The 72,089-nt window shown below is 39.6% G+C and overlaps 2 protein-coding genes across 2 annotated transcripts; both read right to left on the reverse strand.

The window, feature by feature from the left end:
- Positions 1-6,232: 6,232 nt before the first annotated feature.
- Positions 6,233-20,621, reverse strand: ism1 (isthmin 1). Its single transcript, XM_030155148.1, has 6 exons — positions 19,873-20,621; positions 14,219-14,440; positions 12,478-12,736; positions 10,663-10,806; positions 9,089-9,178; positions 6,233-7,011 (listed from the first exon to the last, which is right to left on the reverse strand). Exons 1-6 carry the CDS (start codon positions 20,008-20,010, stop codon positions 6,494-6,496), a joined length of 1,371 nt encoding a protein of 456 aa, XP_030011008.1. The 5' UTR covers positions 20,011-20,621; the 3' UTR covers positions 6,233-6,493.
- A 2,737-nt stretch (positions 20,622-23,358) lies between these two features.
- On the reverse strand, positions 23,359-45,321 carry sptlc3 (serine palmitoyltransferase, long chain base subunit 3). The gene is made up of 12 exons (XM_030156768.1): positions 45,122-45,321; positions 42,880-43,071; positions 42,041-42,195; positions 41,212-41,360; positions 36,829-36,953; positions 35,484-35,577; positions 33,334-33,439; positions 31,784-32,003; positions 28,869-28,995; positions 26,910-27,045; positions 25,615-25,744; positions 23,359-25,490 (listed from the first exon to the last, which is right to left on the reverse strand). The coding sequence occupies exons 1-12, from the start codon at positions 45,221-45,223 to the stop codon at positions 25,377-25,379; spliced, it is 1,650 nt and encodes a 549-aa protein (XP_030012628.1). The 5' UTR covers positions 45,224-45,321; the 3' UTR covers positions 23,359-25,376.
- Between the last annotated feature and the right edge of the window lie 26,768 nt (positions 45,322-72,089).

Consider the following 72,089-nt stretch of genomic DNA (forward strand, 5'->3'; position numbering starts at 1 on the left):
AACCAATACAAGACTAATATTCTTCTCTTTTTATTTGCATAAACTGAAATAAAATCAAAGTACAACTCACCAACTTGATCACTAACCAAGAAGCAGAATTGTGTAAATGTGAAAACAATAAAAAAAGAATGTTGGTGTAGCAAAAAAAGTAAGTATGAAGTGTTCCATGGGCAACAATATTAAAACACACAAATGAGAGATAAAAACATGAAGGACGAAAATGACCAACAAATCAACAGCTCATATAAAACCAAGATATGTTTTCAATAAAAGACGATAGAGTCAGATTTTTCATTTTATTGTGTCAGTACTAGTTTAAGTTTAGGTTTCTGTCAGCTATAATGACTGTGGTGCTGTGCCTGTGCCTTCCATCCCTATAAACAGAATAAAGATCTCCATGAAGATAAATATATTCGCTGTTGGAGAAGCTTGACACCTCCTTGGCAGTGCATCAGGCCTGGATGGTGCATTGGACCACATACTGATGATATCTCCAGCTTTTGCCTCTCAGGTGTAACTTGTCGCAGCGCTCTGACATCACTAAAGGCAAATGCAGCTGACAGTTCGGGGGGTGCTGTAGAGGGTGGGGGGTGGGTGGGGGGACTGCTGCACTGTTGGTGTTTGTTTTTGCTGCTCCCACTCGTGGTTTGTTCTGGAGGGTCCGTCTAAAAAGGATATGTTACCTTGCCCCTCACCCACGCTCACACCATTCCCCATTAGCTTGATTATGTGTTATTATAGAGCCCCCTCTTTTCATCAAAGCTAATCTGTGTTGCTGGGAGACCCCCTTAGTCCTATTCAGTGCAGAACCTTTCCTACAAACATCATCCCTCTCTGTCCTGGAACCCCTTAGCTTTGAAAAAGGATCCTGGGTCTTTAAAAAGTGGATGGGGTCCTGAGCCATTCAAGGTGTATCCAATGCCTCACGCTCAGCAAGGCTCTTAAATGCAAAACAGACGGTGGAGCAAATAAAGATCAAAGCTGCAGCCTTGCCTGCCTGGCCTGCTGTCCTCACATGCCAAGCGGTGCTGTCACACTGAATCACAGATATGTAGCTTCCGTGCTCTCGCTGCCCCCCACCACCTCCTCCTCCCTCACCAGCTCAGGGCCACCAGCCCCCCATGACACCGCTACTAGTGTCTAAGGCCACCACACACAAGGGGTAAAATCGCACAGTGTACGAGGCTGTTTGTCAGATCAGGATAGAAGTGACCCTATGGAGAAAAGAAAAGCCAAACGAATCAATGGTCTGAATGTGTGAGGTTGTAATATCACAGGTGTTATTTATTTTTCTTCACTGAAACCACCTACAGACAGAGCAGCTGATCCACCGTCCACTGGAAATGTCAGTCCACACTACTGAGATATATGGATCTTTTTTGTCATATTTCACACAAAGTCAATTGTGTTCAACAGATAATCTAGAACATGGGTTGGCAACCTTTGCAAAAATAGTAAAACTAAACTGTCTGGAGCCAAAAGATACCCTTATATCTTTCCTCAAAGTGGTGACGGTTTAAGCAGCTCTTCAAGATTAGTTTGTACAGAATATGAGGAGAATAAATCACAGTTTTAGGGCATTTACAGAACTAAAGAAAACAGTGATATTTGTTTTGTTTTGTTTTTTGCAGCAAAAACCAACCGGCTTTCTTCACAATGAAGAACACAGATGAATACCTTCAGTGTCATAAGATTAAAAAGTAGTCTTCTTTTACTATTACTACTACTATTTTTTAATTAATTTGGAGTATAGGCTACATTTTTACAATTGCATTACATCAGAAACACTTCATCGTTGTGGCAATAATAGCAAAATATTAAAAGAAAAAAAAAAAAAAAAAAGGTTTTTGACAAAGCCACATTGAGCCATTGGAAAAGGGCCCAAGTGCCATATGTGGCCTCAGTGCCACAGGTTGCCTACCCCTGATCTAGAATATATGTGACAATTCAGCTCCAAATAAAGCAAAACAGACCGAAGCTTAACTAATAAACTGTTGAAATGTTTCATATATTCTGTAAACTTACTATAGGTTGATATATAGGTTCTAAATTACAAGAACTTTAGTTGGGTTTTTGCTTCTCAGTGATAGCAACAGACATTTATTGTCTATTTTTGCCTTATTTCTGGTCATGTATGTGTGTTTTATCTTAAAGTGATTTTTAATAGTAATCATTTAATTCAAATAACGTGACAATTTTGTTTTCAGACACATTCCTTTTTTTATTCCTATTTATACATATTAATCATAGCTGACCAGGTGCAATGATGACATACTGAGTCCCAGTTACACTTTATCTATCAAGAATAAATCATATAGTTACAATTATTTCATGAAAAGGGGTAAAAATATTGTTTTCCAACTTTAAGGGGAACAGTGTATTTTACTCACAGTCTCCATAAACTATTATTAATAAGGGGGGAAACGAATTGAAACCTAATTCTATTTCATTTTATTATCATTGCAGCATTTCTGTGGTTTTAGACCATGTAATTTATCCACTGACACACAATTTCAGTGCTCTTGTGTAAGTGTGTGTCTCAAACTGAATTATTTTTAATGCAATCTGATTCAGAGCAAATGAATGATTTGAGTAAGACTGAGTTTATAAAATATATACAGGTGCACTGATTATAATTTTAGCTCAATAAAATGAATGGTTGAATAAGCAACTGTTATAGGAGTGGCATCCAGGTGCATCGTGTGTGAGTTTTTGCAGATGTGTTAAATAAAAAAAAGGAGAAAAAAAAGGCATAAAAGTCATGCACTGTGGTCAGATGGCTGGTCTGATGTTAACTGCATGTTGCTATTTGTCTCAGTGAACTACAGGGTTTGGTTGTTTGTCATTGTTCTACCATAGATAGTGTGTCCCTGCAGCATCTCAGTGATGTTCTGGCAGAGGTTAACTAAGGCTCCCTGCCCTCTCAGATGCTCCACAGATACTTGACCTGTTTGTTCAGCTGTACACCCAGGCACATGTTGTTGCCCCCCACTCATTCCTCACATGACTGTGCCAAAGCGCCAGGAGCCGCGCCTCTTTTTTTGCCAATAGGTGGTGTTGAAGTGGCTAGGTTAATCAGCCTCCCAGTTCAGGTCAGTTATTCCAGATTAGAAGAGTAAAGAAAAACCTTTTAATTAGGTTTGTCATGCAGTTAGGGCCCTGCGGTATTGTGGCCCAGACACTTCCTGCATTGTGCTACACCACCCATAAAGCAGCAGAGCGAGGGAGTGAGGAAAAAGAAAGTGAAGCTAAAAATGGCTCTGCCACAACTGCACTGTGTCACAAAACAAAGAGATGCCTTTTGCATTGTGTATGTACCACAAGCATGGATAAGAAACCACCTGAATTCTGGTTAATATCAAATACTTCTTGAGCCCTCTCTTCATTTATCAGCAGTCCAATTTTCTACTGCTGTCTTCCACTCTTCGTTTCCTCATTCCCACAGTGAGCTCTTGTGTGGAGATGTACTGAGGAATCCCAGAGCCAGCGCTGTCAAACTGGGGCTAAAACAGTAAGTAAGTTGGACATCATTTCCTTCTCATAACAAAAATAGAGGCAAAATACCAACAATCATATCTTGGTGATGCTTAATGAGCCCTTTCGGATCCTTGACAATATACCACTAATATGGTGCTTTGCATCCTTTGAAACATACCAGAGCAGAGTCCTGGAAATAGCAACACAAAAGCGAGGCCTCACTGACGCCCCACAACTAACACAACAAGTTCTCTCTCTGCTTTCCCTCTTTCTCTGTCTTTACTGGTCTACTCTCTCACCAGTTGCATTTTACACAAAGTGCTGAGGTGTGTATTTGTACCTGCACCTTGGCACAGGAATCGTGGTGTTTATGGGGAGAGGAGAAGAAATGAGAGATGAAAAGTGAGGAGTGTGTACAAGTAATTGCCTGCTCTAGAGACACGTGGAGCCTGTCTGGAGCAGAGATACAGGGGAATTGAGGGGTTGGTGGAGGTATGTCATCAATTTAAGCTTGGCCCTAATGTTTCAGAATGAAGATGAACACCTTGCTTTGATCTCGGTGGCCTGTTGAGCAGACGGTCTGCTCAGATAAAGATCCCACGTTACTGTAATCTTAGCCTCGAACCAGGCTTTTACTGAAGATGGGGACAGGAGACTTAAAAAGAGAGCTTTACACACTACAAGTCTAGAAGTGCAGAGGAAGAAGTGTATCTGCGTTTTAAGAGTGTATCTGAGTGATTTACAGGGAATGATTCAGGGTGGGTTTCTAATAAAAGGCTCTGTTTGGGATAAATGGGCTGAAGGACGCATGTGGAGGAATTCTGTATGAATAGTGAAGTAACTAGGCGGTTGCAAGTAGCGCCTCAAGGGTGTGGAACGTGCTGGGGCCTGCTGCATTATAAAGGCAAGCCCTGCACCCGACCAGCTGTGCCGTACACAAGACAGGAATTAGGGCAGTATGAATGGCTTTCTCTGTGTGACAATGACTGCAGCACTCAGCGGAGAGGGAATGGTCAGAGGTCCCCGCTATGGACAGGCATCCTGAGTGTGTGTGCGCGTGCGTGTGTACACTGAGAAATTACACAGGAATGTGAGGATACATGCCAAAGACAAAGAATTTGAGTCGCATTCAAGGGAACCTTACCCTCCTCTGAAGAAATATCACAATCCCATCAAAAGGCTTGGCTTGAAAGCTACACTGGATGGAACTAATGGAAGTCTTGTGCGCTGGCTTAAGTCTGTTGCAGGAGTTTAACTCAGGAGATAAGGTGGTTTTTTTCCCTGCAGATGAATTTCCTCTGACAGCAGGAGGAAAATCTAATAGCAGCTGATCCAACTTCACTGGAAATGTTAATTCACACTGTCGAGACGTATTTCATAGTTAAGAGCATACAGCAATCCACCTACAGAGTACCTGTAATATTTCAGCACAGTTTATGTTAAATAATTTATGTAAATTAAAGCAGAATTTTGAGGAAAAAAGTTTAAATGGATTTCAATGGATGTTTTTTTCTCATATTTCACACAAATTCAATGATGTTCAACAGATAATTTAGAATATATGTGGCAATTCATCTACAAACAAAGCAAAACAGACTGACGCTTAACTAACTAGAAGCACTCGGAGAGTGCAGACCTCCGCCAAGGCTGATCAGTGGCCCCCCCGTGGGCCCCCCCACGCCAAGGAGGTTATGTTTTTGCCAGGGTTTGTTTGTCTGTCTGTCTGTCTGTTTGTCTGTCCGTTAGTGTGCAACATAACTCAAAAAGTTATGGACAGATTTTGATGAAATTTTCTGGTCTGTACCCCCCCCGTGGGCCCCCCCACCCCCGATCACCACCAAAATGTAATCATTTCTTCCTTATCCCATTTCCAACAAACCCTGAAAATTTCATCAAAATCTGTCCATAACTTTTTGAGTTATGTTGCACACTAACGGACAGACAAACAGACAGACAAACAAACAAACCCTGGCAAAAACATAACCTCCTTTGCGGAGGTAATAAGCTGTTGAAATGTTACAAATATTCTGTAAACTTCTCTATAGGTGGATAATCTAAATTAAAGGACAGCAGTTGTTTCATAGCAACTCATTCATTGGCTTTTTAAACATTTATTTATAGATTTATATCTCAAAAATCTTTCCGTACAGTTGTATTCACACATTCTTTTCACTCTATTCAGGTTTAATGCTAACTTGAGGCAGGGATACACACATTGATGGCAAAGTTTGAGCTAGGGAGGAATCTCAAGTTAGCATTTAGCCACATGTGAAACAAAAACCACAGTCATAGACACCCAACACAAACGCAGCTACAACATAATAAATACTTTACAAAAATAATGCAGGCTTTTTACAATGAAGAAGACTGATCGGCCTCAGAGGGACGAGGAACATAGATGTAAATTATTGGTAAAAGTACAAAAAAAAAGAAAAAAAAAGCTATATAAACATACTCACAAGCTTACATGAGAACCTGGATAACTGACACAACGGGAAAAATGGCAAAAGTTTCACACCCTGTGCTCTGCCCCCATCCAAAACCCATTTCTGAACGTTTTCAATATTCTCTTCACACAGGCCTCTCAGATTCACCAAATACAAACAATCAACAGAGAGAAAAGTGGAAAATAATCTAACTGGACATTCCTACTACAACAACTTTCCCTTTTTAAGAATATAAACTCAGTTATCCCTTTAGTGACCAAAATCTGAGTTATAAGTAGTGACACCTCTTGTGGCAAAATTCATTCATCATTTTTTAGACTCATGTTTTATTTTTTTTTTTTAAAACAAGACAAAGTTTTTTGCTTGGTTTTAGACAAAAAAGAAAAAAGTTCCTTGGGACAAAGGGTTTGGACTCAGAGTTTTAATCCTTTTAGTTAAATAAATCAGTAAATCGTGTTCCTCGGAGCCTAAAAGTTCCTTTTGTGTGACCTAAAAAAGAATAAAAGAAGGTTTTTGAGGTTTATGTGGACAGTTAGCTGAAGCAGTGTGTCGTCCCACACTACAGGCGGCTAAAATTCCCTTGCTTCTTCAAACTGTTTGTAGTAGTCCTCATCCTGTGGGTTATCAGGGCACTTCTGTCCATTGTTTGGAGGCCTGGCTTGGTTGTAGCGGCTCCAGTCTCCTTTGCAGATGATCCACGGGAGGATGTCCACTTTATAGTGCAGATCAGCTGAGAACTCTATACTGATGAGGTTTGGTGTTCCCGCCCCTTTACCACGAGTGATGAGCTTCATACTGTCATCGTAGCAGCAGTGCTGTGCGGCCAGAGTGGTGGACTCCAGCGTCAGCATAGAGCGGATGCAGTAACGCGCCGTGGGCTTGTAGATCTCCAGCTTCTCCTTTGGGCCACTGGCATCCTTCCATCGGAAATCTTTGCGTGTGGGTGCATCGTGTACGTCAGCGGTGCTGTATGCAACCTCAGTCGGGTAAGAACATGGACAGCTGGGAAGGTCATTTGCCACTTTGGTCATGTACTTCTTCAGGAAGTCGCTCTTGCAGTTCATCCATCGCTCACAGCTGTCTGTGTCTAAAAGAAAACAAGACATTTAGTACCTCATCTTGTAGAACCACAGTCAGGACCAGGTTGGTCCATTTGGCTGCTTGTGGTCCTCAAGCAGACACCACACATAGCCTACACATGAAGAAAACTGAGAACTCGATGTCACTTAAGACATGTGTTAGTGGCCTGTTAGTGTGAAACTGTTTTATCTGAGTCATCCACTGGGATTCCCAAAAGCCAGTTTCTGTTACTGAGGATCGGACCGCCAAGGCCCCTGGCTTGGTCTGCTGTCTGATCCACAATGCCCCGGAAACTTCAGCATCCCCCTGTAGGTGGTGGGCCTACAGGTGCATAAGTACTGTATCTAAGGATCTTGTTCATGGGTGAGGGTAGAATGGAGTGGAAGATCGACAGGCGGATCGGGGTGGCATGCAGTGGCTGCAGTTGATGTGGACGCTAAACCGGTCCGTTGTGGTAAAGAGGGAGCTAAGATGAAAGGTGAAGCTTTCAATTTACCGGTCCATCTACATTCCGACCCTCACCTATGGTCATGAGCTCTGGGTAATGACTGAAAAAACGAGGCTGCAAGTACAAGCGGCCGAAATGAGTTTCCTCTGCAGGGTGGCTGGGCTCAGCCTTAGAGATAGGGTGAGGAGCTCATTCGGGAGGGACTCAGAGTAGAGCCGCTGCTCCTCCACGTCAAGAGGAGCCAGTTAAGGTGGTTCGGGCATCTAGTGAGGATGCCTCCCGGACGCCTCCCTGGGCAAGTATTCGGGTGTGTTCAACTGGGAGGAGACATGCTGGAGGGATTATATCTCTCGGGAATGCCTCGGGATTCCCCCAGAAGAGCTGGTGGAAGCGGCTGGGGAGGGGACTGTTTGGGTTTTTCTGCTGAGGCTGCTGCCCCTGCGACCCAGACCCGAATAAGCGGAAGACAATGAGTACGAGTACGAGTATCCACTAGGATTATAATACAATATGTCTGTCTCCCAGTGACAAATTATTGGGCAAGCAGGATTTCAGTACTGGGCTGTCAAACTCATTTTAGTTCAGGGGCCACATTCATCCCAATATGATCTGAAATGGGCCGGACCAGTAACATAATAACAGTGAAAAATGTAAAATTACATTATGAAAGTGTTTACATCTGTAAAGTTTTCTTAAAAGTGTGGATAACATGAACAACATGAATTTTATTTAAAAAATAAGTGCAATTTTAACAGTACAATGTGATGCCTCAGTTTATCATTTACACATGTGCATTACAACTTACAGATCACAGTGGATCTACAAATGCACAAAACATTTAGGAACAGGCAGAATATTGGAAAAAATACACTTAATTCTCTTAAGACATTTCATCTTGTTCATATTTGTTCAGGTTATTCACATTTTATGTGAAAGGATCATTTGTAAACGCAAAGACTTTTATGGACTTTTACTTGTTACACTAAAACAAAGAGAAAAGTTTGTAGTTTTTACTATTTAAAGGTTTTTATGATAGTATTATACTGGTATGATCCACTTTAGATTATATTGATCTGTATGTGGAACCTGAACTAAAAAGATTTTAACGCCATTGATTGGTTAACATTTTCAGTGTAATTTTTGCATTTCAGAAATTCATCCCACAGGCCACACTGGACCCTTTGACGGGCTGGTTTTGTCCCACGAGCCATATGTTTGACTCCTGTGATGTAAAGTATATTCAGAAATGTATTCGTCAGTCTTTCACTATTCTCTGTTGTCTAAGCATGTATGGTTCATGAATGTCTCCTACATAAAAGTGTTCCCCAGTGTCTCTCACATGTCCTCAATATTAGAACCTAAAAGTGAAAAAAAGCATATTAAAAGACTTGAATGCATTTTGTCCCCGGGTTGATTGAGAACAGAGACATAGGGGGAATGTGCTGTGGCATACTCTGCTCTTCCTGCCCTACTGCACATTTCCATCTCTGCACCGTAATAGAGCTCAGCCCGAGCATGAGGAATGCTAAGTGTGTGCATGAACACTGCTGCCAGATGGATGAACTGCTTTTTGACAGAGTAAGAACATCTGAATGAGCGATAGTCTGCAGTGAGACAAAAGTGGGCAGAATCTTACCAACACCAAAGAGCTCTGTGGCATTAAACTCATCTGTTCCTGCCAAGAGGCTGACTTCAGTAGCTGCTGTCTTGAAGGCATCTTCAATACCTTTAGAGAGATTAATGCACATCGAAGGACGGGTTAAAAGATGAAAGACTGCTGAATCAACACACTGAAAAAAACATCCTCTGGTATTTTGTATTTTAATGGGGGTAGAAGAACTCAAATGAAGAGAAACTTTAGAAAAGGTTGTTACACTACAAAAAGAGTCTGTTTCAAATAGAAGACCTTACTAAAGTAAAAGGTTTAAGCACCAAAGTAGTAAAAGTTATACAGGGTGTCCCAAAAAAATTGACATCATTTCATCACCTAATAATTTGTTCAAAATTTGTTTGGTCTTTTTGCTCAAAAAACTGTAATCATTTTTATTGTTCTGCTTTCAGGAATAGACATGCTGTTTACTGTGACAGAAAAGGCATTCTGTGTATTGAACCTAACCTTAAACCTAATCCTAATCCTAACCCACCCTAACCCGCACACATTGAACAATTGTAACAACTTTGGAACATTATAAAACTACCATTCTGCAGAATTTTTTGTTTGAAATTTGTAGAATAAAACATTTTATGTCTAAAATAAGTCCTATTAAGTATCATTTCTCCTGACCATGTAGTCACTCCGATATGGACATCTCAAATGATGTAAATATTTTTGGGACACCCTGTATTACTAGTTTCTAACATTTGACACATGAACACATTTGTCTGTAATGTTACTCATATGTTGGTTAATTACCATATCCTCCTGAGACCCAGGAAAGTAAAAGTTTTGAGCAACAGGTTTTTCAGATACATTCTTTTTTTTTTTTTTTTAATATCCTTTGCAGTGGACAGTATTTTTTTTCAAGCTGTGAAATTCTTGTTCCCAATAGAAGACAAAAATGCATTACAGGGTCTCAGGAGGATATAAGGCAGTCATATATATAATATTATATCATAATATTAATCAACAGTTCATTTTCATTTTAATCATATGCATCTGCAAGCTACTTGTGATGAATCTCATAAAGTAAAAAGGTAGATATTTGCCTCCAAATATATTACAGTAGAAGCATGAAGTTGCAAAAATGGACCAAGTACAAATACTCCAAAATTGTACTTACAGTCACGGAAAAAAATATTAGACCACCCTTGTTTTCTTCAGTTTCTTGTTCATTCTAATGCCTGATACAACAAAAGGTACATTTGTTTGGACAAATATAATAACAAGAAAAATAGCTCATAAGAGTTTCATTTAAGAGCTGATATCTAGCCATTTTCCATGGTTTTCTTGATAATAACCAAAATCACCTGCTGACAAAAACAGCGCTTTTAGGCATTCCATATTTTCTTTTCTGTCTGTTTTAGTCACATGATACACACAGGAGTTAGAACTTGATTGCATAACCATTGTTTTTGATGACTTTTGATGGTCGAATAATTTTTTTCCGCGACTGTAAGTAATAGTATGTAATAGTTCAATTTCATCACTGCTAACTTTCCAGGTTTACATTCAAAATACTTATGAGTGATTGTCTGAAATCAGTGCTTTACCAGGGCAGTTGGGCATATCGCAGGTTCGTGACTCTGTGGCTGTGCAGGCGTAACCACATGACCTTGTTCTTTTCTGGTTCCCATTTCCACAGGTGACACTGCACGTCGACCAGTTACTCCAGTCCCCCTCTCCGTCCATATAGTCTGGTGAAGACGGAAAGGCAGAGAGAGAGAGAGAGAGAGAGAGAGAGAGAGAGAGAGAGAGAGAGAAAGAGAGAGAGAGAGAAAAAGAGAGAGAGAGAGAGAGAGAGAGAGAGAGAGAGAGAGATCCTCAGCCCTGATGCAGGCCACATGCTGAACTTACTCAGGCCTGTTAGCATGCCTCGCTAATAATAAGTGGGGGGAGGACATAAAAGGGGAAGTGGGGAAGGGGCTTAGAGTTCTCTTTTGACTTTGCCCCTCAAAGCAGATACCAAGCAAGCCGGACTGCACACACAAAAAACATGCTGAACACACTGATTGATCATACAAGGCAGAGGGAGAGCATGTGTGGGCTAAGTTAACACAGTATTAAGTAAATTCCAATAAAGTTCCATGAGATCCCACAGTCCATTCACAAATAGAAACTTTTTCCTTTGCCTGGATATCCCTGGCACAGTGGCACTATCTGTGATTCATTGGTTTGAAAATGGGAAGTGAAATGGCAAGAAATCCTCTTTAACTCCCATTATCACTGAGCAGATCAGTGTAATGGGAATACATGGAAGCAGTTACACCAGAGTATGACCACTTCATCCCACCACCGCCATCTCCACCGCACGCAAACACACACACATCTTGAAAGCAGCTTTCCATCAATGAGGAGAATTAATGTGGGCATGTTGGGATGGAAGTATTTCTGGCGGTAGTCCAAACCTTTCTATACACCCCCCACTGCCATCTGCCCCTCATTATGAGCATTTTGTATGAATACAGGCCAGATAGCCATCTAGTATTGCTCCTTCCCTGTTGTACTGTGTATTACAGTGAAGAAGCCGGTGGCAGCTCGGACAAAACTCACAAAACAATTTCATAATAACCTGCCCTCAACCCACAAATGTGACGACTGAATCCACTATCAAGGGCCTGTGATAGATGACCCACACTGCCTGTCCGCAATTATGATTATTAGGTTTAAAAACCAGGACAGTAATGATGATAAAATATTTCCTTGTCCATTAGTGTGGTATGAAATGAAGGATGAAGGAGCTGACCACAGTGATAAGCCAGAAACATTAAACATGGGCTATGGTTTGACAAAAAAAGATTATAAAATGGCGTTCCTAACCGCTGTAGTGCAAGTGCAAGTGGATAAAATGTCATTTTCCACAGCACATGCATTCCTGTTCAACCATGTTGGTTTGGGCATGCTACAACACGGTCCGGACGGATACTGTATGACAGTGTGTGTAAATTCTTCCACGGCAGATTTATCTGTGGGGTTACTTTTGGAGCGTGTTGTGAGAATGGTGTGGCAGCCTCGCAGTGCTTCTGGCCCCATTCCTGCTGCTAAACTTTGATGTTGCGAGGCGTTTAAACTGTGTCACGTAGCTAGCTCCACGCCACATAGGAATCCATCTCATAAAAGAGTGTTAAAGGCTTCAATCAGGGGCTCCCAAAGGCTCGCCTGGGATGACTGCTCTTATTATGGTGACAGTTTAAATCAGCAAATCTGCAAATTACAGATTCCACATCAGACTATGGCCATCTGTAGGAACCCTGCAGACCAGTGCTCAAATAAGAACCTATATGGATTCACCCACTGTGCATTGTGCACTCATTTCCTGCAGGGGAAAAAAAAATGCTTACAAACACACACCCTTCTGACATTCTCACCATATTCAGTTTGAGCTTTGCTTCCTCCGCCGGTGCCTCCTCTCCTGTCCCAGTCGACCGGTGGCCTGAGGAAGTTGCTGTCCTCATTTTTGCTCCCAAATGAGCGATCATGGTCCTCTGTTTGATGGGTGGTGGAAGATGGGGAAGAGTGAGGCCACCAGTTTCTCCAGTTTGGAGAAGCCCAGTTGGGTTTGCTCTCTTTACGAAGGCCTTTTTCTTGCTCATGACCTTCCAGTCCATCCACCACTTCAATTGTCACCTGTATTATAAAATGTCACAAACATCAGCATCATCAGTTGTGGAAGCACTTCAGATCCTTTAAGCAAAATTCCAAATGCTACACTACACCATGGAAAACTCTACCCTACCCTCATACTTATTTGCAGCAAAATATAATTCAAGTTCATAAATAAAAGTATGTGGAACTATATTATTATAGCTGACATCATTACATTATTAATGCTGAAACATCAGTACTGTTGCAGAATATTACCACTGGAGCTGCAGGAAGTGGAGCTGCTTTCAACTACTTTATATCCAGTTTTATAAACAGGGACACCAAATAAATCCAAGGGCTCATTAAATGATTAGTGGGAAAGGAAAGAAATAAAACAAAAATCTGATAAACAAATCTGTTTTTAGTTTCTGGACTTCTTCTCTCAAAAATCACCAAATTGTTCCACACTCACGAACACTTGAAAAGTATTCTGCTTTTTGTGAGATGTCACCGTACAAACATGTTGTAAGCCACTGGTTATAATGTCCGCTGAATAAATCTTAAAAGTAACTAAAGCTGTCAGACAAATGTGGGAGTATTCATTTAGAAAGATGGAGAAGACCCAGAAACAAGAGACAAATGTGGTGGAGTATGAAATATGTTTGCCTGTCAGATGTAGTGGAGTGGAATTACAAAACAGATACACTACTTTAATATTGAAAATGTGCAGTATCTTGCTACTTTCTACCATATTTATGAATAAAACTGGTCAATAGTGTACCGGGAGGTGACACTTTCTGATACCCCTATAGACTATATTGGCCTCTCCCTCTTTCTGTCCTCCTAACACATGTGCCTCCCAGATGAGAGGGGACCACCACCCCTGCCCCACAGCAACCCTCCCACCTCTCGGGCTCTCTCCACCTAAACACAAAGTTCAAAGGGCTACTCAGCCTCCTCCAGACCATGAAAGCCAGATGAATCCCAGGATCAAAGACACCTCCTCCTCCTCCTCCTCCTCCTCTCCCACAGCCTCACGCCCTTGCTCAATTGGTTGCTCTGCTCTCTTCCCACATCTTGAGATGTTAATACACTTTGTTCGTGCTCGGATTTAGCAGTGATGCTCTCAGAAATGGAAAGACCCCCTTGCTGGATTAGACAGGAGAATGATTTAAACATGGCAGCGGTTTCTCGGCCATCTGCACACTGAGGGACACATTTACATAAGCTGCTGCCTGTCACCCCGCACATGCGTTAGTACTGAGGCATTGCTGGTTAGTGTCTTTCAGCTGTCATTATGACGGGCGTTAAGACTTCAACGTTTATCTGAAGCTTCGCTATGAGCCAAGACATATGAAAGGGAGCAGAGGGAGATAGAAGGAGAATAAAAGGGGGTAGTGGTGTGCACCAAACTATTCTCCTTCTTCCTGTTTGCTCTTCCTGTCCTGTGTGCTTGAGTAGTCATGTCTTACAAGTGAATGAAAACATGAAAGCAAGTGGCAGGTGCCGGACACACATGATCACCTGTATGTTGGGATTCTGTCCATTGATATCAGCTTTGGACAGGTCGGGAAAATTGTGCAGATCTAAGAGGAAAGCTCCAGGACTGTCTCTGTGCAGGCTGCTGCCGGTGCCTTGAGCCCAGGGCAGAGTGGCAGGCCGGTGGGCCAACCGATGTTCTGGACCAGACCTCCGGTCCTCAGGATCCTGCTGAGTAGACGAGCTGCTCTTTGCATTTATATTGTTCTGTTAAGGAGGGAAAAAAATCATAATGTTAATTTTACCACACTCTCATAGGGGTTTCATTCTATTATATCAATTTTTCATATCTTTGTAAATCAGTTTATTCCTATTGACTTCATATTAATGTGTTTTTTTTTTTTTTAATAAATATCAGTCTACTGGGGCAGAAACACCCAGTTCATGGTCATATTTGCCACCAGTCCTGATTTAAAGTGGCACACACAGTGGACTCAGTGGGTGTGGGGACAATCTGTCACTGATATTGAAAGAGACAGTCACAGATGAAGCAGAAACTGACTTCTTAATATGCCCTGTTAACGCCGTAAATTCACTCATTTCACACTCTATGTAAATTAACTTTAACATTCCTAAATTAATAACACTTTTCATTTTTCTCATAATGATTACATCATAAATAATGTGTTAAGATCACATAATTTTTTTGCCATGGTGGTTGCTTTGCACAATATTATTATTCTTGGGATACTGAAGTGTATTCTATGCTAAATATATGGGTAGGATGAAGTTCACTATTTAAAAAGTAGAACTTAATCTAACTCAACCAAACGTGTGCATGTGTGATTGCTATCTCTCATGCTGATAAGATGTTGATGCAGCCTTGACCTCTTTCAGAAATCCTGTAAGAAGAAGGAGCCCCTGACGCAGCGGCGCAACCATCACACTGGGCTCGGTGTGTCTGTCTGCTTCCACCAGAATATAAACTGTATATAGCCTGTTTTCAAAGTCAATGTCACAGCGGGACTGTATATTTTTCCATTTTTAACTGACAGCGTGCTGCTAAAGTCGTAGTAATATGATGTGGACATATATAGCATGTTTCTGGTGCAGCCTGGGAGAAAAGAAGTATGTGAGACTGATCGTTTCCCTGCACTGAGGCTTTACACAGAAACCTAAGCAAACATTGCAAAATAATTACCCCTGCCTTCTTGTAGACAGAAAAACATTTGGTCTACTGACAGGGGGGTTGTAAATTCGTCCCAAAAGGACAGTTGGGGCATATGTCTCCTGTCAGGTATGCATAGAAGAAACAATTACTCCTCAATTGGACAGACAGCCATAAGTAGTCAGCAATCATCCATTCTGGGGTGGCAGAAAGTAAGATCAAAAGAACCCATCAATCATGTTCCTTGTTTTCTTTTTCATGTCCCATTTCTTCCTCCTTAGTGTTTTTGTGGCTGGGCTGAGGCCTGAGAATATGGCAGCAGTGCTGTACGGTTGTGGTGGCCAGTCACAGACAAAGTGTCAGCTCAGCCACATTGTGGTGGGCATAAAAGCCCCCAGTGGAGCTGTTTGTGTCCAGCCAAGGTGCACTCTGGGACAATATAGCCGCTGTAAATGGAGCTGCGCAGCATGGGAGGAAGGATTATAAATGTACATGTAACTTAAATTCAGCCACAGGGGCTAAATAGAAAATAGACTCTGTATCCATTTAGAATGACATTTTAATGCAGTACCAGAAACAGACGCTGTTTATGCGATCATACAATCTGTTTCAAAGAACTCCAAAACATTCACAACACATTTTTAATGCGAGCTACCGCCATAATTACAATGATTATAAAATTGCCCATAATTTGAGGAAGAAGATAGTTCTGCATTTTGCCCAAAGCCACCAAATAAAAAGAGGGAGAGGTTTTAGATTAGATTCTCAGATTTATGTGAACGTACGCTCAAAATCATAAAACTTGGTGAAAAGAATATTCTGAAAATGCAGTTTTACAAGCAAAAGGCGCACATTACTTGTTGTTGACCAAACAATTATGGCTTGAAGCAGAACAAAAGAGGGTCAATTCAACAGCATAGTTTGTGCATCAGCTATCGACCCATTATGTGAACATCACAGGATCCTCTCTGGTTTTATCATAAGTACTTGGGCTTTGAGATGCCCATATGATAACCCGGCCTTTCAAGTCTGCAGCCTTCAGAAGTCACTCACTGGCTGTAATGCAGCTCCACTGAAGGAGAAGCTCCAACACCAAACACTTACAGGTTCAATCGATGTGTTAAATACATACCTGGTGTATAGTAAATAATATATATGGTACGGATGATTTCTTTTCTCCTCGTTTTGTGGATTATGTTTACATTTAACCACAGACCACACAAGTAGGTCTTGAGTCTGGATGTACTGTTTTATGATGCTGATACAAAAACAGTCATTTAATCCACTGCCAGAAAACACTTTACTACCACACATTTTACAGCTACTAAACACAGACAACTTCTGTTTTCCCAGTTTAAGACTATGAGCTTTTTCACACGGAGTCCAGCCATAGCTTTTAGGCTCAGACTGCTGATTAGAAAAGAAAAATTACTATTGTTTCCCCAATTTCTCCATGAAGCATCTTAGTTTGTTACAAGTAAACCAAGGCACGGCTGCAAAATACTCAGATTAATCAACTATTATCCAGTCTAATCTGAATCCTTCCATACCTCAAGGCCCATTAAATTCCCATTAAACATGTTATTTGTCTGGTGTTTAGATCATGCTGAATACCTTGTAAAGAAATACAAAAAATAAATAAGAAAGTTGACTGATTCTGTTAAATTTTCAGTAAGCAAATGTAGTCTCTTTTGTTCCTATTGGCTGTAAACTGAATCCATTCATTAAAAAAATGCATAAAATCCCTGCAGTTACCAGACGTTCCTTGATATTATCCGCCAGTTGACATCAGACAAATGCGATCACTGCTCAGTGACTACATTCAGAATACTGAGTTGTTTTTATTCTGACCCAAAACAACAACATTCTATAAACCTTTTTATACCATAGCTCCCTTTGGAAAATTAGCATTTTTCCCACACAGTCTGTAAAAGTCAGTGTTGCATGTCATAGAAACATGGTCAATTTTAGCACACTCACAGCCAGCCTCAGACAATGGATGCCACTGGAATGTGTACACAGTTTAGTGCTTTTCTTTACTTCTTGCCAACTGGACAGATGCTGATTTTCTCACAATAATGAAAAACATCCACAGCTTGATGCCAAAACACATTTTAAAAATATCAGTTGCAAGAAACTGAAGCTTTGAACCAATTTGTAAACAGGAAAATTGTGACACGATACTAGTGGAAACAGTTCATCGCTTGGACAGAAGTGGAGGGAAGTTTATTTCATACGAGCGCTAAGATTTCACTTAAAGGGAGGTTTTAATCTGTGTGTTAAAATCAAGGAAAATCTGAGCATGTTGAAATAATGGAAAGAATGCACAACGTGGGTATTAGTCACTGGAAAGGAATGGCAGCCAAAAATAAATTCCTGATAATGTCTACATTCACACCTCTCTCTCTCTCTCTTTAAAACAACTGGGGGGGAGAAAAACATGCTGTTTTCTCATTTTCGTTCATATAGATCAGACTATAACAGCGTGTAAGAGTGACATGTCTAAAAGCTGGAAACAGCAGCATTCCTCTTTGATGGCAGACTGATTTACAGTTCCTATCACTCATCTGAGATCTTCCTCAATGAGGAGCGAGCTTTAATTTGGAGATCAAAAGTGACACACCATTCCTCAGTTCATCTGGGGCCTCCCAGGATGTCACCCCCCACTCTCAAAAGCATGAATGAACACTTGCACACACAAGCCACCCCCTCTCTGTCCTCACAGTGTCTCCTCTTCTTTTCCCGCTTCCCCCTTTTTCACTTTGTGAGGGCTGCTTAAAGGAGCATGACTCCATTTTCAATTGGGAGCAACTCAGGGGTCCTTCCCCCAGGGAGGCTGGCAGGAAATGAAGGCAGTGCACATTGTGCCAGATGCTTTTCAACACTATACTTATGTAGGTGGTGGAGAAAACTATCCTTACCCTGTCACATGCCTCATCCTGAGTGTAAGCATTTATTTATTTACATGATCAAACTCATTCTGAGGATACTGAGTGAATAAATCCTGCAAATATCAGCTCTAAGCAACAACTTGAAATCAAAGTTTGCTCATTATAAATCATTGTTTTTAATCTAAATGCTAATATCACCCTGCTCCAGTGAATGAGTCTGGGTTCGTGGGTCAGTGATGATAATGTGCCTTGAACCACACAGTGTTGTCTTCCTACTACAGGTGCACGGAGCCGCATCCTGTCATTTGTGTTACTGTGAATGACATTTTAAATATGACACCTTGGGACGACAATACACCCCCTGGGCTGTGACAAGCCCGGCTGAAAGATGACATCACCGTCTTCAGTGGCGAACCAGTGGAGCATATCCTCACATAGTTGGAGCATTCATGAGCAAAAAAACTATTCAGCGCCTGTCTCAACATGGGGCATGAGTGGCAACATTGGGCTCTTTCATCACAAGCCAGAATCTCTATGTAAATGCAGACTAATGACAAATGGGATGCTGAGCTTTTACAGGTTAGAATGCGTGGCTATGCATTTAGTATTTTTACTGCACTTCTTCAAGAGGGACTCCCTTCTGAGTCTTGTCCTGCCCATCCTGTCCAACTTTTGGCTCTGTGACAAATATGCAATAAATTCCCAGAATATTTCTTCAGGTTTTCAAGCCCTAATATTCAACAGAACACAGAGCTGCTGTTGCATATACACAGCGATAGCAGTGATAAAATGGGGATAAAGCTTTTTTTTTAGTAATTTCCCCAAACACTAAGAAATCACATGTAAAGATATGAATATTCATTTATGACTGAAATGTGAAGAATGAGAGGCCAGAGTGTTTCGGTAACACACTAAATATACATCAAAAAGCAACAGAAGGATGCTTAACACTCTAAAAAGCCTGTTGATCCCAGACCCATCTTAACCCTTGGGTCAGGATTTGAGGCTCTACAGGAGTCTGTGTGCTTTATGCTGGTGTTAAAATGGCCAGTTAAACTATTAAACCTGACTGAAGTGGTGTCATGTGGACTCCCTTGTGAAATTTTGGTTGAGGCACTTCTAAACCAGACCAGGATCTGGCAAGGTGTGCAGATTAGACACATCAGTCAGATTAAAGATGTCAGATCTATTTGTGTGGTATATTGGATATCTTATGTAGAGAAAGGCAGCAGGCAGTTTGATGCCACTGTTTCTTAAAATCAACTCGGGGGCACCTTTAGTGGTTGAGCGCTGACCCTCCGTCTCATCCACTGAGCTTCTGGATGACAGTGATGAGCACATGATGACAGAGAGGTGCCTGGAGCTACCATTTAACCCCCAACAATAGGGAGGTGTGTCTGGAGTAGGGGGCTGATCTCTGACCCTGCCTCTTCTTCCATCACTCTGCTGACTGACTGCCAGTCCCAGGGGACACCCAGGGAAGACCACATCCATGAGTGTGTCAACAGTCCCCCAAGTTTATCTGGGCTTTTCTGCCATGTGAGTATATATATATAGTCTAAATCAGCAGGTCCATCTGAAGCCCACTGCCTCATATTTCCCCTGAATAATCCCTGATTCTACTGGACATGTGGACTCACCTCTGTCAGTGCTGTGTCCTGATCCAGGCTCAGAGTTGCATTTCCCTGGGGCAGTGGGCTGCTGCGGAGCACCGTAATGTGCAAGGTAAGGAGAAGGAGTCCCAGGAGCAGCAGCAGTTCCGCCGCCAGACGCACCATCCTCTTAACGCGGCCGCTCTTGGGAGCCTGCGGGGTGACCGGAGCTCCGACTCCGCCTCCTCCCGGTGCAGAGACTCCAATCTCCGGATCCGCCGGGGACGAGGAGCCGCAACACCACTTGGGAGCCACTTCGGGAATCAGAATTGCAAAAAAATGAAGGAAAAGGATAGGAAGGGGGTAGTCAGATGATTCCAAAGTGTTGAAGTTTGAGTGGGATCCAGTGGGTTTTCTTTGTAAGCAGTGGGTTTGTGTTCAATGAAGCTTCACACTCCTTTCCTAATTGTTTACTTGAAGGTTCATTTAAAGCCAATTGGGATCAGAGTTGAGGGGCTGATCTGCCACTTTGTGGACACTGTCCAACTCATCCAACGCGCAGCATTCACACTTTCGGCTCTTGTTGCGCCTTCGTCAAATGTTTCACCTCATGAAACTTGCAGCCCAGTCACCCCACGGTGTCCCCGCCACATTCTCAAACTCGCACTTTAGTTTTCCTCTCGTCCACTTCAACGGATTTGCGCATTTCTCTTTTTGTCCACATTCTGCGCTATCCAAAGCGTTATTCAGCGAGACTACCTTTGGAGAAAAGCGCATAGGTGGTTTAAAAAAAAAAAAAAAAAAAAGAAAGAAAGAAAAAAGGAAAGTATATCTTCCTTTTTGAGCCTTCTTGGTTTGGTCCTAAATACTTCAAATATAATACTCATCCATTCTGTACGCGGGGCTGGTGTGCGTCTCCAAAGAGTCCTGATGGAGGAACAAGTCAAACCAAATCAAAGTACGACTTAGTCAGACACACACGCTGTTCCTGTTGTGCGCTCTTGAGGTGGTTTTATACTATACGCCCCTGTGCTGGCTCCCTCCCCCTGGTTAACTCTTTCGGCCCTCTGAACCAGTCCTCCCCAAACACAAGTCAACTCACACCAACTCTCACTGAGCCCCTTTACGCACTGATTATGCGCAACTGGCGTAAAACTTCAAATGCAAAACACACCCTAATGTTTTTCACTTTTTAATTTTTTTAAAATAAATCTCAGCGCCTGTAAACACTAGAAATGTGCATTTAAGTTGAATTGTTGGATAAACCACTGTAAGAGCTCCTCAAACAGGCTCCGGGGACCGTAGTGGTCCTTGGTGGTCCCCGGATGCGCACTGGGCTCCCAGGCGCGTCTGAGCGCAGGAGAAGACACCCGGAGGCGCTTTACAGGAGTGGTCCGTCTTCTGTTGTCATGTGTACAGCAGCAGCCTCGGCTCAGCCCCTGATTTAGCCTGTGTTACGGAAGGTGATGCAACACTTCACTTATGAAAGACAAATGGTGTTAATGTGATTAGACGTCGTGTGACTTTTTTTTTTTTGTCTGCTTCAAAGGGCAGGACGCTGTGTCAAATTATGCACCAGGTAGGGATGCTTCTGTTTCTGCATGAGCATCACATACACCCCAAAACACAGCATGCATCTCATCTACTATAGTTCATTTTAGGTCACTACAAACACTTTAGAGAGAAGTAAAAAAGTTCCTCGGTTTATTGCTTAATTTATGAGTTTGTACTGACCCATATTTGTCTGTTGATTCTGAATCCTGGGATGTGCTGCTACGAACCAACTTTTTCCCAATATTATTCTAATGGCAAAAAGGCTATAATATTAAGAATTTTGTAAAGCTGACGAGTAGTGAATGTTATTAGACATGGATTTACTAACTTCAAAAGGTTAAAGTGTATATACTGTTGCCCATATAGATGGAATAATATATTTTTACTTCTTCTGAAATGAGTTATTCTTGATAGAAAAAGTGTAATTGGGACTATTTGCATTAAAAAGTTTAACATTCACTTCTAGACAACACACAGACACAAATAAAAGATCATTGAAACTGTCAATAATTAATTAAAAATACAAAAATGCTGCAGTAAAATTAACAGAATCTGTTCATGGTGGACATGGGTAAAATACACTGTTGGGCATTAAGGTGGAATACAATATTTCTACCTCTTCTCATGAAATAGTTGACACTTATTCTTGATAAAGTGTAACAGGAACTCAGCATGTACCCATTGAACCTGGTCAAAGGTGATACTGATGTGTAGGAATAAGAATAAAAAGAGGAATATATCTGAAAACCAAATTATTCCAACTTTGTGGGCAATAGTGAAAAAACAATACAACTAGTTTCATAAATCATGTGAGGCTTTCATCATTCCATCTCTTTTTAAGCTTTTATAAACCAAGTTTTCTTCATGTTTTCTAGGAAGGAATGTGTTCTTCCAACTTTATGAGCATCAGCGTAGTTTAGAAGTGCTTATGGTTAAGTAGGTTGTAAAAACTAAAGGTAGATACTACTAGAAATAATGTCCAAACACCTCACACCTGAGCTTACTTTTCCAGCTCCCCGTTAAAGCAGCCTCCAGTATACTTTACTGCAATCTTGAGTTACAGCCTTACTTAGTCCAGGCACAGCAAAACTGTCTTAACCATGTAAATCTGTCCTTTGTCTGCTTCACTTCAAAAATCCCTTTCCAGAATAGAAAAATCTCTCTCTAAATGGAAAACAGAGAGCAGTGAGAATGGCTTGCCTGCTTTGGATACAGTGGTGGACATCAAAGGGCTAGCAGAGGATTCCCCTTCAGAATAGCAGCTACATGCCATTCCAATAAGTGCAGTGTATTTGGATCTGCAGTTCAAAAGAGCCTGGTGCAGGCAGGTCTCTGGGGCCTTGCCACCAGTAGTCTGGCTGCACAGATGTTTCGAATGCCAGCATGGACCATTTGCCACTTCTGCTGAAGCTGAGGGCAGTTAGAAGTGACTGGAGGGAAGTTTGGCAGCACACGTGCTTCCCACCTTTCCTGACAGTCATCTTGTATCACTCTGACAGGGCTCTGATACTGATGTGTGTGGAGAGGATTGTAATGAAGGTAATGTCCAAACAGCCGCTCCACTGAAACATCAAAAAAAAAAAAATCATTTTATTGGCTAAAAAAGGATCATCCCTCAATCTCCTTGGTGATAAAAATGTCAATCATATCATTTAATGGAAATGATGACCTACAATCTCCGCCTACAACAACACAAGCGTGTAAAGTATTGGAAAAAAATGGGACTTTTTCATTCAATCTGTGGACAGTAAACAGTATGTAAATGTCTGAATGTACCTGTGACCATTTCTCTGTCTGTTTTGTATCTTAAATTTAAAAAAAAATTAAAAAAAAAAAAGAAAGCACAGAAAAAAGACATAATTTGAAGGAAAAAATTGCAAAACTAAAGGGTGCGTAGAAGTGATTATTTCTAAAATAAAACACAATAAAATCTCTTAAATATCAGCCTGCTGCTTAATAAAAGGTATGCTTTTGTGTATTTTTCAGTGTTATATTTTATCCTTTATTGCATCTATCAAGAAATTAGTTAAACACACTGAATTAGATAAACTGTACAATTTATTGCTATTAAAAGCATATGTTGTTTTTGCACAGCCAGCTATGGTTGTAATTAAACCCTTTTAGCGCCATTTGTTCCGGTTTAATATCCACCAGATAAACTACAGAATTTTTTCCTCCAGATGTCAGAAAGATTTTTTTTTTTTTTTAGAGATTGAGACTGTTAAAGGAAAATAAAGTCTCTAAAAATTCAACACATATTTCCAGCAGTTCTGGACAGACAATGTAAATGTTACTGTGGATTGTAATGATCACAGAGGCATGTATATGAGGAGAATTCAAGGTTTGAAGTTTCTATTTACACGTATCTATACTCTGTCGTTAATCCTCATTGTATTTTATATGATTCTTGTTTAAACTAACGCTGAACGTTCACACAAATTAATAACAGACATCCTCAGCATACCTCAGTGCAAAATCCGAGGCCACCTTCATCCCATCTCCTCTGAATCTTTATGGAATGGTACAGTGGGATGACCTCACAGATTTGAGGATTAAAGAGATGTTTTCTATTGTTCCTTGCTATAAGAGCCAGATGTGAATATTTATTTACAGAACAAAGTGATCCATTATACTGCGCAGAATTCAATGGCGTTCTGTTTTTTTTAGGGGGGTGAGAGGCTTGTCTTGGCTTTCTTTAACGTTATCTCTTGTACATCTACCATTTTCCCCCGAGGATTACATATTGTTTTTTTATTTTATCTTGTAAAATGTTATCACCATGCTGTTAATGGGGAAGAAAAAACACAAACATAGTAACGTCTGTAGGGCAAACAAGTGTCGACTAGACCCTATCTGACACATTGTGAAAACACATTTATCATCCATCTTTAATCCTTCCTGTGTTAATCAAATGATTACCCCATACCACGAGAATTTAGAGTTCAGCACTAATTGCTAGGTTAGGTTTCTGTTGGCTCAGGTGCTGCATACCCTGCATGCTTACCTTCACAACTGTTACGCAGTTTGTGTGTGAGAGAGAACAGCAGGTCTTTAAAACATCAACAATTAAGCTGTTAAGACTTGGTGAATATGAGCAGTCTCGCCACAAAACAAGCCATAACACCTTTTTCAATCTGCGCTGGGGTTGTTGAGATTTAATTGCATGTCAAAGAAGTAATTGCTGCATGATCTATTATTTACAGGAAGGTTATCATTTACTTTGCAGATGAAAGTGGTGTTAAACTAGGGGTGCTGAATGAAAACAGCTTGAGATTGAACACAATGAAGGCATTTTTCGAGTAGTGCAAATAATTGAGCGTCAGGAAATTAAAAGAGTTTTGGGATTATTTTTTCTGAAGTTAATGCTTTAGACAACTCATCAATCTTTGGAAGTTTTCATGTGAGAAACTGTATGCGTTTAGTTGGATGAAAACTGAAATCATCAGCTTTCTTTAAACAGTTTCTGCTTATTAAGCCAAATCTTTAATTGAATTTGTGTCATTCTCAAGTCTACCACCAGACTTTTATTAAATTTCAGCTGATAATGTTTCATGACAAAATATAGCTGTACAAAAACTGATCAATAATCCATAAAAAATGTGACTTCACTTTTAATATGAATTTCTAAAAATATTTTCAAATGTCAATGCAGAGCAAGTGAACTTTTTAAATAGATATAACCTGAGTGACTCATAATATTTCACTCTGTAAAAATCTAAAGTAACACATCTATGCAATATTTTCATATGTATTACAAACAAATGTATTCAGAAATTAAGCATTTTGAAGCTTATATAATTGCTCTTGTTAAGGAACACAAATAAATGCTCTATTAAGTCACAATGCTTTACAAACATATAAAATGCAGCTGCCAAACATTTGGCCCTTCTGGTGCTATGAGACATGGGTGTTACTCTGCATTGTGGGTTTATGGGTCTGCTGTGGTATGGGCTCAGACTTAGTTTTGACACTGTGAAGTGAAGGTGTAAAGGGTCATATCAGCCGTCCAGCTCAAAGTCTGTCTCGTCATAGAGGTCAGGCCTTAGGGAATATTTCTGCCGTGAGAATTTCAGACACAGAGCGTCTCCCACTTCGTCCAGATGGTGCAGCACCTGAGGATACAAGGAAGAGCCTCTCAGAATGTTGTGTGTTTTGTTCAGGTGAAAAATACTCTACCAAGACAGAGATGTTAGTCAGTTTTGCTGTGTGTGTGTGTGTGTGTGTCTGTGTGTGTACCTGGTTCAGCATGTCTCTGGTGTGTGCTGCAGACAAACAGAAGCGAGCCCGGGCCTCTGTGATTGCCGTGGCTGGAAAGCCGACAACCACTACACCAATTTTTCTGGTCAGCATTTCCCGAGCAAAAGCACTGTCCAATAACAAAAAAATAAACACCTATACTAAAAGTTTTTGTGCTTGGATGTGCATGAGAAACAATGTGAGATTCTCTGAAAATGTAGCCACGATGAGTCATCCAATTATATTTTATAAAATAGTTGAATCAAATTTTGTAAAAAATCCTAAAAGTTCACAGTGACAGTACAATCTGTACAGTCCCATTTAAGTAGTGTTAAGAGAAAAATGGCCTGTTGAAGACAGAATTGCACAAGAACCCTAGTTACATTTCTCATGTGTCTTTTAGGTTTTTTGATCTGTCTCAAATACTCAGAATAATACATAAGTTGCTGCATCAAACCTCAAAATTAAAACTCATGAGAAATGCTTAATCTTGTCCATCCAAATTCTTAATTACCTAGTTGGGATGTGCAGTATGATTCAATTGTCAGAATTTTGGCTACACACAATAAATTAAAAACAAAACAAAACAAAAAACACATAACTATCAGTTTTGAGGGGTTACCGCATTGACGTTACTGAAGGCTTTAATGGAGCCAAGGAGTGAGTAATTCTTTGTTTTTTAGGAAGAACTACAGATTGGAAAGTTCAAACCTCAAAATGTTTTCTGTGAATGATTTAGTGAATGTGACACAGCATTCATGAGAAGGAAAAAAACCCTAATGCAGTTCTATGACGCAGATGGTTAAATCAGCACCAGTATATTTAAGCTTCCAGCAGTTCAGATTTATTGTATTGTTCCATTGGTATCAAAATAACCTTTTACTTGCTATTGGGCACAAAGGTATATTCAGAAGCTCATGTTACAGTAATATTGTACAGAAGCTTCTGATTATGGTAATTACTGTGCAGATTGAACATTCAGTGGATATTAAAGGTGACAAGCATTGAAAGGCACTTTATATCCACTTGATTGTACCTGAGAGGCTGTAAGAGTCCTGGGGTTTACATGATTAATACCCAATGCTCCTTTAAGTACTTACAGAAACAGTTTACACAACTCATTCGTGGAAACTTAAAATATGTGTAATACGGCACCATCTGTGTAACTTAACTGGCCTGAAAACAGTTGTGACAATGAGGGATACTTAAGTTAACGCTGACTCAAAATGAGTGTCGTAATAATCTTACTGTGATGTTAATGTTTTTGTGGAAGGACAGAGTTTGGGCTTACTTACACCACTTTGCCTGGCATGTAAAGCAGGATTGGAACCACAGGTGAGTCATTGTTGCCGTAGATGATGAAGCCCATCTCCTTCAGTCTGGCTCTGAAGTATCTGGTGTTCTCTGCCAGTTGGCGGATCCGTCGAATGCCTATAATTAAAACAAGGACACCACCAGATGTATAGAACTACAGCAATAACTCTACTTTTTGAAAATATTTCCACTGTCCCCAGTAGGAAAAGGACATCATCTGTCAGTACAAGTTCTTAGGAAGGCTTTCTCATTCGGAGTCCTGCACCTCCATCTGGCCCATTTCACCCTCCACCATGAACTTGTTCATGATTACAACTCGGCTGCAGCAGCAGATGGCTCAGCTTTGTCCATCTAACGGCATGGTGTATGAATGTCTGCAATGCCAAAATGAGGGTAACTTGGATACAGTATATTTTGCACAGAACTGCACAAAACTGAATGTAGTTATCAAACTTATATCAGAGAAATACATTAGGACAAATTAAAAGAGGCAGCCCTGTCTGCTAACCTCTTGGGCTCTAACCTATGGCTGTGACTCGAAGGGGAGCCAGGTTGTAAAGTCTGGCAGAGCCCAGCCTTGGAACACAGCTCTGTTTCCCTCTGATTACCTGGGAACAGATTGGCAGTTCTTTCAAAGGGATGTTAGAGAGCACTTTAAATCCCCTTATCTCAGCAGAGAGAGGGAGAGTTACAAAAAAACAAAAAAACATAACATTCGAGCATCTGCCAAAAACACAGGCCCCATTTTGTAAATTGTTCCTTTCTGGTGCGATAGAAGGCAGGGAGGTCAAAAACCTGCTGCCAGACGCAGGAATCGTATGAGTAGGTGCGAATGCGTGGATGTTTCTGTCTGTCAGAGTTTTTCCCTGTTTCAGAGCGTTTGCCACCAGTTGGCTTTCAAGTGTGAAATTCAACATTAAAAGGAAAGATCAGGAGGATGGACACAGGAAAGACTGAGGAGGGAAACAATGAAAACATATGATTCCTATATGTACAGACAGTGACATTTCCTGTCCCAGTGCCTTTTCACACTGTTTTGATGGACATGAGAGCTTGTGTTTTGAAAGACTGCACTGAGAGCTGTGTTCCCTCTTCAGACAGGTCAAGACTGATTTCTCCACAACAGCTCTTTAACCAGGCTACGTCAGATGCAAAGCATGTCTGGTTCAGAGCCAGATGAGAAAGTTACTCATCTTTGTATAAAATTACAGTATACATCAACCATAACACATCAGACTTTACACCTTGGAGCCATTAACCACTTACCCACTGTAGATACATTCTATATTTTCATAGGATGCCATAGAGTTTAACGTTGTGCCTGCCTTTTTTAGACAGTCAGTTTCAATTTTCGAGTGTTACTCATCTTAGTAGAAATTCCCTTGTTGTCATCTTTCCCTAGCTGGTCATGTGTACATTTCCAACAAAACAATGTCATTTACTTGCTTACACATACTAACTACTCCAGAAATATATCTATAACAATGGAGGAAGAATTGCATTGGTGGTATTGAAATCACTATTTCCTCGCCCTGATGTCTGATGCCATTAAAGCAGAAACTTTTCAGAGGTACAGCATTTCCTCAAACCTAACACATGAAAATGATTTCCTCAATGTTAGGGTCACGTGTGCTCAGGGGACTGCACGTCCCCCCTCTTTCTACAACTGCAGACCCCTGTAATTGCTACCACATTTTCTGACCAAGCAGCTGTTTGTCTTTCCCTGTAGATCTGTACTTACTCTAACGTTAACATTGGTACTGTCCTCTGGAACTGGTTTGCTTTTGTTTCCATAAAAATAATTAAATAAAAGGTGTAAAAAGTTTTATAAGCCAGACATAATACTTGTCTCTGTGAAGGACATCAGGTTTGATGGGTGGGTGGATAATAAGACTGAAACTGAGGGTGACATTCCCTGGAAGGAAACCAACTGTGCCCACCTTCTGTGCTCCCGTCTTTTCCCATGATGCACTTCATGGCACGTATGATCTGTTCAGTGACGGGAGGGGACATTGCAGATGCATATACTGCACTGTGGGAATGGCTCCGCAGGTACTCCACCAACTCCTGCAATATAAAAATCAGATAATAAGATTGAATAATACTTTAAATGCAAGCTTGTACATCTGTCATATCATACAATAACTAGAAAACAGAGGAGTAGCTTGTAGTTTTCAGTGAAGACCACTAGAGAGAGCTCATGTATTAACACCTGAGAGTTAATTAAAAGACCTCATTTCTCTGTCAATAGGACTATGTTGGCACAGTGACTGTGCTCTGGATCCTTTCCTGGGCTTCACTCTGGAGGAGCCAGTTCACTAATATGAGAAAGGACTGATGTTGAAATGAGCCAGAATCAGTACTGTCATGCTCATTATTCCTAAATGTCAGCAGGAGATTAATTCTGCTAGTGGTTGTCAAGAGAGGAGCAGGATTTCAGGAAACTGATTCAGGCCTGGGTCCCTAGAGCACGTGTGTGTAAGTGGTCTGAGGTTGGAGCTGTGATGGGCTGCTGCTCAGTGGCTGTGTGGTGGCCAGCGGGTGTAAGGTGATGACACATTGCCGGAGATGCTGTCTGGCCACCACTTCCACTCACCGCCATCTGTCCCCACTGGGCGGCGGCTGTGGCTTCCTCACACACACATGAGCAGAAGGGATTTCAGGGGAAATGCTCAAACATAGGATAAGAATCTTGAAACAACCTGACATCTGTTTTCATTTAAGGAGGGGGGATTTTCATCGCTTTAGGGCCCCGCAGGATTTTGGTGCGACCAAGATAAACCAGTTAAGAGAACATGTCCGAAATCCATCTCATGTCTAGAGGTTGGGGCGTGGAGTGACAGCTCCGAGTGTTTCCTTTTCTTTATAGCTCGGCCACAGTTCGGTTGTAGCAGTACAAGTCCACGGTGCCACAGAGCTGGGAGTACTGCCAATAAAGCATGCACACTCACACGTTCCTAGGCCTTTAACAGATGTATTTAATAACCTCATTTAACCGTCCTCACAGGTTTTTCAATAGGGTGAATGTGCAAAGCTTCATGCAAGGTTGAAGTGAATTAGAAGGAGCTTGGAGTCCATTTATTGGGGTATTTATTTTTGGTACTCTCATAAAACAGCTATAACATGACTGTTTTCCAGAACACATCTGCAAGAGCCTTTTGTCGGTCAACCCGATTCCACTTAGTGTAGGATTTGGGGGATTTCACCACAACAACAAATACGTCAAATCTGAAGGCTTTCTCTCTATTTTCCTGCCTGTTTCTTTCAGGGGTTTACTACAGCCAGCTGTCAAACCAAGCAGTGTTCATACTTCAAACATTATCATGCTTGTTAAAGGCCATCCTGTTAAATCTGGAGCGCAGTTCCGACGCCTGCCACAAGAAGGGGCTGGCCCTCTGCCAGCTTTACCTTCTTATTATGGCAGAGCAGGGCTGAGCCAACATAAGGCAATGAGAGGAAGGGTTCCTCTATGAATACCTAATTCAAACAACATGGCCGTTTCCTCTGTTGCTTTTTAATCAACTGCTACAAAACCGGTGTGGTTATGTACTAAAGTGTACTTTTTAATGGAGTAAAAGGGAATTACAAAGATGTGGAGTCACTGCCTGCGGAACATTTGTTGGACATATGAGATATAGGGTGTGACGGAGTGTGTAGAGTTAAGTGCCAAAAATCTCTAAGCTGCTAATACACAGGATGTGTATACCAAAAAATTGGGAAATTGCAGTGATTTCACTTTCTAGTTTATCCTAGAGTTGTGATTACCATCACCTACATAAGTATGCATTTAGGAGGATAAACGTAAAGTGAAGTGGTGGAATTTGCACATTCTCCCCATGGGTTTGCTCTGAATACTGCCTCCTACTGTCCAAAGACATCCACCTCCACAGGTTAAGTGGAAACTCTAAATTGTCTGTAGATGTGAATGTTAGAGTGAATGGCTGTTTGTCTCATCTGGGTTAATTTCTTTATGTTTGCAGTGAACTGGCGACACGTCCAGGATGTACCCACCTTCACCTGTTGGTAACTGGGATAGGCTCCAGCATTCCCTTGACCCACCCGAGGATTAAGCAATTTAGAGAATGACTGCATAAATTAAATATAATATGTAATGTTTCTGGTGCAGTTCAATCTGTAGGTGTGGGGATGTACACAGCAAGACAGAACAAGGAAGCAACTTACAAGAATACACCATTTTGACCTCTCAGATGAATCCTGCACAAATGGACCATGTATACACACAGTCCGGCAAATCAGATGAAGCCTCAGCTAGTTGTCTAATCCTCAGATTAATATGTGTCAATTTTGTGTCTGATGCAAGGTTCGCTAGTACGATGGCTGAGGATAAGGATGAAGACCATGTGGTGAAAAACAGCAGTACCTCTACTATTTGGAATGACTATAAAGTCAGAAAAGATGGCATGAAACACAGATACAGTGCAATACATGCCATGCTGTTTTGGCAACTTCAGGTGGAAAGGGAGAAATTCCTTCAGTTTGTTATAATGTCAGAGGTACAGTAAATATAGATTCTGGTAATGTGGTTATGTATTTATGTGCAATTTGTTCAATAAAGGTATGTTTGCAATTATTTGTTTAATTTCTTCATACAGTGGCTATTGGCTCTTTAATGATTCTGGGCTATGTTACGAATGTACCTATTAAAACAGACACAAGTTATGTATTATTGCACAGGAACATAAATAAATAAATAAAAAGATGGTGAAAATAATAACTTTTAAAACAGTAATAATGACAAAAATGTAAAAAAAAAACCATAGATTTTTCCTATAAATGATTAAATGAAAACAAAGACTAGGCGATGGAAGCAAAAAGTTAAACAATTGACAGGAACCTTTTTCCCTGCGATATAGCCTCCAGCAGCGCCAAAGCTCTTGGTAAAGGTGCCCATCATCACGTCCACATCAGCTGGGTCCACATCAAACAGCTCAGTCACACCCCTGCCCGTGGGACCCACTGCTCCGATACTGTGGGCCTCGTCCAAGTACAGATAGGCTTTGTACTTTTTCTTCAGGGCGATGATCTCAGGTAGTCGCACCACTGAGCCCTCCATGCTAAGCAACAGCATGAAAACACACATTTATTCAATTACAAACCAAACTCTGAAAGTCATTAGTTTAAAATAACCAGAAACTGACCCCATCCACTGCAGAGCATCTGTGCATCTGTAAATGCATATTACATAAGTTCACATCCTCTAGTCTTAGAAGAATCTTTTTGCCAGCCTCTTTCACTTTACTCCCACCTCTCTCCAATCTCTTTCTCCCCTCAGATGCGAGCCTTTTAAGGCTACAAATAGACAGCATGAGTGAATACACTGCTGGGGGATGGAGCAATCCCAGAACTGCTATCGTTGCTATGGCTGAGATCGTCTGCACCCCAAATGACATAAGACAGGGTTTCACCAGGACCTATGTGGACATCAAAGGCAGACACAGGACATAGCTAAAGCATGCTTACTCTTTATCCAAGCCTTTTGATGTTACCAGAGGGTGACAGAATGAGTATTAGTTCTCTCTATTCTCTACAGTGGTGGCATTTCTCTAATGTCTAAACCTGACGTTACTGCCTGATAAAGCCAGTTTAATGGCATGTAATTAAGTTGTCTCTCAAATTACCAAGACTGCTACGGAACTAATCATATTAATGCCCACTGATGACCATGTTCAAGGTTTTCTTTTTTATTTGATGAGAGAACTGTCATAAAACAATTAAGGAAAGTTCAAAGCTGATGGGCCTTGAATGAAAGCACTGAGAACAAAATTACATGTTTACAAAAAGCACAACAAATATGTTGTGTTTTAGCTCAAATACGCTAAAACATAGGGCACATCTGAGGGTAAAAGAAAGAGGAAGGAAGAAAGGAGAAATGAAAATGGCCGTGATAAACAGTTGGAGCTGGGGGTGTAGCCAAGTCAATCTCTGTAGCTCCATTTGGCCTTGATTTGGAGCTAATGAGCAGATGGAGAGGGTCACTAAGACTCAGGATAGCTCACTGCTGGGAGAGACACACAATACCTTTCTCCTCTTTCCAGTAATCAAACGGTGCCCAACCATACACACACACGCACCTAGATACACACACACAGACCTAGATACACACACACACACACACACACACACACACACACTATTATTCAATGGTAAAGGGGAAGCAATTGAAATAGAGACAATTACAGGGGCTGCTAAACACAGGCCGAAAGCTCTCCTCAGGTTACAAATTAAGATTTCTGCCTGGGTACAGAGTGAGCGTGACTGTACAGCTCTGCTAAATAGCATCTGGAAACCTAGCCATTATATCCACGATGCTGTCCGTGCACAAGCAAATACATTAGTGTGTGTGTTTTCTTGTGTGTCACTATGTGTGGTATAATAACAGCTGACCTATAGACGCCTTCCACCATGATAAGGATCTTCCTCCAGGGCCGGTGGGTCCGAGGTTGCCCTGAGCAAATCGCCTCTCTCAGCATCTTCTCCAGACTGTGCATGTCTGATACAGATATAGGGGCACACACATTAGGCCAAGATGCAAAGAAAGAGTGAAAGGAAAGGACAGTTTTTATGGAAAGCTAAAGTTTTACAGAGGTTTAGGGTTATTTCCTGCAAGTGTTCGAAACCATCCATTCTGCATGTACCATACTACATGTACCAATTGGGTAGCTTCAGTAAAAGAAAAAAATATCATGTGGAACAACCAGTGATACAGGGTAGGGCACTATTTTATCTGACAGAAACACCTTACACAAACTCTTGGCAGTAAATACCACTGCTGCCTGATGTTAAAGAACACCTGCAAAGTTTGTGTGAAACTGCATTCCTTACTGAGATACACATTTGTTTGGGTATACTTTCTACATGCTTAAAATGAACAACAAAATCCCCTTCCAAATGTACAAATAGTTAATGTTTAGTTATTAATAATTTGTTTACAATTACACCATTAGTGGTTATAACCTCTACAGACAGCAGATGGCAGTATTGAATAGCGACAATAAATGACATGCATTTTTTTTTTTTTTTTTTCAAAGAACGACTGCAATCTAACCATTTCCAGTTGAGCAGAGAGTAAACTTGTCAGAGCTAATAATCTGTCAGAGGTGATTGATATTGCAGCTTCGACAACAACAGGTTTACTTAAGAGGCAGCAGATGCTCTTCTGATAAAATCACTTCCTGAAGCTCAACAGTGCAGAAAACATCTAACGATACCAAACTCACCACTGTGGAAACCAGTAAGAGGGAGAAATCTATGGTGCACACACAAGCTGCAGGGAAGATTTCCCATTTAAACACTGTTTTTAGATCAGCCTCAGCCTGCTGTGCTGTAGGACTGTAATGAACAGGATTTGTTTTTGCATGACACAAAAGCACAAATCTGTGGATACCCGAGATGTATAACAAGGTGCAAAAATACTTCATCATTAAAAAAAAACAAAAGCCTAACCTCCCAATAGAGGCATTTTATTACTTGAAAGAGGAATAATACTAAACTTAAAAACCCCCTTTATCTAAGATTATCTGAAGTATTTCCATAACACAAGTCAGACTAGACAAACCTGTTCACCTACTCTGTGGTATGAAATTCCACCTCTGCACAAGATAGGCCATTTTAAACTGTATACATGTCAGTGTCATTAACAAGGGATCACAGCCTTTTTAGACCGAGAATGGCCTATAACTATCATCCAAAAACCTTTCTATTTACCTTGCTTATCTGTTGTTGCAGCCACAATAACTAATGTAGCCCTCTTAGTAAATATTGACCTTTCACTAATAAAACACTGTAAAGCCAGTTTCTAGCCAGAGATATAGGGACAAAGGGGGGGGGGGGGGGGGGGGGGTCATCTGCTCAGGTGCCTGAGGCTCTTTGCCTCTTCGACAGACCTCTGGGATCAGCTTGGAGGACCCTTAACTGACTCTGCTTGTACCTGTCAGGAGACATTTGCTGCCAGAGGACTGGCTCATTTGTCCTGCCTCCTGAAAGGGAATGGGATGTTTCCCATACAGGCACAATGAATGCTGTACCACCTGCCACCTTTATCATCTGCTAACACTAATAATTTGACAATGTAATAATGTAAACTTGAACAGATAGTTTAAATGAGATGATATTTTTATAGAAATACACTGGTGTTTTGCTGTTGTGTTCCAGATGGATAAAACAAAGTCGTGACTGTAAACTGAACTCATTTCATTAAAGCATCTACATTTGCTGGTCTAAACACAGAATGTTAAGTAGGTCTTTCCTAAGGCGAATCCTGTACTGCACAGAAAGTAAAGTGTTTCTCGCAGTAGCAAGAGGTTGAAATGCATACAAGAAAATCTGCATAGCAGTGGTGCCTGTGCAAACAAAAACAGAGCCATCAAGCCTCATCAATGGGAAACGAAAAGTTAAAGATCAAATCACAAATGAGTATGAAGCACCAAAGATGAAAGTAGATACAACACCACTATGACTTAAATTATTACCCGAACTGTATTATTCAAAAGGTAAAAACAACAGAATCCATGAAAAACAATAGGTATTCAACTTACTGTTGTGTTTGAACACTCGGATGGTTGCTCCTGACAGTCTGGCACCTAAGATGAGGGATGTGTGATTGAGCTCATCACTCAGTATCAAACAACCCTGGAAACAAAACAGGAATTTGTATCTCTTTGAAAAGACTTTTAGATCAAACAAGATCATTTTACATGTATACAGTACATATCACCTTATTAGTGCAAACACAGAGTGTGGAAATATTCTTTGATAACTGATGAAATGATAATTTGAACAGTGTATAGTCGTAATAATAAGTGAGTCTGTTAGATTGAAAATTGATTGAAGAAATAACACTACAGGGAGTACCACACAGAAGGGATGAATAACACTGCAGTCCATTTATTATTTAATGTTGAGACACTGTTTTTTAAAAGATACATTTCAACACAACTTTTAATCTTTGAAGGAGACTGTCTTGATGATCTGTCTGGTCAATTACGAGTTAGTCAGTGTTTTTATCCTGCCCCCACCTTTGGGTCAGCCTATCTGCTTGGCCCTTGTTATATGTCTGCCTCCTCAGTTTTCATAATGGTGAGCACAGTACTTAATATTACATGAAAATATCAGTATGTAAATTAATTCAGCCATTCCACAAAATTTCTACAGTACATTATCATAATTAACGCTGAAGCTCTCAGCATTTGACTGCATTAGTGAGGATGAACTCTTGTAGATGGTATGTTGACACTGTCTCCGTGACAGATACCCTCACGGTGGCCTGGGGTCCAGCTGGCCTGCTCCCTGGTCTACCAGCAGCTGTCACTCTAATGTTGCTGTCTTGGCAGAGCCCGTCCCTGTAGGACTGAGCTGGCTGTGTGGGTTGACCCCCCCAGCCCTTACAGGGGAACTGCAGGCGCTGCTACTCAAGGGGCTGCTACACCTCTCGATCTGAATAAACGACCCTGATCTCATCACTTAAACAGTCGACCACCCCTTCCTCCTGTCCGGTCTAATCACAGATATTCATGATGTGTGTTGCCCCTGGTAACCTTTGGTCGTCTCTGTGAGCTAAGCTGCGGTGTCGACAGGCCAAAGTATGGGTAATAATACCCTTGAGTGGTGCTCCTAACAAAACCTGGCTTTCCTTTTCTATGTGTCTTGATGTATGCCCAGAGCCTCATCCTTCTGGCTACTGTACTGTTTAATTATGAATTTAATTAATGGGGTTGGGTCAGGAGTTGTTCAGTGTTGAGTTTTGATGACTATTATTCATTAGTTTGGGGCATATGCAAGAAGGGAACAAAAGCTAGACTAATTAGATTAATTTCTCCAGCACTGTAAGACTTGTACACTTAGATTTCCTTTGTTTGCAGTGTTGTATTTGCTTTGTTGTACCTTGCCAACAAGTGCAGGAATGTTCATTGAGTTGGTAGCAAAACCCATCCCAAAGATCATGGAGGACTCGACACCGATGAAATTTGCTACAAGCTGCTCTAGCTCCTCATGGATGCTTAGGTTACCTGCAAGACAGGAATCACAAAAGGTAACTCACCCCAACAAGAAAGCTGTCTGTGGGTTTATCTGATAGTCCTTTCATTTTTGGGTGTTCTATGTCTTTGTCACCCAGTCACATGTTAACACCTTTTCAACCAAAACCTGAAACAAATGGACAAAAGCCTGGGCTAACCACAATCATTTGAGAGATTTCTAAACATTCAGGTCCTGGTCAAATTTGTGATTTAGTTCAAGTATCTTTTTCATCCGAGGTGATATCAAGCCAAATCCAGCTGGCTTTCAAACCTTTCTGTTGAACAGATTGGAACTGAGGCCACTGGTTATAAACCAATGTGAAAGGTGGGGACCAGAATTGATAAAGGAAATTGATCAGATTCTTTTCTGCCACCTGACAAGGTGGTTTTCTGTTCTGTGCAATAAAAGTGGGATTTTCTGGCATCTCTCGGGTGCTTTCAGTCCAGACCCTGTGGTCAGCTGATAAAAAAAGAATGACTGGTATAACTGCGAGCAATAGGGAAAGAGGTAGTTGAGGAAAGATTTGTATATTTGATTTCTTCGGGCTCTGGATGATGTTATATACTGTACATATAAATACAATGCACTTATTAAATGTTATACCAATAAAATACTGATACTGATAGCTAGTGATCCTTGTATTTTACATAACGGCTCAGCTCAAGATAAAACTGCCATTGCCACATAAACACAGTAAAAGTCTTTCGATGTTATGGAGTAAGTATTGCAATCAACAGAAGAAAATGGTCCATTAATTGCATAGAGTGAGGATACTAATCACTGTAATTGTAATCAATATCAATAGGGCAACCACAGAGATTAACTTAAAATTCAAAAACACTGAATGTTCCAGGAAGGACTGGAAAATGAGAGGTGAGTAAAAACATAATCTTTATGGAGATTCTAATTTGATGCTTTCCATCAAGCCTAGCTCCAAGTCAAATTGATTCATACATTTCCTCAACCACTCAGACTTACAGCCCCTGATGCCACAGCTTTTTTAATCAGACCACATCTGCATTTCCTCTTTATAGAACATTTCACCTAACCGCAGCTTCACAGACTTACCCAACCTTCTTATTGCTATACTAACCTCTCAAGGCTGGTCACGGTCTGAGTTCTTTCCAGGTGAGACAGTGACGAGTGTTTATCCAGTCTCAGTCATTTTGCTTACTTAAGACTGCTGAAATAATATGACCCTCTTACTGTCATATGCATCCCATTAGACTCGCAAAGTGTCCTCTGAAAACCAAAGTCACCTTCCTGCCACTACAATCATCAAAGCCTGCTGACAAGAAAGCTATTTCATGTTTGCTGAGACTGGACAATTCTACATGTGGAGAGACAATAAACACTGTGTTTGAAAACCTCCATATTAAATTTTTATTGTACACTTGTGACTATGTTTTTTTTTAAAACCCTTATCTACAAAGTTCTGCAGAGTTAATGATTTCTCTGACTTACCTGCACTAGGATTTCAATCTGCCAGTTAACCATTTACCCTTCCATTTTAACATATAAATACATATAAAGTGCCAAATGACATTAAATCATTGACCAACTCTGTAAATCACCCACTGCTACGACCTTAGAATTGTGTCTGAAATGAGTATTTCATGGTAGTCATCATGTATTAAAATGCATGACATCATTATTGAATTTACTGTGTGTAAATGATTGCAGGAAAAGCAGGAAACTGTGAACTATCCATTAATACAACTCAATGAATGCCTGACATGCTTGTTTATTTACAGGGTGTGCTTTCAGTGCACTTTGTCTCTGCTTTTATATGCCCTTGTAATAAAAGAAACACTTCAAATAGGTTCTCACTGCACTTACACACCCAGCAACGGGAGGAGAATATATACATGTAAAATTTTGGTAACTGGGATTTTATCTCGACTAACTTGAATTTACAATTATGTGCAAATACTCTGAAGTTTCTTGAAAAGTTTCAAATTGACCTGCACCCAGAAGGTGTTATCATATAAAGGCACCTAAATCTTATGGTGCTGTCAGACGTAAAGACAATAAATATGGATTAAAGAAGAAGTTGTTATTTACCTTGAATAAAAACAGGTTTTTGTTGGCACATTCGGTAAATTCAATAAAATCATAACCAGTGGCATCAAATGTAGATAATTATACTTTTCATCTCATTTAGTTATTTTCATTTATTTATTTACTTATTTATTTTTATTACCCCCATTTTCCTCTATTTTTTTTCTCTCTCTCCTTTTCCTTTCTCTTCTTCTCATTTAGTTTCAATTACCTAATGATTATCTTTGGTCATATCTCTGATTTCTTTTTTTTGACAAGCCCAGATCACAACAGTCACACCACATACACATCTTACACACACCACCACACACAAAACATTTACACAACCATGACAGGACACTGATTCATACTACCTGGCCAGTCAGACATTTTGTTTCTTTTGTATATTACATGCCATATATCTTAACCCCCCCCCCCCCCACACACACATTACAATGACTTAATGTAAATGTAAATATTGTATATTATTGTACATAAGTTTCCTTGTCACTTGTCTCACTTGTCCTTGTCTAGCTTCAATAAAGGTTATAGAAAAAAAAAAAAAATCATAACCAACTAAGATCCATTCAGATTTTCTAGCATAATAAAACAAATCTGCGCATGAACTGAAACACTCATCATGGTGGCATCAGCAGAGACACTGGGCTTCTTTAATAATTGATGCTTAATAAGGTCTCATAGGAGAAATGCTTGTTATTCCTTAACTCTCTCATTGGACCATCTGAAATACAGATTACAAAAGCAGATAAAAACAGGCCATTTTGAAAGAGAAATAAACATATAAATAAATCACATAAATAAATAATGAATGGAGTGGAGAAGTGTATGTGGAATGGGAGAGTAGCTGCTCTCTGACAAACATATGCATGTAACTAATGATCACATGGCCTTTAAATCCTCTGGTTTTCTCTGCTCTTGTCAAACTGCTGATATCATGCAACACTACACAGCAACTGCTGTGAGCCAGTATGTCAGTTCGTCTTCTGTTACCCAGTCTGTAGCAGATATACTGCACAGTGCGGTGGTGTCAGAAGTGCCATAAACTAAACCTCTCTGATGTTAGTTGCTTCTCTGAGAAAGGCTTTGCTAAAAACATGACTCATCTGCAGGTTCTGACCAATAAATATAATGCTACAGACTAATCATTAGAGTTTACTGCTGCAGCTGGCGATGTACAAGTTGGTCAGAATATAATTTTGTGGAAAATACTGCCTTTGCTGTTATAGTGATATAGCTATCAAAATAATATGGTGTAATGAGTCTGCTTTCCTGGATGTTATGGAAAATGTGCAAATTACAGTTGGTATTAGCTACGTGCTGATACAAATATGTTGTGTTGCTACATGATTTAGCAACTTCTTGCTTAATTTGGTAAATGTGATTTCAAAACACTGTACTGCCATACTGAGGGACAATCGAAACACTCTACTGCCTACACACTAACTGAACGATCATCTCTTTATTCTTGTTCTGGAAAAAAAAGGAGACTTCACACAGAAAATAGGTTTGCATTTTCACACCTGCTGTTTTAATTTAATTATGCTGCAGCCATTTGCAGTTATACAATTTTAGAGTGGTATCTTAATTAGATTCATTGTGCGGTACTAGCAGCAGCGTGGATGGCTTGTACCTTGAGTCATGGCACATACAAGCACTTAACACCATCAGCAGCAGGGCTTAAGTTCAGAGGATAAAGCACCATTCAAAATTCATCTGAAGCTGCTGATCCCACTATCAGATCCTTGCTGTTCTAACACTTCTACCACATATATTTCTTTCGCACCCTGCTTAATGTCCAGGGTGTTTCATAATGTTAGATTTCACTGTTCAGTGTGGACCACTATGTAATGATCTCAACTTATGCCCAAATGGTACATAATTTAACAAAGGTTGAATAATTCATACTACATTGCAGCCACTGAAAGATAATTAAACATTTGAGCAGTATAATACCTAGGACAGATAATAAATGATGACATGTAATGTGAGAGATGGAGTTTCATTTCCAGTTTCATATTCAACCCATTAAATGTCATTTAGTCCTGCTTCTGATGTTTGAAGCACTGTAAGACAAACATAAAGGGCCTTTCTATGTGAGTCTTTTAACCTGAACTCTAAAGAGACATTGAGATTAAGTGGCAAACACGTTTTAAAAAGTGAATAACTGAACTTTAACCACAAGCTTACCTATTTCCTTCCTTGTGCTGCAAACTCCGACCCCATAGTGTTGTGTTTTTTCTGCCACAGTTTTCAGGAAATCAGCATTATTCTCAGCAAAACCGAGGTAATTGTAAGAGCCCATGTTTATAACATTGTGTATAGTCCTCCCAGTTAACCTGTTTCCGAGGAAAAGAAACATTTAGCAGTCACTTAATATGTTTACACACTGTGGTAATTTAATATATTGCAATGATGAAAATTCACATATATAATACAGCTATCATTGCCTGTTATAAATCTGGTACTTAAACTATGACGTTCTATACCAAGAAAAAAATCACAGTGTTTAATAAAATGTATGTTCTGGCTGAATACATTATTTTGGCTTCCATTGATAACACACAAATATTCAAAAGAGCCTCTGCTGTCTTATCTATAAAATGAACACTCATGTGAATTCATAGACAAAAGAAACCAAATCTAAAGATACCGCAAACAGTCAAGAGATTGCATTCTTTGATGTTTATTAGTGTCAGAGTTTCAAAAGCACTTTCAAGAGCACTGCTTTATTTTGATAACTGACCTACTTCTTCCCACTACTCGCAGAAAGCTGCACACCCCTATAAAAACCCATCTCCATGTCTTTTTCCGCATTAACCGCACTTCACCACAAAGACAAGCTGACTGCTCCATTTCTACTTTTTCCACTTACATTAAACCTATTTGAGTATGACACCATGCTTACTCCTGTTTTCTGATTTATATGGTCAAACCTGGCTGGAAAAGTCCAGGCCAGTTTAGTAGTACACAGACGGATGTGACGTCTCAGTTTCAGGTATTTAACAGATTGTAATACCTGAATGTCCAGTTGTAATCATCAGAAACACGCTCCATCAGATCAAAGACAGGTCCTGGTAGGCTGCATACAGGACGGTTCCAGTTGTCTCGTACCCTCATATACAGATTTCGAGTGTAGAAGTTCTCAAAGTCTTGATACAGAGGTATGAAATCCTGGGAAGAAAAAGAAATAAGTCATAAGTAAGCAAGTTACAGGATGTCACAGTGACATCACTGGGACAATAAAAGCTTGAAATGTGACTTTTCAAATTGAGCTGGTCACGGTAAAGACTCTCCAAGCACTAAAACACAGTAAACAAATCAAGATATTGTGAAACAATTACATCCTTGACAAAAGGATAATTTAAGCTCTTTTCTCCCTGGTTCAGTAGTGTTTGATTCATTAAAGACACCCACATGGCAGTGCTTGCTATTACTCCCAGAAACAGCTTTACTTTCATGACTAACTGCACTGAACTTATCTTAACTACAGTTTCTGGATTTAAGAACTCAAATCTATGGCAACATAGAGACTTGCATGTGGCAGTGCTCAGGCCTTATCTAAAATCTAAAGCACAGTAACAAAGCAGGAATTTGAATCCAGTGAGATTTAATTAGGTCTTGTGCAGATATTCCCTGTGGTGTCCTATCTCACCCATGGCAACACTAAAGTGCAGAGGAACATGAAGGAAGAAAGCACAGGGAAAGCTAAAGAGCAGAAATTGAAAATAATTAGGGAGAAACAAAATTTGTTGATACCCAAGGCATGCATGCACCTCTATGCAAACTGTCTATGTATGTGTGTGTCTGAAGTGCACCTAAAATATGTCATTATATGTGTCCATTTCTTGTTTTTACCTTCTGTTCCACTCTTTCCTGAGCAACATGGCACTTCTCTAGGCCCACAGCTCTGAGGAAATCTCTGAGGTAGCCGAAAAGGGTGACAATGCCAAAGCCCAGGTATGTCATGACCGCCACATACATGGGCGCCTGCTCAAAGGACTCATGCCTGGTCTGCCTAGAGGCGGCTCCACTCCGAGGGCCATTTTTCTATACAAGAGGCCCATATGAGTTGACATACATTGCAGATGAAACAAAAGAAAACAATACCATCTGAATAATAGTGGCTCAATTTCAAATGAATGGCTGTAAACATAATTAACATAAACAAAGGAGAAAGACCGAAGCTTACTAGTTCATTTACATATGACACCAACATACTGGTGAACATGATGTCACTGTATATATTAATGTAGTGTTAAAGCTAGTAAAAAACTACTGCAAGTACTTAGGCCTCACAGAAGACATTGCGATTTGCAGATATATACTGAAAAGTACACCGTACATGTTATGTGTCCCATTAAGTTATGACAGTACAGACAAAACAAGGTAAATTGCTTTTGTCACATAATTATATACACAATTATTTCTTAAAGAAATGAAGACACTTGTAGGCTACTAAAATGGCTTAACATACAAGTAATGAGTAGTGTTTGTTATGAAGGTGTTTCAAAAGCATGTTACTTACTACCATTAGCTACCATCCCTTTCCTGGATATTACTGAAACATTTCAATTAGATTCAAATGATAGGAAGTGCAACAGCCATTATTCATTCACATGAAATTATAACAACTTCAGTTAACTCTAAGAGCTCAACAGTTTGCTTTTAGTCATTTGTTTACATCATTAAAGTTAGCTAGCTAAGTTTTTGAGCTAACATAATCATCTGGGTTTTTAGCTTACAGTAGTTTGTGGATTTATAATTGGGTTTTCACAATGCAAAGAGACCTGCTGAACCATGTCGACACAACCTGAAATAAAATCAATCAGTAAATCTCTAAAAAAAATTAAATTCTTCTAGATTTTGGGCTGAATATTATCTTTGAAGAATAATCTACTTCCGGCGGCCATTTTATTAGGTCACCAAGTTGCCAGCAGATGGAATTGACTATTTTTTATACACATAGAGAATGATCTCAAAGATTGTGGAAATGGCGAAAATAACAGCGGTAGGTTTTATGAATACCTGCTATGTTATTATAAATAAATAAATAAGTAAATAAAAACGCCATCAATTGGGTTGTTACAATTTCTAGTTAAGATGCTAGCAGCTAATTAGCTAACTAGCCAAAGCATGCATCTTATTTTGAAATAGGACACCGGATGTGCTTACGGTATACCCAAAAACGAGTTAAAAACAGGCGATGGCACTCTTTCCAGTTACTTACAAATAACGTAGGAAACAGCTCATGTTATATATAAACAGAAAGGTAACGACACCTTCCGGTTTTGCCACTCAATCAACTGGAAACATGACACCAAGCTTTTTTTTTTTTTTTTTTTTTTTTTTTTTTTATCTTCTGTTAATGTAAAAATTTAGTAGAATTTTAAAGTGTCCGATGTTGGACACAGTACGACTCCTTCACAAATGACAGTGTAATGTTGAATGAAGGCAGTTATAGACAATACTGAAGTTTTATTAGCCACTATTGTTTATGTATATTCTGCAATACATAAGGGCAGGGAGACGCCAGGATGTCTTTATGTCTAGTTTATCTAGTCAGATTAGATCTAAACTAGCTACCTGTCTAGTCAAACTACATCCTACGTATCTCACACGTAAGCTATCAGTAATGTAGCCACAAAACACACCTGCTACACAACAAGAGCAAAAATTCCATCAACGTCAAGAGGAAATATTTTGAGGCGTGGCTGCACAGTTGTTGAAATTTACACTGCATTTATTTTCAAAGAAATAGAAAAATATACACGTCGTTTTTTGATCTGTTTAGGCAACCCAAATGTAAGCAAACTATGAGTGTAGTAAGCTACATAAGACATTTTTCCATAAATATTACCTGTAAACTATGACGACGTTATGTATCGTATGTTTGGACTGCAGGTTAATGTCTTCCTGTCACAGGTCAGTTCAGGTAACGAGTCACGAATAAGTTAAGAAACTTTAAGACTTTCTCACCACGAGAGAAAAAGTATGATTCGCCACATTAAAGCAACCCTTTATACGGTCAATGAAATGAAACGGTGTAAAAGTATATTATTGTGCATAAATCAGCCCTCCGCCCGACAGATATACATACCTCTTTCTTGTTGTGATATCCATTTTTCTTGAAATCTTCGCCTGTCAGACCATTGTGGTTCAAATGTGATTTTATATTGCCGTTAGCAGCAGTTCTTGCCATAAACCTTAAAGTACATCGGCGTCTGCCTCCTCTGTTTGACTGTCAGGTAATGAAATCGGTGTGCTTTACTGAACTTGTAAAGGTGACTTCCTCTTTCTGGCTGCGGCGTCGGTTCAGCCTCTCATGAATTGTTGCTGTGTGAAAATCGCCTGTTAAACGCTTCCCTAAAAAAAGTCTCACTTCAGTTATCTCATCGTTTCGATATCTTATAAAAGTGCTGTCTTCTTTCACTTTATGCAGAATGAAACTTTGCAGGCAAGTAGTGATGAAAAGCAGCAACTTCCCATATACCTCCATGAATATTTAAATATGACTTGATTGATGTGATTTAACTTTTAGTCTATCTTCTAAAGGGAACCAAAAAAAAAAAAAAAAAAATCTATTCTTCTAACAGCATCTAATTTAAATGTTTAACGTGTCATTGCTTAAAAGTGAACTATACAATTAAACTGATCATGTTGTATGTGTCTCTGTCTAATGCAGATACTTGATGCTTACACAGCCAAGGGGTCAGATTCAGCTGCATGTGGGAAAGTATAAGATGGACTTCTACTAGTCAGCAACTCTGATTCACTCTGCTGGACTTCAGTAAGAACCATACAATAAATAATAAGGACATTTTATTTAGTCATGTTCTCACATTGACAGCGTCTTAAGTTACAGCTGTAAGCAGTAATCTGTGACAACCCGCCCCGTCCTAATGATACATTTCACTTCCCCTGTAGCTACATGCATGCATGTATTGTTTGCAACATTGCATTGTTTGTACGGACAGCGGAGACAGAGTAGTTTTAGGGTTGAAGAGTGTGCTACTATTCAGTGTTTCAGTTAGTGTTTCTGGTTGATGATTTACTTATGTATCATAAATCAGATTTACTGTTATTGCCGTAGTAGTTTAAATCAAAACAGCCTTGTAAAGTTAGTTCTGTATTCAGACGTTTGACAGTTCAATGTCTGACTGCATTGTTGAATATTTCTCTTCTGGGCGAAGACAAAGACATTGTTTGTTAGTAAAAGGTCAACGCCTACTCAGTGGTCTTGTGGTTCACTTACTTTGTGGGTGCGCAGTAAATCAGAAAACATTTGGTGTTATGACAATATATGAGGGGTTTCTTTACATATATTTACCTGGTGCTGTTTTTGGGAGCTTGTGTCTAAGTGGGTGTGCACAAATACTCCTTGAGAAGCAGGCAGCTCTGGTGGTAATGCTGAGGGGCACTTAGAGATAGGAATGCACATGCATGTCTGAACATAATGCTCTAAGATTAGGAAATGTTTGGATCACAGCGAATGCCCTCTACCCACTCTGATGTGCTTTTCCTCTGGTGTGTGCATTTGGACATGCTGCACATATTGAAGAACTGCAATATAACACATTTTACACCCTGATGGTTATCTTTCATCTATGTGTCATTCACACTCAAATCATTTATCACCAAAGATATAAGACTGTTTTTCACAATGATAGGCATCATCGTCTCCTTTCCTAGTTCTCCACAACTGGAAACTGAACTGTCTCTTTGACATTTGTCTGCTGCTCTTAAGTCTTCATATAAATTGCAAACTGGGAAGGAGCCTTCTTTGAATACATTGTGTGATGTTTTGGGTGAAAACACTCAGGCCCTGTGGGATGACACGTGTCATCTGCCTTCACTTCAGTGCTGTCTTCATTTCACACTAACTGATGAGGGTTGGTGTTTTCTAATAACTCAAGATCCTTATCAGAGAGGGTGCGGTGGAACACAGTCTGTCACTTGCATAAGGAGTGAAGGCTCAGAGAAGAGTGCTGGGAGAATATGTATGACAGTCTGAGTAAAGCACGGAGAAAAGGACATATTGTGGACCTGGATTAGTTTCCCTGCATCCGACTGCTACAGAAAGGATGATTGAATGCAGGGCAGCATACCACAGTCTTAGTAAATTAAAGGGATCCACAGCTCTCACGTCCTCTTAGCTCAGCTAGGAGCCTTGAATGGAGCTGTCACAGTGGCTGGTGCCTCCCTGCCTTCGCTGCAGGATTGCTTTCTGCCAGTGGGACCAGATGTAACCTACATCTGCCAAGCTTCATTAGCTATGTCAATCCGGATAGCACTGTTCATTTGGGCTTCCCTAATGTTTTTTTGTGATTCTCCCATTAGTCTGATGCGTCAAAAATTGAACTTTGAGTCATATTCTATCATGTTGTGAGTTTAACTGAAGTTGTTCGGTCTTTTGAGAAGATCATAAAATTAGGTTAATCTCTGTAGAGAACTTCTTTCATTTCTTTTAGGATTTTCAACACGACTGAAGGTTGGACTTCATCTCTTTGCATGGAATTTATCCTGTTTGATATTGATTGATGTTGTAATTTACAAACAGGATTGATCTTTTCCACTCACTTCTCTTTTTTGCATTTAAGATTATTATTTTATTTATTTATTTTTTTAAGATGTGTAAACTATTTTGATGTCTCCATGAAAGACACCCCCTACCTTGAATACAGATGACGGGTGCAGCAGCGTGTACAGGGAGTAGGTTGCCTGCAGAGCCCAGTGGGACGCCACATTTTACATTGCTTTCATGTGAATGTCATGTAATATGGGCTTTCCTTAAATACTTGATGCGTGATAATCCAAATTTGATCTGCTTGCATGTTGTTAATAGACTTAAATTCCCAATATTGCCAGCTTGACAAATGATTTATTTTCTTCATGAATTTAATGCGCCTCATGATTTTATTACTGTGTGTTTGGGTGCTTATTAAATTACGATGTATGTTCATAGAGTCTCTAGAGAGAGTTTTTTTGTTGACAAGCCTATATGACATATGGATTCTCCCTCCACCTAGTGGCAATGCAGGGTTCAGCATGTCAGAAATTAGCCTCACATCACTCACACAACTCCAACCCCCTGCTCCTTAAACCCCACCCATGTTTTCCCTATAATGAAATATTTGACTATAAGAAAATGTGTTTGCTTAGACAGATTCTCAGGCCTTCACAGACATGCGGTATTTGCCTACTGTAATACATGCACTTACACTGGGACCCATTTAGGATTTAAGTGCTTATGGATGAACTCGTGTCATGCTGTGCTTTTGGAGGCCAGTTGTATTGCAGAGCTATATTTAAACTTCCCCTGGGGTGCCATTAAATCATGTAATTTCTTCGTCAGGCCTGGCTGACCTCATTTTAATACCCACATCAGACAGCATTAAGAAAAAAAAACATTATAAGGAAGAATATTGAATTTGCTATCTTCCGTACTATCTATACATTTACATTTCAAATTTCATCCTTGTTTTCAAGACATTTTATCATGGGAGACTTACAGCAGCTGCATGAGCTTTAATATGCCTTCCTTTGGGTGAAACGGTATGAGGGTGATATTACGTGTTATGATGCGGTTTTGTGTTTATTTGTGTTAGCTGCCAAGAGGGAGAGTTGAAAGGGTGTCTATGTATAGTTTTGCAAAGCGCTGAATCCATTTGGACCACCGAGAGGAAAGAAAACATCAAAAAAGGCTGATACATAAACTGGCTGCATTGTTGTCTTCATTGCCAGGGATAAAAACAGAATGTGGTTTTCTGTCAGCTAAACAGGATATAAAACTTTAATTGTGTTTTTTGACTGTGTTATTTTGGGGTAACAATGAAACATCACTTTGTAATTGAAGCTTGTAGACCATAAAATTCAATTTATATTTCATATTTTAGCAGATCAGTGAATTTGTGTTTGACAGTGGGGGTTATCAATGCCATGGACGATACAAATGTCTTCAATTAATCCTGCATGACAATAAAAACCCCAGTCTATTCTGCAGATGCAGTTCTCCTAACCTTGAGTGGGTGTTCATCCACAGGAGATGGAAGATTCCCTGTTCTCTTGTGAAGATAGCGGAAGAGGGGGAGAAACGACAGACTCAGAGACAGATATTTATAGAGAGAGTGGGAGAAAGTGAGATTGTGGCTTGAAAGGTTAGCAAGAGGGAGCGGCAGAATGACAGCTAAGGAGAATGACAGAGTTGTTGGGTGAAACAGGGAGATGGTGGAGAATAAAGATGAAGCAAAAAGATTTAGAAATGGATAATACTTGAGACATCACCAGAAGCTTTCTGGTCCAGGCTGTAAATTTTTGTCTCTGAAGGTCAGGTTGGCACTTTATCGTCTGTGATGGCCCAAATTAAGTCCTGCAGATAACATGAATAAGTCACTGAAAGGCTGGAAGGAGTATATGTATATTTGCTCTTCTAAGTTCTCTTCCTTCTGCTGTTAGTTTATGATTTTCACTGTCAATCCACAGATCGTTAATAACATAAGAGAGTTGGAAAAATTGAAAATGCCACAGTAATAATATAGGTATCTCAGTTTATTAGCATAGTCAGTTGAAGGGAAAGGGCTTTGCTGAGGCGTTATTAATGTTGAATAGCTCATACATAAGTCACAATGTGAACTCGACATCTTAATATTCCCATCTGGTTAGAATTATGTCACTGAGCAGACACTAAACTAGTAAATCACCTCCTATGAGGCCAAATTTGCCTAACTCTTATGGCTCATTTTTTTCTGCTTTGACAACTAAAGCAGACATTTGTTCCACCCATCTACGAATCTGTTGGCCTTCTGACATCAAATCTCTGCAAGGCTCCAAACTCCCATGGAGCATTTCCTCTCAGCTGTAATTACTGTTTCCTATCTACTGGGATTGTCCCGACCAGGTCCAATGAGAATCAGCACTAAATCTCCTTGATGTTGTCAGTCACCCGTCCAGATAGGTAGCCAGACAGGCGGGGAAGGCAGGGCCTCCTGGAAGTGAGCATCCCTCCAAGGTGGCTGATGTATGAACGAATGTGGGCAGATTTTAACGGATGGTCTCTCCTCCTACACAGTCATTGTCACACTGGGCAAATGTGCCTGGGAGGATAGATGGGAGTTTGCCGTGTTTAAGATTGGATAGGAATAAATGTTGTCTTGCGGACACAGGGCCGATGAGACATAGTGGTGCTGGCAGCCATTTTTGATGAAAAAGGAAGGACTTCATAGGGGCTGAGCTGTCATGATAAGGAAACAAATTAGACATGTTTAGGGATTTACTGGTTAAAACCCATCGAGACTGTACATTTTAAAATGAGTTTGAACAATATTTGCTTTGAAAGGAAGATATTGAAAGGATGTCAACAACACTTGTATTTTTTCAGACGGAATGACTAAAATATATCCTAAAATTCACAATAATTGATAAGTGATGTGGGAACAAAGGGAATAGTTCATTCAGACAATCAGTACAGCTTTTACAACTGATGTGCATCTGGATGCTTCACTATTCCTTTTGTTCCCTGTTGGATTCAAGTTTCAGACTAGTTTTAAGCACACTTTAGAATCTAAGTAGCACAAGTTTCAATTGATTGTTCTAAGGATGTTTGGAGCTTTGTGGGTCCCTTATGTTGAAAATGTCTTTTAACAGGGTATAAAGTGACTGAGAAAAACAATTCAGCACCCCTGTTGCAGTCTATCAGTGACAGATGATAAAAGATTGTGATTGTGTGACTGGCTGGAGTTGGAGAAATATTGATTCATTTCTATTTTGTTGTTCAAAAATTACACTAAGAAAAAAGCAAGGTGCTTTTAGGATGGAGGGAAGCTGATTTTTCATACCACCTGCAATTTTAACCATTTTAATTAAAACATGAAAACGTGACATTGTATATAAACACGAAAAATTATAAAACAATGATTAATTATATACACCACAGCTCATTATGTGTAGTGCATATCCAAGTGTCAGTTTATAAGAGAAGTGGGACCAGTTGTGCTTTGAGCTGTTCACCATGCAATCAAATTTGCATTAGTATGAGAAAGTGAAAGAGAAATAAAATGAGCAAGAGAGACAGATAGCTGAAGGGGCTTTTTTTTCGAAACCTGCTTAGTAGAGCACAGTTATTATGAGAGTATCAATCCACATTACGACACACTGCTGTTCCACTCATTTACAGCACGCTGCCAGTCCTCAAATGGGAATATCACAGTTACTGTATTTAAAAGTCACATTCAATATTTGTTATTCTTCCTGCTCCAGCAAGACATGAATGCTAATAAGCCTTATAAGCCATGCAGAGCTTTGACTCCTTGTCGCTGCACTGCAGGTTTTATCCTGGCTTGTGAGAGGTAACACATGGTGAATACCTGACGTTTGGGCCTCTTATTTTCTTCATATCAGTTAAAAAAGTCATTGGCTAGTGCTATAGTAGACAATCACATCAGCTCATTCCATTTCCAAGTAGCAGATAGTCGAATGGGCAATCTATAAAGTGATCTTTGAGATTTTGGACTTTTTAAGTGCATTCACAGCTCACTTTACTCTCAGTGCTCCCTCACTTTAGAGGAGTCCGGTGAAGAATGGGTCGATACAGGAAACTCCCAGAGCAAAGAGAGAAGTTAATGGTTCGCTTTCACCTTATGAGAGAAGAATCAATAAAGCAAACTGATGCATTTAACACAGTATTTCTCAAATGTCTGGCTTTAAAAAAAAAAGCATTGGTTAGAGAATTTGCCTGTTGCTTTGAGGTAAATTTACATGGTAGAGTTAAATAAAATGTGTTCTGTACAGTTACATATTCAGCTCCCACTGATTACATCGATCCTAGACAATAGCTCCTATTAAATGCATAAACCTATTGTTTGTTTTTGTCGGTATAAAAGGCAATATTCCTGCTAAACATTTTGCATGTCTAATACAAATTCATTTCCCACCACTATTCCTATTAATGTGCAGCCCCGCATACTGTGTTTAAAGATGATTTTTTTCAAAGTTTCCTACTGGTCACAGACCACAGTTTCCTCTTTAACTACCCTGTTGAGGAAGTTGGTTAAAAGCCAGAGTGCTAACATATCACAATGCTGTTATGTAATACCCCTCTTTGCGCTCCGATTTTTACGCCTCGCTGCTGATGTGATCATCTCTATGAATATTCACATGACAACTACATAATACACTATATTTCGTGGTTAAAGCTGTTAATATAATGTGATGTACCCAAGTTTAATGTAAAAAAAAGGCTATCTGTCTCAGGGTTTATGTTGGCTGCCTTTTACCAGTTATTACATATATTTGCTGGGAAAATAAAAATATCAATGGTAAAAATGTCTAGTGGGAGATATGCCAAATGAATACATACATTTGATATAAACATATTACAATAACCAAATATTGTGGGACTTAAAACATGTCACCCTGTAATTTAAATATACAACTGTAGACATTTTCTACCTACTAAAATTTGGTTTTGTCTCTGCAATAAGACATTAACTGTCTTAACTATGCCTTGGACTGCAACCATGGATGTTTTATTAGAATCTATTGTCTGTTATACATGCAATGCTAAGGCTATAATATAATCTTTTAATACATGCATGAGCTAAAGCATCGTAGCATGATGATTTCGGGACCAGGTGTGCCACAGAATCTTTTTACTGACTAAACAAAAGAAGGTGACCGGGTGAATTTTTATTTTGGGATTATGTTGCATCGTCAGTTTTTGGACCCAGCACATCGCTCTGAAACTAAATCTAATACGTTCACATTATACTGTGTACTGGATAAAGCAAATGGTAGATGCATTAACAAAATGTCTATCAGAGTCACCAAGGAACTTGTTTTTTTCATTTCATTTCTTTTATTTGATTCGTCAGGATGCAGGTGAAAATGAGATATAATAAATAATATTAACTCTTAAAAATAAGCTTGGCTTGTTTTCTCTATACAGGTATTTTGATTTAAAAATGTAGTATTTTATGATATATTTCTCAGTCTGTCTGTTTATAATTGTGTAATATTAGCATCCAAATTCACCTCCAGAAAAAAGTGTGCCGTGAACTAATTTAATCTCATCTGTCTGTCTGTGATTCCAATTCTCATACTCTTACTGAAAGTGGAAAAAAAGGATGTTGAATGATGGCAGCTGGCTGTGACATGAGGGGCAACAGGCTTGTGAGGCTGGAGGGCAAGGGGGAGGGTTTTATGTGTAAAGAGGAAGAGAAAAAGAAGAGGTGACTGACTGATGGGCATGTGTCAACCCACTTTCTTTAGTAAATGTTGAAGGGGGACAAGGGTGGCTCGCTAATTGGGGCGAGATGTAAAAGTCCATGTCACTCATCATCATCTTCACTAATATGTTTAGAGGCAAAAGCCAGCTGAAGCATGGAGCTGAGTGATTAGTCACTAGCATAGGGAGAAACCAAATTAAAGATGCTTTTCCACTCGAAACATCTTTTTGGACATAGCTCTTGTAGTGATGAGATCGGTGCCACAGAACACAAAGCAGTCTGTTTTAATTATTGAACATGTGTACATTTAATTTGAAAGGCAATTTCAGAGACCAACCCCTTGAGACCAAGCTCTGGACTGATATTATCTTTCCTCTTGCACAATTGTGAAACACTGATTGGAAACAACCATTTCTGTATTAATAGCTCTGTCATGGATCGTCATGAAGGTTATAATACAGTACAGGTCTTGGCCTTCCAGCTTCTATAATTTTTGCCTGACCTTGATTTGTTCTTCTCTTTCAGAAAGCTTCATGCAGTGTCCTGAGGGAAAAAGAGCTGGATGTAACCTCTTGAATTTACTGTGAAATTAACAAGGGACCTGTTTTGCTGTGGGCTGCCCAACCCACAAACAGAACAACATCTGTGAAAAAAAGATAGTGAGAGTGATAACAAAACAGGTAATGAAATTAGAAGTGTCCCTCTTACTGTTAAACTCTTTGTGTCTACTGTACTACTTTCCTTACTTTGCTGCATCACTAAGTTTAAACATGTATGATCAAGCTTTATTTGTTTTAATTAGATTAATATTCTACTAACTTTTACCAGTCACTTTTAAACAGGCTTAAAATGCTGTTATTTGGCAGTGTATTTCCTCACTAATTTTTGCTCTTGAATCTAACGACCTGAACAAAGCGAACCAGTTTGTGGCTCAATTTGAGAGCCTTTTAAAACCTGCTAAAATCTCATTTATGTAACCCTCTAACTTGGAAAACAACAGCAATTATGGGACTGGCATTAGCATGAAGTGACACCCCTGAGCCTCTGTCCTGCAGCAGGTGGGTAATTGGCCCTGAGCTGTACAGTGGGCTCTCTATGGGACTGTCCTTGTCTCATGATGGGGACGCCGGCTGCTCCACAGGGTGGACTTATCAGCTTGTTGCCCTCTGAGCCAAATGCAACGTTTCATAATTAACCAAGTGAGACGGGTGGGGTCAGAGAGACATGATGCAGTTCTTTATATCACCTAGCACTGTTGAAGTCATGATTACACATAAACAGTCTTCTTCCCATTAGCTAGAATGGTTGTTCTTACTCCCACCTCACGGGATGTACCATATGTAGGTTATTTGCATACAGACACTGTGTTAGTGAGTGAGACTGTGAATTTTATTGCTTAGAAAGAAACTGGACTCCAGAGGCCTCCCTGGTGTTAATTGAGGTGTAATGTGATTTGTTTTGCTGGCCCTTCCAGAAGCCCTTCCCAGTCCACTGAATCAGATCCCCTGTGATCACTCTCTAATAGCCTTGGTTACGTCTGTGTGCTTTAAACAACTTGCAACTCCTGAAGATAAAATGATAAGGTTAATGCTGCAATGACACTATGCAAAGTGAATCACCATTTAAACAGTCTGTCTTTACAGCAGCACTGCAGTGTTTGGCAGAACCACACATACACACACCTTTCCATGTAGGACATACGCTGTAAGAGTCCCCTCTTCCACTTCATTAATTGCCTGTAGCCATCATTCAACAGCAGTAATGATATGTACGTCCCATCTTTGAGGGATGCACTGAGCATAATTATGCAATTCAGCAGTGTGACTTGGCAGAGTCTAGAGATATCAGGACTTCATCCCAATATGGAGCCTTTTTAAGCTCAAGGCAGTTAAGAATTTAATTAGAAAAAGTTGACATGCATGTCTCTTTCTAAATGTAATGGCACAGTTACTCATGGGGTCCACAGGCCTGACAACCTCTCCTTTTTTACCAAATCAGATCCATGAGAGCTTACACTTTGATTGAAAAAAATTCCCACAACAACATCTTAAAGTGAGAAATCTTACTATTTTTTTTTAATTGTATCTTTATTTGGAATGAACAGGTAAATTCATCAACACGTCGACATTGGTAAAAAAGAGACAAATGTCATTCCAGTTTTTGTTGAGTCCATGAGATGCACTTCACCAGCCCATAAGGCAAATGAGTCCCAAAATTAAAAAGCCTCGAATCATGGAACAAAGTTGGTTCGTCCTTGTAGTGACCATTCTCCTTCAATATCTTAAATTTAACAGCATTTGCACTCAGATATCCACAATGGATATATATTGTCCTCCAAAGGATGATCTGGTTGGCCCAGAATAAACATAGCCAGATGGAGCTCATATACTCACTTAAAGAACACTCTGATACAGCTTAATTAAAGATTGAACAACATATACAGAACTGTATATAGAAATCAAGGAGGGTTCATCTGTTTCCACTGTCAGAGAAATGATCATCGATAGAAATCTTACTATTGATGGTTTTTCGTTTTTTTTTTAACCTTCATAGCTACACATTTAATACCATATAACAGTCAAGTCACAGGTGTCATATTTCAGTGTGTAATTAGAATTTGGCAATGTCACATTGTTTATTTTAGTACCACATGTGGTAGTGTCAAGATGGAACAATGGAATTTTTTTTTATTATAAAATTTACAGACTACCAGGTGTAGGACTGTGGGGAATGCATTTATTTATACTCGGCAGGTGGGTTGATGTGTGGGGCTATACTCGAATAAACCGATCATTCTTGAGTGACCTTTCTGCATTGGTGCCAGTGCACTGCAGTTCATGAATGTTTAATGGAAAGGCAGGCTGTTTTGGGCCTGCCAAGCTGTGTTTGCTGCATGACAGAAACAAAGTAACTTAAAGGCAGAGTGGAGGGTAAAAACAATGGGTGCTACAAGCAAAGGACACCAGACCCAAACTCTGACAAGTAAACAGCCCTTTACAACCACAGAAAGCAAGTATCAGATTTTAGATGCCTGCACTTATGCACACACAGACTCACACAACAACATTAGATGTCACAGTTTATCCTCTAAAATATCTGGATCTCCTCTGTCCATACAGATACCATGACCTTTATCTTATACTTAAATAATGCTATCAGATAGATGGAGAGAGATAGACAATAAAACCACAAACAACATCAGATCAAAGTGTTTTACTTCACTTTCAAACAATCAGCGTCTTATATCTGTCTGACAGCATCCCACTCTTCCAGCTTTATGGAGAGGATAGCAAAAGGGAAGTACTAGTCAGGTGTGTCATGAAGTGTTTCTGAGAGAAAGAAAAGGAAAAAGGCTCAGAAATGCAGGGGAAGTTTTATTCCAGTAAAGTCTTACATTTTACTGTCTGGGTGGCATGACAAGATAAAACCTCCAGCTCTGAGCAAAATCTGAGGAAAAGAACAGGCAGATGAGTCAGCTGCACTAACAGAGTGGACAGCATATGAATATCATTTTAATAAAAACCCTTGACTTTAGAACTCCTACATATTCTACAACTCTAGTCACTATATTTTATGACTTCAGAATTCATTGCATATTATGTGTATAATTAAAGAAAAGCTACCAATGACAAAGGTTAAAACAACTCTATTATTTTACTTTATGTTCACATTTAAGTCTTAAAACCCCAGCGTGCATTTTTATTATTGTTTGCACTTCCTTTGTCAAATCTGTAATTACATTTTAAGCCCCACAAAAGAGGGTCCTTCTTTTAGGAGGGACAATCAGTGCAATAGCTGTTATGTGTATTTGCACAATTAATAAAGATGGACCAACAAAATATACACATAAATTATTTACTACAATGGATACAGAGAATGCAGTCTGAGTGATCTTGACCAACACTTGGGCACCGTCAGTGCATGAACCCAAGTCTTGCCCCTGTGGCATGAGGAACTGGTCAAAATGGATATCCTATCTATTCTAGTTCTTGCTCTATAGTTCTTGTTACCATTATAATGATCACGATGGTTATTATTGTTAGTATTGTTGATATTGTGAGGGTCTTCGCCAGCTTCTTCTCCCCCCCTCAGTCTTTCCTTCTCTTCTCCCCCCCATTTTTCTCCTCCCCCCTGTTCCTTCATGTCAGGTTCAGCATCGAAATGTGGTTCAACAAAACTCAGAATAAAGACAGTAGAATTTCAAGGGGAGCCTCATATACTTTACGAAGTTTCCCTTGGCAAAGCAAATTGGTTCAGCACAAAAAGGCAGCCAGACTACCATTCTGCTGTTATGATGCTGGACAAGACAAGTTAAAAAAAAACCCCAAAACCCAAGAAGGATATCCTTATGCTTTGGAGGACTTAACACTTAGCACATCATTCACACAGACAGAAGAGTGACACACACACACAGAGGGAAGTAGACAGTGACAAAAGGAAAGTAGACGATAGAATGTTGTATATTTTTCTCCACAACCGTTCGGTGACCCCTTGAAATGATCTCCTGGCCTCCTAGGGACCAGCTAAACCACTGGTCTAAACCACCTCAATGATCCTCTACTACTACTTAAAGACTCAAATATCACCTGGAGGCATCTCTTTAAAATTCCATTGGTTTTAGTTAAAGGAGGCACTGAAGAGGGAAATAGATGATAGAGGCCTTCCTGTCTGGGTGGGGGCTGTGATGCAGAGAGTGAGTCTCATTGATAATGCATCAGGAGAAGAAATCCATCAGGACCACATCCATTTAATGCATGAAGCCGACATTTATGCATGAAAGTGCATTTGGCCTCTCACACTGCACCTTTGGCCAGGCTAAGTGGAGGCTGTCCTCTTGTCACTGAGTACAGTAGCTCAGGTCTCAGGGACACAGTGACTCCACCAGACATCCTTTCTGCACAGTTCCAGACAAAAGGATGAAACATTCATGAGGTGTCTTTTTGACAATGGCAGATCCAACATTGTTTGGTTATGATGGCCTCACCCTTCCTCCTCCTCACTTTTCTCTGCTGCCCCCCCTTCCCACACATACAAATGCATGCAAACACACACCATCATATCTGTCTGCCCACTTGATAGAGCTTTCAGGTGGAAATATAAAACCCACTGTGGAGTGATTACTGAATGTGCTCCTGCAGAGGAAGGACTGGTATTTCTCTCCCTTTGTTGGGCATCTGACCTTTGAAAATATCACAGATTAAATCTTTAATTATGTATGAAGGATAGTGGTGGTGATGGGAAAAGAAAGGGGGATGTTACCACATGTGATGGGGCATTGTTATTGTGAGCAAAAAAGACTTTTGTTCTTGTTCTAATCAGCCAGTATGCATCCATGCATGTGTATTGACAGATGTTTTGGATTTTATAATCTTTTTTATTAGGACACATTTTCAGTATACATATTCTCTCAATACAGGAATAAGCATATCCAGTTTTCCAAAAAACAACTAACAACAAACAAAAACTGAACCCCCCCCCCCCCCCCCACATTGGTCCACATTCACTTAATTAGGAGTGTTATAGCTATTCTATTCTGTTGTGTTTTCTATAGATGTTTTATCAAAGTAAGACAGTAAAGGTTTCCATGTAATGTAAAATTTCTTAGTTGATCCTTTGAGAGAAAATTTGATCTTTTCCATTTTCAAGAAAGACATTACGTCCCTTATCCAGGCGTGTTCTGCTGGAGGTTTAGGCAACTTCCAATGTAGGAGGATACATGACATTTTTCTTCTTAGTCAGGTTCTGCTTTGGGACCTTTTTCCAGCATTCACACTTAAAAACCACAATCTTCAGATCTCCCCCACTTCTGATGTTGTTTACCCTGTTGTTGTAAACATTCATGACACATTCAGTTTGAAATAATCAAATAATCATGATGTGAAAAATGAAAACAGCAATGCTCCTGAAAAAAAGTTCCCTTGAGAATAGTTTAACCAGTGTTTGATATGCAAATTCTCCCTTTCATCTGAAATGTCAGAAAGGGACACCAGGGAGTGGCTAAACATCTCAATTAAAGAGCACTAACATGCAAACAACCCATGAAATGAAAGACATCATTTAGATTGATCTACAGCATCAGTTAGAATAAATGAGAGCTGCAACCTAATAATGCAACACACCAGGGTCTGTCATGATATTGGAGACACAGATTCAGAACAGTATTTGCATAATGATGGTCCAGCTGATGAAGTTTAGGTGATTTGGGGAACTGTTATTGTCATTCTGAAGGGAGAGGAATGAATATATGACTGTGTGACTTTTATGGTTGAATCCCACTACAGTTCTTTTTGGACTATACCTAAGTTAATAAAATTATTTGCTTGCACTCTCAGTTAGCCTTTTCCAGTATTCATGCCAGTTAAGCACTTTCAGAGAGTTAGTAAATGTGCTCCTTGGCATACTCGACCCACACTACATATTGGAAAAGCTCTTGAAGTCGGCTCTGTGCTAATTTTGTTGTTCAGTATTTTGACTCTTGGCTAGCTGTTGTTTCAGAAAATCCCCCAACAGTTTGTGCTAAGTAGATAATTTCCTAATGGCTTTATTGATGTTTAGACTCTGTTAAAACTACTCTGATTCTGAGACCTGCAGTTTTTAAGGTATTAAAAAAAAGATTTTTAATGAATTAGTCAGTCCCACCAGAGGCTCAGCACACAATACTTTTTGTCCATTTTAAATTTGCCAAAAAACAGACGTGTTTTCATGTAATTACAGCACCCATTTTCCATGGCATTATTTTGATAGGCTTATGCAATTCCACAATGTTTATTTCCTTCCAGTGATGCATTTATTTTTTGAGATGTTGAATGATGGAAGAGTTGGACCACTCCATAAAGTTATGGAGCCGAGATCTGGATTGAGTTTATTGACAGTTTGAGCTTGATGAATCCTAGCATTGTCTTGGAATACACAGGTGCCAACAGGGAAGAAAACATCAACTGATGGAAAGTCATGGTTAGTCAGTATATTCATACATAAACATAAGGTTGTGAACTTAGGACAGGACCAACTGAGGCAATCCCAGGTCATCACTGCCCCCACAGGCTTGTACTGTAGTTACTAGGCATGATGGGATGCATTCCATCATCCATTACTTCACAGTCCAATCTTTATGGTCCCCAGTAAACTGAAGCCTTTTTTTAAAATTATCCTCAATGGTAAGTGGTGTTCTCAAGGCTCTGCAGCTGTTCAGTCCGAGTACCCTGAATTCCTTTTGCATAGTTTATTTTCACCATTAAACATAACTATAATTTCTAATGTTGATTTTTTATTATTTGTTTTTACCAATAATTAAAGTGATCTCTTATCACAATGGATGTTTCTTTTCTGACATTTTTTCCTCAGAGATAGTGGTTCACCACTCTGCTTCCAGTTTTTATTTTTTTCATTTTTAGTACTTTCAGCAATGTTCTTAGTGTTTCTGAAGCAGAGTTTTATCTTTTCTATGACCATAGTATATGTCTTCTGACATGATTTTTAAGAAATGTGAATCTACTCACTGCATCAGTTAGGGTTAGAGAACTTGCTGCAGCTGAAACATATTAATCACTGCAGTAATTCTCCAATGGAAGGATCTAATCTCTCTTCTTAGTTAAATCCAGGTCAGGACTTTTTTTGGTAAAGGTATTTTGGTAAAACAGACTAATTTTCATTAGGTATAGTCTAGAATATCGTGCCTGGCTATGCTGAAACATGGATCTGTCAACCTATTTCTCTCATGTCTAAAAATTGCTCACTTGGAAGAAGCAAGATGATCTTTGGAAATTTTTCAACCGAACATGAAAGCACAGTTTCACTGAGTCACTACACAAATTAATTTTTACAGAGACATTTTTCTTCTTTCTTTCTCATGTAGGAATGTAGTAGCTTACAGTCTGGGAAAATTATTATTATTATTATTTTTTTGTTTACCAACCAGATGTGACTTGTTCTTTGTTAAATGCACTTCAAGTAGATCATGCTATTCATGCTAGATCATTTGTATTTAGAAATCAATATGCCAAATCTAGAGTCATAGCATACAATTAATGCTGAGTGCTAAGCCCATATGACAAGATAGTATATGACAGTATTAAGGGTGATATTAACACCCCCACAGAGTGACCTAATTAGATGACCAGTCAGGGTGGAGATGAGTCGGCCACACTATAAGGGGTCATAATACTGAGGTCACCTCAGATTTTTCTTTTTGCCTTCCTTTACTTGGTATGAGGCTTATCAGGGTGTCTGTTTTAGTTTGTAAATATCTAGCTTAAGTGTAAGTAACAAATGAAAAGCCTAATGGTATTCAAGCTCCATTTGCCTGCATGAAGAATGATGTGCAGTGTCTGTGTAGTCTCCAGAGGATAATGTAGACTTTTGTGTGCCACTTGTCCCCTACATTTGTTGCTCGATGTACTACACATTAGGAACCTGAGCCCCTCACTAGTTAATTCACCCTGTGCTGCTAACATTAATTTTTTTCTTGGTCGTACTATGCTATCACCACAGCACAATGCTGTTTCAAGGCACAGCCACCAGTTCTGATCAGACTTACAGCAGATAATGTTCTTACATGTCGCATTACTGAACATATTTTTTTTTTTAGCATTTAATGCAAATGTAAATGCAAGATGCTAAAGATTGAAAGAATTACTTGGGATCTAATACAAGAAATGACTGCATTTTGAGGCTTTAGATGACCCAGTTTTCAGGCATCCATCCAGTGGCTTAGTTGCTCTGGAGGCATCTGAATATAGTATTTCTGGATTCACTATACAGTGTGTGGATGATTACAATTGTGCACATGTGAATAAACGGGTAGCTATGTGTAGCCCTTTCGTGCATACATGCATAGAATTTTTTTTTTTTTTTTTTTTTTTTGCGTTGTGTTGTTTTATGTTGGCAGCTTTTTTTTTGCTTGTGTTGTTTGGTATACATCTTTAGATCTCATCAAAAAACAGTGACCTAGATTTAATTAACCCCCTCTAACCAGCAGAAAATTGTATGTAAAACTAGCACAGTGCACATCAATCTGCTCTGCATGTCACTACAGAACTGCTCCCCATGTTAAAGTCGGGTTCCTAATAGAGGGAGGTGTCATGGACTCCCTGCAGCATGTCAAGCTGGCGGCACACAAGGCAAGCACTCACAGAAATGCAGCAGACAGGTGATGGAATGAATAAGCCTGTCTCAAGGCAGTCTCCTGGCTGACAGGTACTTCACACGAAACACATAAATCCAAGAAAATAGGAGCTTCTGTATAAATGAGGACTACTTACTGAGTAGCAGAGAAACAATTAATGCCCTGAACCATGACTTTTGCTTCTGTGGCACCAAGACACGAATATGTTTTAGAGGGATTTTTCCCATTTATTCTTGCTTTGATAGGCCCTTGTAAGACTCTGTAAGGTGTAATTTTCCATTGGCTAAACAGTTCCCCTCATTTCCTTTGAGCTGAATGAGCATACACATCACATACTGCCTGAGAATCCTCACTTGTATGTGAGATCCTGATTACACTTTGCCTTTAATCTGATAATCTGATTTAATTTCACTGTTCATTTGTTCATGCATATCAGTGTGGCAATATGCTACTTTTATTTCTTCATAATGACTGACTGACTTATGGGTGTTTCAGTTATTATGATAATAAGCCAACATTAACCCATGTGGATTCTGTGTAATCACATCAGTCATTTTTAGTACTCACTTTTTTACATAAGACTGATATCCTCTGAGGACTTCTTAGAAGATCAAGATTCCCCTCATAACTCATGCACGCATTATGTATCTGATTGCATAAATTATGTGTTCGATCAACTGTTGCTGACACGCTCTTGTATGTTGTAGAGAGGCCTCCTTACTCAGAAAGGGAACATTAATTCTAACATAACAAATGAGCGGTAATACGATTACAGGCAGAGGAGTTTGCTGCTTTGAAAAGGAAATTATTAGTTTCACACAATGTTTTGTCATACTTATAAAGGTTGAATTTACTGGATTTCAGGCAGCACCCAGCTGCTATTAGCTGTTTCAAGTTCTGTCTTAGTTTTACAGAACAAGCTTAAAATGAAAGCAGCCCGGGGCCCCTGAATTTTAAGTATCTTTCTTTTTCTTGTTTCAACAATAGGTGGAAAAATACTGACTTTACACAACACTAATATGATGAGGTTTTCTGACTTATTTTTATGAATAATGTACATTTCATGCAAATTCAGTTTTTTTCTGATATTAATTTTACAACATATAGCTTACCATTTAAGTTGTTACTGAGATTTATGTCATATAGATTTAAATATTAACATATAACATCCTGTACATCCTAAAGTTTATCAAAGGCATTTGTCTTTTTTGTCACAGGTTCATCACAAAACAATGACTAACTCTTACAAGAAAGCAATATTCTGAAGGCTTTTTCTGCATGCTTCTTTCCTGCACTATGCGGCAATGCTGGTGTGTGGTTTCCTCAGCCTCCCTCTGGGAGGTGTGAACCAAGGGAAGAGAAGGATAGAGACAGGAAAAGAGGAGGCGGAGAACACAGAGAACAGTAAACTTCAATAACCACAGTGTCCTCATCTTGACATTTTAGAAATTAGAGCTTCCCTTTTTTTGGAAAGGAAATAAAATGTTGATAATCCACTACCCCAAATCTTCTGAACAATACGTGTAATAAGTTAATGATGCGATGGGGTTGTCATGCAGAGCTGCTGAGAGGTTCTAGTAGAATCTCCACATACACTCATTAAACCTGCTGATTTTGTTTGATGAAACAATGCAGCTCCACACATATGTTAGAATGCAAGCAAACAAACTGAGCCTCTAGGGGTGTTTTATGATGTAGCTGAAAGATAAACATCAAAACCCGATGTCTGTTGGACTAGATGATGCATCTCAGACTAAGAATAAAAGTGAATATGTGAATAATAAAATATTTTTCTTAGTCTTCATCAGAATGGCTGTGCTGCTGAGAATCCTACTGGCATACAGTCCTACCCTGGGGCTCGGGGATTACATGTGCTGCGTACACGTTAAAGCCTCTAAACCCTCGCCTCCGCAGACCTGATCTGACTGCACAATCATCCCCCTCACTCTCAGCTCCACACCACCGGCCATGAGGCCTCCTTTCTCCCAGGGATGCTGGCTTCTTACTTCCAGATCAGCAGAGCTCTGCAGTGCCCGCGAAGGTCGAACCATGAGTAAATTTGTCAGCTTGCCTGAGTGTACACTGGATCACTTGGGAGATGACCCTCTAGCTCACCATCAGTTCACTGTGGAAGGGGCAGGGCATACTGACTGGAAGCAGAATTTTTTTTTTTTTAAATAAATGTATCTACTCTGTGGATTTTTACACCATAGCATTTATATCTAGAGGAAAACTGCTTAAAAGTTAAAGTTAGTATTTTGTTTATAGCTCTCGAACTCCCTTACAAACACTGGCGCATGTATGAAATAACACACTTATTTGTAGTCAGTCACATGTGTCTACAAAGAGCATATGCACAAACACACAACACATCCGCAATTTCAAGGGGTGAATTGAGGACCTAGAGCTAAGGAAGCCTGTGCAGGGCAGAGCATATTCAATTAGCCGCTGGCATTTCTTCACCCTTACCTATCATCATTGCATCACATTTCAATATTGCACAGAGGTGTGCCGCCAACGCACTGCTGACACATCAAAGGGCTGCGGCAAATCCACACTACTCCTCAGAGCCTCACAGCTATGTCACAGCCGTTCTCAGGGTAGACCAGACAGGCACAGGGAGAGGCCAGGCATGACTAAAGACCTTAGCAGACATATTAAAAAATGGATTCTCTATTTCCCACTTCGATGAGTTAAAGTTATCAAGCTGGCCTGTGGGTAGCACTTGATGGTTTACTGGTCCATCACGGCATAGTTAACCCTCGGGGTTGAGGAGAGAGATGATCTGGGTCAGAAGTTGAGCATGACAGAGGAGAGGTGATGAATGAATTTTAAGTGAGGCCCTTTTTAAGATCCCTTCTTTTTTGCTTCAACTTTCCTCTGAAAAAGCTTGACTTCAACATGTCCTCAATTTTTAAAGTTTGTGTAAATACACCAGGACAATTCCATGTTTGCAGCAAATAATCTATCCTCTTAGCACTGTAATTGCTTTCTGATCATTGAAATAAGAGCTGCAAGTGCAAAAGGGAGACTAAGAATTTTATAATGACATGTATTCAGATTGTCCTCTGTGCCTCTTCAGGCGTGTATCAAAAGAGCTGATACAAGCCAGAGTGTTTTACTGAGATCTCTATCAGGAAGTAACAGATACGACTTTAGCTCAGGTGCCTTTGGGTTTGCCTCAGTACCTTTACACAGCCCTCTCCCTTCTCTCTGTTCCTCTACTGGTAGCCAAAGGAGTTAGGTCACTAAATTGAATTCCTTCTTCATGTATTTCTTCCACAGGGCTCGCTAATTAAGAATTTAATTATGGCTGAGAGCAAAATACAGGCAACACCCCCCTCCTCATGTTTAAAACATAGTTGGACTCATCATCTCTCACACCCTCCTCCCTCTTTATCTCTCCTTCCTGCCATAAGTATTTTACAGAAGTTTGGAGGTGAACTGGAGGTAAGACATATGATGAGATGCTAATCAGAGAGGACTATAACAGAAATTCTCAAGAGTGAGCATGCAATACAAGCGTGATCAAAGTAAAGCAGGAGATAGAATACATAAACAATGTATGCAGTGTATGATGAGGTCATTAACATTACAGACCTGTTTACCCAGAATAAAAACAATGCTTAAATGCCCAAACTTGAAATGAATATTTGATTATAGAATGATGTAAAAAATCTTTAATACCTGTCTGTGTTTTTAACTTTAAGCCTGATTCTCCCTGTGAACACCGCTCAGTGTGATAGTCTCCCATTCTGACAGTGTGTCCTCTCTTTGTACAAGCGTTGCCTCGAGGACTGTTCTCCCGCCTCGGGCTCTCTGCTCTGTAGGCCTGTCCTGTTCACATACTGTACCTTCTCTCCCTCTCTCCATTAGGCCAATCCTCTCATCTTGTCTCCATGGGCCAGCCCTCCAGCAGCTATTTTTCTCAAGCAGATGTTTCAGAGAACCATGACCTCTGAGTGTGGATGCTTTGGAGTGGTAGCTGGGTGTCAGTTGTGATTGGGAACCTGCAGAGCCCAGGGAGCCCGGTCAAGGTGAGTAAAACTAGCCCTGCTCAGGTCCTGAGGTCAGCTAATCTCCCATGGCAATCAGGAAAGCAATAGATCAGGTGAGAGTTCCCTCAGTGGGCAATTCAGGCCCTGACATAGAAGCAATAGGACTGCATTGGGGCAGGTTTCAGGGATGGGGTTTAATGTTTTGTTTATCAAAGCTATTTCACATACCTACAGGATGTCTAGTACAGATGTGTGGGTCCCATTAATAACAGCCGCAGAATCTATTGATGTCATGTGCATGTAAACATAGACTGATTATTACAGGTAGATCAATAGTGTATTTTTAAAGGGCAGCATAATTATATTATCTCCACCCTCCCCCTCTAAAAATGTGACATCAAAATGCATTATGTATATCTGAAATGTAGTATTTTTGACTTAATTTGAAACAACATAACTGAGCTGAAGATGTCATTCGAAGTAATAAAGTAGATCAAGCTGAGTCACCGACCATCTCACTAAATGTAATGGATCAATAAATGTTGAACTGAATATCGAACTAAGCTTGCAAACGGTAGGGTGGTAGCAATTTTTGCATTTATTTTTAAGTCAGTATTTCCACTTGAGAAACCTAATATTGACCATTAGCTGCTATTGTTGAAATTTCTGCTGATACTGATTATTTGTAAAACCTCCTGTTGGTGCAGATTGATCAGCCAAAACGATGAATCAGTCTGTCTCTGCTAGTCATACATCATACAAAGCTACATACATACACACAAATATCTGTATTAATCTGGGTAAAAGGCATCTGGAATCAATAGACTGTTTTGGTGTCCAGGTAATACACACAGCAGTTGGAGCGCTTGACTCATTAAACATTAGACATTAAACGAAAAATTAGGTTAAATATACAAAACACAAAATAGCTGTGTATTATGTCCAATTCTGAAGCATATCAGTTAAAGCAATCCTATGTTCCTCAGTCTGAATCTATTCTAATCTATCTATTTCTATTTTCTGGATTGATTGATTGATTGAGTCCTGGAGTTTTCCTGTTCGAAATGAGTCTCTAAATTACATGTAAGCTCTTATATGACTCTTACTATTAAATGCATAATATTTGGCCACAGTTGTGTATGAATTAAATATTAAAACTTCACATGATATTTTATTGTTTATGGCAACAGTAGTGGTCACAGCATTGATTTCTTTCCATGGTGCAGTCTATTTCTTCCTTTAATGCCACTCTTCATATCAGTTTGTTTGTCTGTTTGCTGTATTTTCTTTTTGGAGCTCAGAGAAGTTGCTCTTCTCGAATTGTATTCTGCATCTGAGTGTTGTGAACTCAAGGGGCAGGGGAAGAATAAACAGGGGCATGACATTTAAATAACAATAGTCTCAAGCTGCATTTATCAACAGTAGATGTTACTTATACTGGATTTGGTGAGATACGACTGTTTGATGAGTCACACATGAAGGCTGTTGTAAGATTATTTCTATTCATGGATCTGCACTGGTTTCTATGATGGATTTATACTGTATGATGCTGTATGGATGGAAGCATTTGGAAGCATTGTTTATGTTAGTCCACTTATTTATGTACATACTTCAAAGATGCACACACAAAATTCATTTTTGTAACTAAATATAGACAGAAAATCATTTCCTTAAATAATTCAACCACCCATGGCCTATTTGCGTCTCTCTCTCTCTCTCGCTCTCTCTCTTGCCACTCTTCCTTTCTCTGTTTCTTTGTTTTTCTTTGTTTTCTCCCCCCATTTCTTTTCACATTTTCAAAAGACACCTTCAGATTCAGCTGAGTGTGGCCATCAGTGGAAAGACTTCACCTTCCCACCGTTCAGGTCTTCTGTTATTACAAGCCATTGTTGTGTTCCCAGTGCCACAAGTGAAATGATTCCCCGTTGGTGCATGTAATTTTGCTTAAATTAGGCAGAGATTGAAGAGTCTGGAAAGATGTTAGGAGGGTTTGTGGTCCAAAAGATGACATCAAGTACAGTTCAATCAAGCGACTGTTGCTTATGTTTGGTGGGTGTCTTCATCTGCTTTTCAATGATTGCACTTCAAAAAACATGTCATACTTACTTTGCTACAGCAATTTTATTTCATAGAAAAAAAAAGAATAAAAATGACAAAGAACTATTGTTTGTCTGATCACAAATATTGTATGTTCAAATTTTCTACTGTGTAGCTCAATGAGTTAAAAAAATGTACCACAACACTCTTGTTGTATGTCTTATTGTGAATGTAGGCAATTAATTATAATTGATAGAGTGAAACTGATATATTTTATAATAATGTGTAAATGAATTTTGATCCAATTATACAAAGTATACACGTCAAGCCTTTGTTAATTTGTGAGTCATGTGTAAGACAACCTTTCTGCGTGGAGTTTGCATGTTCTCCCTGTGTCTGCGTGGGTTCTCTCCGGGTACTCCAGCTTCCTCCCACCATCCAAAGATATACACTAATGGGTTAACTGGTTAATCTAAATTGCCCATAGGTGTGAATGTGAGAGTGAGTGGTTGTTGACTCATTCAGGTTGTACCCCACCTTCGCCCGTAAGTAGCTAGGATAGGCTCCAGGGACCCCCGTGACCCTAGTGAGGATAAAGGAGGTGCAGATGATGAATGAATAAATGAATGTGTAAGACATATCTACTGTATGAATCAACATATTTGCAAATAATAGTTGTAATAATTTTAATAAATTCACCTTACATGCTTTATTAGTTGCTAGGCCAAAATGTGTTGATCACGCTATATATTTTGAGATCTTTTGGCATCTAATACAATTTAAATTGCAATAATAGTATTTGTCTGTATGCATTATGTACCTTTTGCATCATCTTTATTTTAATAATAATTTCTCTAGCAGTCTGAGAATGGGAGGCTCAAATAAATGTCAGCAACTATGAAAGTCACACCTTAAAAAATGCATGTGTCTCATTACAAATACAGCTAAAAGGCAATATGATGTGGAAGCAAACAATAAAAACTCATCAAATTCATCAAACAGGCGATGAGCCTTTCAAAAGCACATTACTGCCCCCTTTGCAGCTTTGTACAGAGACAAGAGGAAATGTAGTGTAACAAATGCTTCTAATGATATGATATGCACATTGTAATTCATTAGACGACGCATTTTCATTAATTCTATTGTGATAATAAAGAGCATCCATCCCTTTCTCCTCGAATTACTGCACATGAATAGATTGTGGTTGTATAATTAAAGCGTTCTGAAGTTAGTAATTAAACATAAGGCTCCCATGCACATACAGTAATTGTCTGACGTAATCTATTAAGTCATGAAGTTAAGAGTCAAATGACTTTGCTGTCAAACTTAAACATGTAATTTATCTTTTTAGGAGCTAGTGTGAGCTTGTATGCTTCCTGTCTCTCAGACTTTATTAATCTTACTTTGTGTAGGATTTTAATGAAGATTTTGGTGCTGGTTCTGATGACGGTTGTATTTCCCTGGACTTGATTCAGCTGTTTCTCCATCTGGTGTTTCAGCACCTGGGGTAAAGCATCCTTTACAAACCGCCTTTCTCCGCCTTTCAGCATCTCCCTCAGTAAACTAAGCAACACAAATCTTGCATTTATAACAATATGAATTGCATAGTAATTTACATCTTTGTGCATTTACATCACATTTGCATTTTCAATATTAAGAGTCAATTAGACTTTTAATTTCGGTGTTAAGTAGTATGAATGTGAGTACTACATGTGATCTGGTGACTCCAGCTTGGAACTTGCAAAGTGAACAGCCTGACTGGCCAGATTTGACAACACGGTGTAGCACAGAGCTCCTTTGCACTAATGAACACTACAGATGTGTCAAGCAGGGGAGGAGAGGTATGCCAACAGCAATGTAAACAGCAGCCAATTACCTGCCTGGATGACGATTCTTTACCACAGCTTAGTGCATACACGTGAGGAGGCCAGTGCATCTGCTGCAGGGTACCACACACCCCAGTATTAACCAAGAAACTGCTTTACTTTTGCTTAGGTTTTTATATTTATCTTTTAATTTTACCATTGTATTACATAAATATCATATACTAATGTAACACAGTGTATAAATGTGCGTGTAATATCATAAAACAGTAAACCCCATGAGGGTCTGGTATACTTGAAAGAGACCTTAAAAGTAGCAGTATCACATAAAAAAGTACAAAACAAAGTGAATTCAGTGACAATAAAAAAAGAACTGCTACAGCTACTCAGTCAGATAGTTAAATATGCAGAGGATTATGCATTATAATGAATAGATTTCTTTAAAAAAAATAAAAAGTTATTTCAACCTTTGTTTTGTTCAACCAATTCCTTATGTTTATTCCTTGCAGGAGAGAAATCACATCAGTATTATAATTATTCATGCATGCCTTATTATTAAACACGTCAGACAAACAGGATTTGAACAACAGTCAGGACTGAAGTGGTGAGAAAGAAAGAGAAAGGAACGCAGAGAGAGGGAAAGACTTGCCATCTGGTTGTCTCCTGATTTCAGCCTCGGGGAAGATTGGCCTATGTGAAGGACTGCCGTGCTCTAATCTAGATGCTGTGTATTTTGGGTCTGTTTTTTATGTAAGAGTTATATAACAGATGCACTCAAGATGCTCATTGTCTCAACATTTTGGAACCTTTATGATGTATTCACACTTAATATTTTTAGTTCATTCTCTTTTCTCTTAGCATAAGTGTGAAAATTAAACTTTGGCAAATGAAACGGACAACATTTATTTAGATTTCAGAAGTCGAGCTCCTGCTAATCTTTAATTAAGTTATTACTCAGAAAAACTTATAAAAAACATTAATATCATGTTGACATAGTGAGGAAAAAATTTAAAACAAATCAGTGATAGACTTAAGAGGATGGAATAATATAGTAGAGCTCTACATATGGTTACTTATGACTAAACTTCAGTCCTTTAGCTTATACTACTGATAGAAACTGAACAACTGTGTAGTTTTCCTCAGCTGTATTGTTAAAATAGGTTCATAGAGTGAATGTATGGGGTGAATCAAATGGAATAAACACTGGATTGTGATCAAATGTGATATGGAGCAGAGATGAACGAACATTTGCACATACCATGCCTTGTTTCCAGCCTGTCTGCATAGAGTCATCCAGCTGATGCATTTAGCAGTGCCTGAAAGGTAGCATAGATTTCATTCAGTGAGATTGGACGGTAATTCATGATGACAAGTCCTAACTGAATGTAGCTCATTATACTACACAATAAAATAAAAGAAATGGTTGTTAGTAATGCCTGGCCTCCCACCTAAAGGGATGCTGCAGCAGTCTGCCTACTGTCAGATCCACAGTACAATACACTAAGTTTAAAAATAGGCAATGTGACTGTTTTTATTAAGAGACATTGCAGATGCATGCTTCTGAATTGAGTAAATAAGAACATCCTTATCAGACCGAGCAGAGTGTTTGCAAAGATTCATTTCACTGGATTCAGCGGGCTGTAAAAATGGTATTCCTTACCACAAAGGGAAGTTGGGCCAGTAAGTATGCTGCTGAAAGATATACTGTGGGACATCTAGCCTATAATATCACTGACAGAGGGAACATGTCTCTCTGGAGTCCATAATCATATTTCACTGAGGAATGTGGTGATTCTGATATGATGTAAGTCTGTTTTGTGCTCCTAGGCAGAACAGTGGAACCATTGTCTCAAGGGTTTCTAAA

The sequence above is a fragment of the Sphaeramia orbicularis genome, chromosome 15 (assembly GCF_902148855.1).
Source record: "Sphaeramia orbicularis chromosome 15, fSphaOr1.1, whole genome shotgun sequence".
Taxonomy (NCBI): Eukaryota; Metazoa; Chordata; class Actinopteri; order Kurtiformes; family Apogonidae; genus Sphaeramia; species Sphaeramia orbicularis.

Excerpts from the sequence above, each read along its gene's own strand:
- sptlc3 (XM_030156768.1), bottom strand. The coding sequence starts at position 45,223 with ATGGCAAGAACTGCTGCTAACGGCAATATAAAATCACATTTGAACCAC. Across the intron at positions 43,072-45,121 it reads GATATCACAACAAGAAAGAG|AAAAATGGCCCTCGGAGTGG; the intron begins GTATGTATATCT and ends CCTCTTGTATAG. Across the intron at positions 42,196-42,879 it reads AGGAAAGAGTGGAACAGAAG|GATTTCATACCTCTGTATCA; the intron begins GTAAAAACAAGA and ends TTTTCTTCCCAG.
- ism1 (XM_030155148.1), bottom strand. The coding sequence starts at position 20,010 with ATGGTGCGTCTGGCGGCGGAACTGCTGCTGCTCCTGGGACTCCTTCTC. Across the intron at positions 14,441-19,872 it reads AGGACACAGCACTGACAGAG|AACAATATAAATGCAAAGAG; the intron begins GTGAGTCCACAT and ends CCTCCTTAACAG. Across the intron at positions 10,807-12,477 it reads CAAAGCTCAAACTGAATATG|ACTATATGGACGGAGAGGGG; the intron begins GTGAGAATGTCA and ends CGTCTTCACCAG.